This window comes from Chenopodium album, chromosome 14 (assembly GCF_948465745.1).
Source record: "Chenopodium album chromosome 14, dcCheAlbu1.1, whole genome shotgun sequence".
Lineage (NCBI taxonomy): Eukaryota > Viridiplantae > Streptophyta > Magnoliopsida > Caryophyllales > Amaranthaceae > Chenopodium > Chenopodium album.
Window position 1 is genome coordinate 32,226,934 of NC_137847.1, and position 72,089 is coordinate 32,299,022.

The 72,089-nt window shown below is 38.7% G+C and overlaps 2 protein-coding genes and 1 long non-coding RNA gene across 5 annotated transcripts; 1 reads left to right on the forward strand and 2 right to left on the reverse strand.

Annotated features, from left to right (window-relative positions):
• Nucleotides 1–23,812: 23,812 nt before the first annotated feature.
• Nucleotides 23,813–28,077, reverse strand: LOC145579147 (uncharacterized). 3 transcript variants are annotated; one of them, XR_014099048.1, is made up of 3 exons: nucleotides 27,764–28,077; nucleotides 24,542–24,643; nucleotides 23,813–24,051 (listed from the first exon to the last, which is right to left on the reverse strand). It is a non-coding gene; the product is annotated as an uncharacterized LOC145579147 (long non-coding RNA). The 3 variants fall into 3 exon arrangements; XR_014099049.1 differs by having other exon boundaries at nucleotides 27,679–28,077; XR_014099050.1 differs by lacking the exon at nucleotides 24,542–24,643 and having other exon boundaries at nucleotides 27,679–28,077.
• Nucleotides 28,078–32,451: 4,374 nt separating this feature from the next.
• Nucleotides 32,452–53,356, reverse strand: LOC145580199 (DNA-3-methyladenine glycosylase 1-like). Its single transcript, XM_081637602.1, has 3 exons — nucleotides 52,217–53,356; nucleotides 51,606–51,726; nucleotides 32,452–32,734 (listed from the first exon to the last, which is right to left on the reverse strand). The coding sequence occupies exons 1-2, from the start codon at nucleotides 53,332–53,334 to the stop codon at nucleotides 51,714–51,716; spliced, it is 1,131 nt and encodes a 376-aa protein (XP_081493728.1). The 5' UTR covers nucleotides 53,335–53,356; the 3' UTR covers nucleotides 32,452–32,734; nucleotides 51,606–51,713.
• Nucleotides 53,357–54,411: 1,055 nt separating this feature from the next.
• LOC145577971 (zinc finger BED domain-containing protein RICESLEEPER 2-like) lies at nucleotides 54,412–56,627 on the forward strand. Its single transcript, XM_081635385.1, has 2 exons — nucleotides 54,412–56,458; nucleotides 56,566–56,627. The coding sequence occupies exons 1-2, from the start codon at nucleotides 54,412–54,414 to the stop codon at nucleotides 56,625–56,627; spliced, it is 2,109 nt and encodes a 702-aa protein (XP_081491511.1).
• Nucleotides 56,628–72,089: the final 15,462 nt, after the last annotated feature.

The following is a 72,089-nucleotide window of genomic DNA, read 5'->3' on the forward strand; positions in this document are numbered from 1 at the left end:
GCAGAGCTATCCATAAAGAAGAGTTCCTTTGCAGGAACTGGTGCTTCAAAAATGAAGACTTGAGAAGAGAAGGTTCCCCTCAGGGAACAGAAGCTTCAGAGCAGAAGCTTCATTAGAGAAGAGAAGTTCCTCCCAAGGAACAGGAAGCATCAAAGTAGAAGCTTCATCCAAAGACATGAAGACTAAATATACTTTTATATTTTAGGATTTATGTAAGTATGAGAAATTAGTTACACTCGAAAAAGCTGTGTGGAATTGGTCTAAGTTGATAAAATTGTGCATGCTAGTTTTTAGGAAAACGGTTATCTTCTAACGGTTATCTTTTTCCTAACAAAAAGATTTTATTTATTCTGATTTTTGAAAATATCTTTTGCAAATAAAATCTTCCACGTTTTCTAAAAACTTGCGGCCTACTCCTCCATGATCTTCTTCAAGTCATGGTCTTGCACATTGAGGAGTTCATGTTTCCTAAATTTTAGGAACATAATCTTCTTAGTGGGGTGGAGTAGTGGCATAGTGGAATTGCTGCATAAAGAAGTTTTTCCTAAACGAATTTTGGTCTATAAATAGCTGCTGATTTCAGATGGAAAAACTCACCCTTGCTCACATAAGTTTTCTAACTTTTAATTCGAGTCAAGTGTCAATTCCACACAAGCTAATTAGAGTGTTCTTAATGTTCTTATACTAGAGTTTTTTTTTCTTTTGAGTTGTACTTTGGGGAATGGGGAAGTTTGAGTGAATTTATGTATGTGAGAAAGAAAAGTGATAAAGAGAAGAGAAAGAAAAGAGAAAGAGAAGAGAAAGAGAATAGAGATAGAGAAGACAAAGAGAAGAGAAAAGTAACAAGTTGGGTGACTTGTTCCTCGGGGTTTCAAGTTCGTTGAGGAACCTGAAGTCTGAGTCTTTAGTTTGTAATAGGACCATTTGCCCTATTCTAGTGAAGATTCTTTTCCCAAAATCCCAAGTGGTCGTGGTTTTTCTCCTTGTTAGGGCCAAGGAGTTTTCCACGTAAAAATCTCTCTTGCATCTTTTAGTTCCTTCAGCTTATCTTTCTGTTCCTTTAGCTTACTTAGTCTTAATTCCGAAAAAAAAAAAAAAAAGTTTGGCTAAACTCTCATACTACAATTCAACCCCCCTTCTTGTAATATTCATTGAAACAACACTAGTGATCTTAACACTTAAGCTAATTCGAAGTCTATGGTAAATTGGGGTTCGTCAAGTAGACAAACAAACTATGGTTCTAATTCAATGGATTAAAGACACTAGGGAATGGGATCCACTCAACCAAGGCAATTAGGAAAATGAGGAGTAAAATAGACAAGGTATAGCAAGGACTATATGTAAAATCAACCTCATGCAATTAGAAAACAACTCACACTACCAAACTGAGATTCCTCATTAGTTTAGCAATAGAAGATACATACTCAAATTGCAATAAGTAATGACATACTAAATTCACATTTCCATGTCAAACTAAGCATATCATGCTATCAAGCTCCTAAGTTAAGGGTAGCTAATCCTATCATGAAGAACTAACAAGCAATCTCATACAACCAATTTAATTGCAATACAAACATCAATACTTCTCCCACATTTGCATAACTTAACCCAAAAGGTTGAGCTTCACCTAACCCCTAGCAAGAAGACTACTCACAACTCATATTAATCAACATGCAAACAAGTAATAGGGTTCTAACTACTTCAATAATTGGGGAAAAATGGTTAACAATTGAATAAAATATCATCCAAGAACAAATTATCAAGCACTAAAATGATTCAAGTAACATGCAAATACCAAATAAAATCAGAAATTAAGTAGAAGGTGGTTGAAGAAATTACTAATTGAAGCTTGAAAATGTTGAATAAAATATGCCAATCCTTGAGAATAATTCTTGAAACTCACTATTACAATGATTAATTTGATGAAAACTAAACTAAATTATCAAAAAGGAATGTTTCAAACTAAGAGGAACTACTAAAATCTAGGCTACTGCTGTCTCCTTTACAAATGAGCTAAAGGGGAAGTATTTATACTTCCCGAAACACATAGGTAAATCCGTCAAAATAAAACGGATTCCCAGGGAGGAGCGCCCGCTCCATAATGAGGAGCGCCCGCTCCTCAACTAGGAGCGCCCTCTCATGAGTAATACGTGCCCACTCCTGCTAGCTTAAGAAGAAGGCAGATTCAAAGGTGCCTAGGAGGAGCACCCGCTCTTCACAGGGTGAACGCCTGCTCCCCTGTTCCACAACGTAAGGCAGATTTGATCTTTAATGGGAAGAGCGCCCGCTTCTCCCTACTTCAGCGTTATGGCAGAAAGTGCTGGAGCAGCTAGGAGCGCCCGCTCCAGGAAGGGAGCACGCCCGCTCCTCATAGGAATGGACTAGGGGCAGAATGTTGTGACAATGGTAGGAACGCCCACTCCTGGAGAGGTGCACGCCCGCTCTTCCAGGAGCGGGCTCTTCTTTCTTTGATTTCAAGCCTTAAACGCCATTCCAAGCTTTGATTGTTTGCAAAAGGGAGTCATAATACCTGCAAATCATGGGCAAACACAAGCAAAGAGGGGACGAAGCCAAGATACAGCATTTATATTCAAAGTGGGTTAGAAAGAGGGGAAAGGGTAGTAAAACCGGGGTAAATTCACCACAATAAGTGGTCAAACAACCCACTTATCAATAGCCCTTCTTTTTTTTTAGCATCAAGTTGAACCAAATTTTATTTAAAAAATAGTTCTTGGATTAATTTGGTTAGTGCACTTAAATGAATTTATTAAGTTGGACTTGTTTTAATTTTCATTTTGTTTGCTCAAAATATTGATTCTAAAATTAATTCAGAATTGATTAGAAATGTCACACAAGCATAGGAAATTTTTTCAAGGCACGAGCACGCATAACGAGGCACAATAGCCACATGCATACCCTCGGTCAACTGGGCTGCTCGGGGAGCCCGCATGTGGCTGCCGAGGGATGCTGGCTGATGTCTCAGGTATGCGATGCTCGAGCTAGGTGAGCGCGGGGGCAGCAGCTTGGTGCGGCTATGGGTGCGCCTGTAGGTGCAGCGTGCTCCTACAAGGAAGTAAGGGGCGTGCATAGCAGCAAGCCCGAGTGGCCTTCATGGCCATAGCGTCGCGAGCACGCCTCATAGGCAGCATAACGCCTAGTGCGATGCTGTAGGCTATAGGGTGATGCTTGGCGCGGGCCATGGATGTGCGTGCGAGCCCTCACAAGGCACCCATGTCCTCGGTGCCTAGCACACCAAGCCGAGAGGCTTGATGCTAGGCACTTTGGGGTTTTAGGGCTATGTTTTTTTTTACGTTTTGCCGATTTAATTATTTTATTTATTTTAGTTAAATATTAAAGGCTAGGCCTCAGGTTTGAGCGACACTTGCAAAATTTTAATTTGGCAAAATTTTGGGTTTACCGGCTTAATTAATCGGATTAATTATGTTGGATGCGGAATTTAGTGAGAGCTTCATTATTTATTTGAGCTATTTTAATTGTGCTTAATCACATAATCGGTTAACAACTTTGACTAGTTTTAATTAGGCGCATTAATCGGATTAACCACATAAGTTAGTTACTAGTTTACACGTGTGTATGCATTGTTACTTGTTTTTCGTTGTAAAATGCATGGCCATTCACATACAGTGAATGGATGAATGGAATGTATATTCTCTCATAAGTTTTATGAAATGGCAACTAGTGGGACCTATTAGGATAGAAAATACGGACTGCGTTCCGTCATGTATTTTTGTAAACCTAAATACGGTCTGCGAACCGTTGCGTATTTTTGTATCTTAATATTTAGATTAGTCCTAATCGTAGATACTAGTAGTTGCATAAAATTGGTTATGTCTTGAAGACGGAGTGTCTTGAAGACGGAGTTTCTTGGAAGACGAAGCCATGAAGTTGCAAGAGAAGTCCCTTGAAGACTTGAAGGCTCAAGGGGTCATGCTAGTTGCCAAATGCATCATTTACTTATGTTTTCGATATATATTTATGCTCATATATATGAATGCTATGTTAGATGCATGTTTAAGATTCCGAGATGTTGCGATGATTAATTAAGTTCATTTAAATCAACCAACATAGAAACCCTTGGTCCTTAAAAATAGTGAGTAAAAATTGCCATTCCAAAACAACACTTACCGAACTAATGAGAATAGTGATGGGGTACGCCAAAGCAAGACATCACTACTTTCCTAGGAACGTAAGGCATACCGGGTATGCATGTTTATTTTGGTTAAACTCATCGATATGAGTAAGGAGTCCTTACATGTCCTGGAAAAAGAGATAAATTGTCACGAGAGCATTAGATGCGATGATTTATCAAACCAAGAGTTGCTTGGAGCCATTAGCAAAGAGTTGCTTACCTCAAAGTAATAAGTGTTAAGACAAGCCAAAGCATTCTTAATCACTCATTGATTCTTTGGATCTTGGAATCGCCTTATTCTCATGAAATAGGGACAGTTTTAAATGTGTGAATAAGACGTTTAAATAAGTTTGAAAACTTGCATGAATGCTGTAAAATTCAATCTTATTTAGTATTATGAATGGTTTTTCATTACAAATTCTTTCAATTGTAGAATCATGTCTTCAACTAAAACCGATAATGACTACATGTGCCCAGAACCCCCGGAAAAATTGGCATTTTGTCTAAATTTGACCAATTTCAAGGAATGGGAAGAAGAACTCTGGAAAACTCTTCGGAATTGTTCCATGGAGTACATTCTTGACACTCCCATTCCAAGATTATTTGCCAAAGGAATCATGGGTGATGAGTATCATGAAACTTGGTCCTTGGATTGTGACAAGGTCACATTTTTGATGAGGAATTCCCTTCCGGAGGATTGGAAGAGGAGATTCACCTCATACCTTCCAGACATGCTTCTTAATAGTCTTAAGGAGCTTGTCACTATGTTTTCCGAGACAAGGGACTTGAATGTTCATAACTTGACCAAGTCGTTTATGAACATGGAGGAAGGTTGCCTTGCTAAGGAAAGGCTTGAAGTGTGGACCAAGGTCTACAATGTTAGGCTTAGACCCAAAATGCCTCTTCAACCTCATGTGCTTCAAATAACAGGGCTTTTCAAGCACTTAGAGCTCATTGGGAAGCCATTGGAGGATGAACAAGAGACTCATATGATACTAAGCTCACTCCACTCGGGCTATGTTGCATTGAAAATGCATTTGACGGCCAATCGAGATAAACTCTTATTGATGGAGGTTGTTCAAGAGCTTCGTGGAGCCGATTCTTGCAAGTGTGCTAGGTTCTCTCTAAGGGATAAGAAGAGGGATTTCAAAGACAAGGCAAAGATGCGGTGCTTCTATTGTAGTAGGCAAGGCCACTACAAAAGGGAAAGCAGCGAATACCTAGAAGATGAGGCGAAGGGAAAAGTAACTCTCAACTCAGGTATCTTCTTTATAAACCATCACTTGAATATAAGCAATTCATAAAGGTATTAGATACCATAAATGACTCACTATATGCTCCTATTTCAGGAACTAAGTGAGAAGAGCTTCACAAGTGGATGTGCATTTCCAAGCGGAAGAAGAAGACAATCTGTCCATGAAACTTGTAATCTTTGATCGCGGGTGAAGTAGGTCGTTGGGACTAGCTACTAACCATAATCAAATTAGAAATTTATAGCCTAAACTTACACTTAGCTAGTTAGTGGCAAGTATAGGGTCGAACCACGAAGACTAAGTGTATAAATTTATGCTAAATAGACTACTAGGAAAGGTTGTGAGATAAAAAGAGATTCAACTAAACACTACTTAGAGAAAGCAACGAAAACTAGGGAAAGTGGAATCCAATTACATCAACGCATTCAACAACAAAATTGCAATTAGATGAAACTGATCTCAATTAGGAATGATCAACACACACAACACACTCTCGCGCAATTAAGCATGCTAATTATCCTACTAAGCTAATTCACTCCCGTGCAACTAACCTAGCATAGGTATGGAAGAATTTAGACTCTTAAACAACTTACTTCCGCACAATTGATTGAAAGCACAATTAAGAACATAGAATCAATTAGCTAGAAATATTATAATCCATATAAGCATCATCCATACACAATAATCAAGAACCAATTGCATACTAATCACAATCAATCATTCAACTCATCAACATAATCTTCATCCATTTCCCTAGAACAAAATCTAAGCATTCATGATAAACAAAAGCATAGAAAATAAGGTAAAACAGAAAATAAAGCAAGAATCAAACAACTAATCTAATTAACTACTCAAATCAACAAACAATTAAGCAAAAAGAAGAATTAATGAAAGCAATAAAGGGGAGAGAAAGTTAGAAAAACTCATTGAAAAATTGAGAAGAGAATCCACTAATTTGCTTCTTCAAAATCTAAAATTTCAATTAAAATCCAAGCTTTCTCTCTCTAAAACTACTCCTAAATTAGAGAGAGAAAATCTTAATCTAACCGAGAGAGAAAATAAGAGAGAGACCTAAAACTAATCTAAGGTGAATTAAAGTTGATTAAAAGTTTCCAGAGAAATAACCCCTAAAGGGGTATTTATATACAAGGTTAATAAAATAATAAAACTAAATAAATTAAATAGATAACAAAACATAAAGAAAGAAAGAAAGAAAGAAAAAGCGAAATAAAAAAGACAAATAAAACCAAATAAAAAGGAAACAAAAACCCACTCAAATTAAGACCCCCAAAAGCCATCAGCTTTTTCTCTTCCTTCGTGCAGCTCTAATTCGATCGTCACCAGCAGCGCATCATCACCGTCATCGCTTATCATAAAACGACGGGAAAGCTTCACTTTCAATCATCATTAAATCGTGGCCCTTGGATAATTTATTGAAACGAAATCTCAGCCGTCCTAAATTATTAATCCGTACAGATGTTAGATGCGAAATTGGAGCGACCGCTCATACCCATCGGAGCGGCCGCTCATGGCCTCTGCTTTAAATTAAAAGGAATTAGATTATTTAGGAGCGCCCTCTTCGTAAAATTGAGTGCATGCTCTAAACACTCTGACTTTTTGGGCTGAAATTAATGGTTTTATCGGGCTACACTATTCTATTGGTGAGCTGAGCGGCTGACAGTGAGTTGCGGTTGGTGATTTGTGAAGGTGCAGTGGTGGAGAAATGGTGGCTGTGAGCAAAGGTGTTGCGCGCAGGGGGTTGTGGTGGCTGTGAGTTGCGATTGGTGTGAGAACAGGGGGTTGAGGTGGTTGTTGTAATTTGTTGCGGTTAGGAGCTGCTTTGTGTGGAGGAGAAGGTGGCAAGCGTGGGTCAAATTGATGTTGATTGTTGTGGTTAATTGTTGTTGTTTGGTGGGGAATTGGGAGCATGGGAGCTGGTGTTTAGTGTGGAGCAGGGGAAGGAAGCTGTTTGTGTGTTGCTTTGGGGCGGTGTAGGATAGTAAAGGGTGTGGTGAAGGTTTAGGGTGCAGCAACTTTGGGGCTTGGAAGCTACTTGGATTAACACATTTGACTCAAACCCGGAACACCAAACACGACCTACAGCAAAAATACGAGTGGATTATCAAGAGATAAAATAAAGTAAAATAAAGATAAAATAAAGTAAAATAAAATACTAAATCTTAAAGAAATAATAAAATCAAATGAAATTAAATTAAATAAAGAAAACAAACTAGAAACTAAAAGAAAATAAAAGAAGGAGAAAAGCGAGAAGATTATTATTAACTAGAACCAAGACTTAAAACATTAGGGAATAGGAAACATAAATAGATTACGAAATTAAACTAATAAAATCACTAAAAATTACCAAAACACTCAAATAAGGAGCGATTTCCCTCAATAATGTTAAAACAAAAACAATTTCCCACTATACACCTATTTGAAAACAAATTCCCAAAATACCGTCCACGTAGGATCGGTATTTTGGTTTGGCTTAAAACCGCTAATGTTGTTAACGGTTTTATGTTAAAACCGCTAGCAACATTAGCGGTTTTGTTTTATTTTTTTAGAAAAAGCAAAGAGACCCGTTATTAATGAAATTAGGTCTCTTTGAACTTAACAGTAATAGTGGGCGCTCTCTTTCCTGTTGTTGGCTAAAACATGGTATCAGCAAAGAGACCTCCTTTTTTATTGACAGGTCTCTTTGCCTCCTTACTTATTTTTATTTTTAAAAAGGTTAAGGAAGAAAAGAGACCTGTTTATTGAAATAGGCGGTCTCTTTTCTGAAACCGCTAATAACAGTAGCGATTTTAAAGCTATAACTGCTATTGTCATTAGCGGTTTTAAGGTGAAAAAAAAAATTACACCCAATACCGATCCTACATGGACGGTATCTAGGGAATTAGTTTCCAAAACGACGCACAAAAGGAATTTACTTTTATTCTAGCATTATTGTGGGAAATTGCTCCTCAAATAAGAGACAAAATACGAGAATAAGAAATAGAAATAAAGATTAAAATGAGGATAATTATTGGAAAATAAACTGGAAAACGACTCTAAAAACACCCCTAAAAGTGACATAAATGTCACTTATCAAATTCCCCCAAGCAAATTAACACGAAACACGAGAGAAAGGGAGTGAATTATTCAAGCAAAGCTAAGACACTAAAGCGATAAAAATGTACACTAACTCACTTTCGTAGGAATCACAGTTGTTTTTAGCTACAACAAGCCCTTTAAACCCCAAAGTCGCCTATGAGGACGAGTGAAGTCTCGTGAGGGTTTCCTAAGAGCTTAACCCACAACTCTAGAAAAAAAACCAAGGCAAGACAATAAAACGAAGAGAAAAAGAAACATAAAAAGAAAAAGAAAAACACAAGTTCATATTTGGACAAGAGATAAGAACAAGCACCAATGAATGCAAACCTTTCTAAATCGACAAATGTATGCATGTTACAAGATGTCAATGGTTGATTGAAACATAAAACATTCTTGGCATAGAGAACTAATGAAGACTCAATTCACCCTCACTCCAACTAATCGGATCGCGTTCTCTCCGCTAGTTTCAAATCAACTCTTAAGCTAGCTTCTCATGATTCCTTGAAGGAACCGGAAAAAGACAAAGAAAATGAAAAACTTTGATAAGGTAATCCCGACATCTTAGCCATGCACACTCTCTCCATAGGCTTGAAAACTATCTCCCTCCACCGATGTTGACTCAACCCTCAAGGTTCTAAGGTGTTGGGTTTCGGTAAGTCTAACTCACCGCGGAACAAAACCTGATCCCAAGACCCCGTTCACAATTAATATAACTAAATGACATAAATAACAAGAAAGAGAGAAAAGACGATCTTACCCTTATCGCGTGCTTCGCTCACACTCGGAGCTCTTACTTCAAAAGCCAAGTCTTGCAAGCGCAGAGACCTCCTACGGTATCCACCCGCAACTCGACTCGACCGGTCTCTTACTTGGAGTTTAGCCAAGTCGGACCAAAACACTACTCGAGTATTATATGAACTTAAAGGTTTTCTCTTAAGTGGAGATGCCTTATTGAGTTCCTACTCAAGTGAATAATCCCAACTCCTAAGGTTGGTATTTATAGGCAAAGGCTCTCCAAAACTCCCATCATCTTTCCATGTGGGAGAAATGATAGTGTGAAAAAAAATAAGCAATTAATTTAATTCTAAATTAAATTAAATTGCAAGGCAAATAATAAAACAACACTTGGCACACACATGGGAGTGGTTAGGTGAGGACCACAAGGAGGACCACATGGCCTCCTTGTTCCCCAAGACACCAAACCCACCAATCATGAGAGGGCATGACTGGTCAACCTCCTTAGTCACCAAGGAAAACCGGTCAAGGCCCTCCTTGACTTGGTTGGGCCTTGCAGCCACACGCAAGCCACTTGGGCTGCTAGTGCGCTGCTCGGCTTTGCCAGCCTGCACGCACCGTAAGCCCACAAGGCTGCTTTGTGTGCTGTTGGGCCTCGGCCAGCCAGCACGCACCGCAAGCCCGTAAGGCTGCTTTGCACTGCTTGGTTGCCGATGTGGGCTGGCCAGCATGCTTTGCTAGTAGCCCACAATTGCCCTTGCAAGTACGCAAGCCCTAGCTAGCTGCTTGGTACTTGCGACTTGCTTGGGGCAGTGCGTGTTAGCCTAATATGTCGTGTCGTTTGATTATTTTACGTCTCGTCGATTTATTAATTCGACTCAACTTGCGACGCTCGGTCTCGACGCTCCTAGCTCGATTTCTGACGTCTATGTTCGTAATACTCGAGTGACTCATTAATTCCTTCCGGATTAATTCGTCGTATCGGATCGTTAGTTGCTTGGGTGTGACCCGAAGGGGTCAGTCAAGATTAAGCTATGTTATTAATTATACATTAATATCACTGATCGAAAACGGCCTCTAACTAGGCATTCCGATCAATTGACCTCACTGAATAATTAGCTTTCTAATAATTTCGAACCCTCTATCGGAATAATACACTTGTTTGAAGGACATCATTCCTATCATAAGGGTCTTTTATAGGTTGTAACGTAAGGTTAGGGGTCAAGGTGGGCAAAAATTTGAAAAATTTGGTGATATTTCCTAAGTGAAGCAAAAGGGGGATCAAAACTCAAAAATAAACTCAAGAAGTCACCAAACATCAAACAAAAATACCAATAAAGCCATCTCCCCTAAGATTATTCAACACCAACACACAATATATACAAAAACGAAGGAACGCTCCCCCCAAGCTTGAGCGAAGCATTGTCCTCAATGCTTGAAATAGGGAAGAAAATCAAACCAACTAAAATATTTTTGTTGTTTTTATTTCTTTTCTAGTTTTTTTAGACTTTTGTATGCTTTTTCTCTTTTTTTTAGCTCTTATTTGGTGTCCTTGCCTTTTTTAACTATGAACGGCTTTTTCTTGAATGGATTTGCTTAATCACACACAATATAAACAATTTAATTTCTTGCTTGGTCCAAAGAGCATAAATACTTTCTCATTTTCATTCAAACCATCACAACACAAAACAAACTCTCAAACCAAAATGCTTCACAAAACTAAGGGTTAGGGAAACAAAAGGTCAAAAGGATTGTAATGTGACTCATAATCAAGAAAGGGAATAGGCTTGAAGGGGTAACAAGATAGGAAAATGCAAAATAAAAACAAAATATGTAACAAAACAAAAAGAAGATAAAGAAAATGAACCAAAAAGTTCTGAACCGGCTACCTTAGCACATAATATCCTAGAGTTAACCAATGAAACTCTCAAACCGTTCACATATTCACCACTTAGGAAGAAAAACATTCAAGGATACAAGTTCCAAAATAGAATGTCCAAAACAAGAACTAATAAAACACATTTTGCCAAAATTACCTTGAAAGTAAACAAAAATCTTTTTGGATTTTTCAAAGAAATAAAAAAATACATGGAAATGCATATACACAAGTGCATGACATATATGAATAAACATGATAGAATACCCTACCCCAAGCTTGAATGAGACAACATGCTCAAACATAAACCAAAGAATCCATGGGAGGGGAAAAGAAAGAAATCAATCCAACAAACCAACACATGTCCAGCAAGTCACCAACAATTAGAGAAGAGCAAGGAAATATATTATCGGATATAGGTGGGTGTAAATACCCACAAATGACCCAATTTAACCTTTCAAAGCCAATTTCCTCTAGAATTGAATCTTGATTTCCATATGCTAGCAAAAATAGGAGTCAAACTTCCGTGATTCTTGATCTAATACCAATGCACCAAAGTATATCAAGTTATGTACCTACCAAAGGTCACTTAAACATTTTCATGAGAGAAAATCTATACTAAAAAGAAAAGAAAATGAAAGCAATAGAACATGGGTTACTTCCCGAGAAAGGCTTGTTTAAGGTCCACGCATGACCACTCTAATAAAATAATATTGCAACGAACGCAAGAGCTTGTCAAATGCACTACTAATCATTTCATAAGATAAACAATTGGCAAATGACGAGAGGAGGATGCGCAACAAGATTATTACACGCAAGTGAGGAGGGAGATGCCAAAAGAAAGAAGAAAAATCAAAATAAAAATCAAGAAAATAAGAAGATGAGGAAGAAGAAAAAGGAAAAACCTCCTCAAAAAGAAAAAGGAAGACAACATGCTCAAACATAAACCAAAGAATCCATGGGAGGGGAAAAGAAAGAAATCAATCCAACAAACCAACACATGTCCAGCAAGTCACCAACAATTAGAGAAGAGCAAGGAAATATATTATCGGATATAGGTGGGTGTAAATACCCACAAATGACCCAATTTAACCTTTCAAAGCCAATTTCCTCTAGAATTGAATCTTGATTTCCATATGCTAGCAAAAATAGGAGTCAAACTTCCATGATTCTTGATCTAATACCAATGCACCAAAGTATATCAAGTTATGTACCTACCAAAGGTCACTTAAACATTTTCATGAGAGAAAATCTATACTAAAAAGAAAAGAAAATGAAAGCAATAGAACATGGGTTACTTCCCGAGAAAGGCTTGTTTAAGGTCCACGCATGACCACTCTAATAAAATAATATTGCAACGAACGCAAGAGCTTGTCAAATGCACTACTAATCATTTCATAAGATAAACAATTGGCAAATGACGAGAGGAGGATGCACAACAAGATTATTACACGCAAGTGAGGAGGGAGATGCCAAAAGAAAGAAGAAAAATCAAAATAAAAATCAAGAAAATAAGAAGATGAGGAAGAAGAAAAAGGAAAAACCTCCTCAAAATATTTTTAGGTGACACAATCACTCATTCCCTCAATAATTGGAGGACGAGAAGGGAGAAGCTCATCAAAGAAGAAAGGGTCCTCAATAGGCTCTATGACAAAAGAAGGGAGGAACATAGGATAGTAGGGGATATGGTTAAATTTTTCTGAGAAAGGGATTTGAGAAGAAGGGATAGGAACAATGGTCACACAAATGAACTTTTCCTCACCAACATTCCTCTAATCACCAATAAGAGCATGGAAATCAATCATAAAGTCCTCAAAAGAAGAACACTCATGATCTCTATATCCCTCAAACATCCAAACTCTAAGAGAAACTACGTCTTCCTCTCTATCACTCCGATGCACAAAAACTCCCTCAACATCCTCAAAGCCTAGAGTCTCTAAACCATGCATGAAAGTATAAAGGTTTATCTCAAACTCATCCCTTTCCCAAGAAGCATTGCCAATGAACTCTCTCAAAAGGCTATAATTTTTTGTTACACCTTCAATGAACATACTAGTCATAACCTCAAATGAGTCCAAAGACTCATGGATAGAAGGGTCACAAACATCCAAGGTAAACTCATCAAGATAGGGAAGGGGGTTGGAATCCTCAAAATCAAAGTTTTCTTCATTCATAACTCCTCCACCATCACTCAAGGTACTCTCAATCTCTCTTTGAATCTCAAACTCATCATCATCCTCCTCATGAATTCCCTCAACCAATATTGAAGATGGCTCACTCACATCCCGACCAAGAGTAGCTCTCAAAGGGGGTGAATAAGGGGAAGGATAGTACTCAAGCTCAAAAGGGGAATGAAAAGGATCAAAATCCTCAAAAATCCTCTCATCACAAGAAAATCTCCCTTCACCTTCACACCCTTGGCCCACATCATCCTCAAAAACACTCTCACACTCCAAATGAGGTGTCTCACATCCATTTACATCAACCCTAGCAATCATCACTTGGGCAAGTCTCTCTTCTCTCAATTTTTGTTCTTCTTGAAGTTCTTAGACTTGTTGGGTGAGATTTTGTATTTGGGTAAGAATTTGGGCATCAATGTTATTGGATTGAGGTTCATGGTCAAAATCAAATTTTATATCATCAAAACCTCATCACAATGTGCATAAGAGGGGAAGGGGTCAACATGCATATTTGGATCATCACAAGGCATATTAGAAGCATCAAAAGAATTCATGCAAAAATTAAAAGAATCTTGACATTGAGAATCAAAACAAGAAACATGACATTCTCTATCATAAGAACCTCTAGCAAGCCATGTGAAGAAATTCCAAGCATCATGCATAGACAAATGACGGAATCTACCATTATACATGTTCTCAACCATTTCCCTGGTATACTCATTCAAGCCCTAATAAGCTATACCACAAGCATCACTAAGAGAACACCCTTGGGAACTAAGGAAACCATCTAATCTATCAAAGTAAGCAAAGAAAGGTTCATCATCAAATTGAGGAAAAGATAAACATGCCATTTTTTTACAAAAAACAAAGAAAAGATAATAGAAATCAAACTATATACAAGAACCTAGATAATCTAATCAATACAAAATAACGAACGCCTTAGTCCCCGACAACGGCGCCAAAATTTGATCGCGGGTTAAGTAGGTCGCTGGGACTACTAACCTAAATCAAGTTTGAAATTTATAGCCAAAACTTACACTAAGCAAGTTAGTGGCAAGTATAGGGTCGAACCACGAAGACTAAGTGTATACATTTATGCTAAATAGACTTCTAGGAAAGGTTGTGAGATGCAAAAAGATTCAACTAAACACTACTTAGAGCAAACAACGAAAACTAGGGAAAGTGGAATCCAATTACATCAATGCATTCAACAACAAAATTGCAATTAGATGAAAATGATCTCAATTAGGAACGATGAACACACTCAACTCACTCCCGCGTAATTAAGCATGCTAATTATCCTACTAAGCTAATTCACTCCTGTGCAACTAACATAGCATAGGTATGGAAGAATTTAGACTCTCAAACAACTCAATTCCGCACAATTGATTGAAAGCACAATTAAGAACATAGAATCAATTAGCTAGAAAGATTCTAATCCATATAAGCATCATCCATACACAATAATCAAGAAACAATTGCATACTAATCACAATCAATCATTCAACTCATCAACATAATCTTCATCCATTTCCCTAGAACAAAATCTAAGGAATCATGATGAACAAAAGCATAGAAAATAAGGTAAAACAGGAAATAAAGCAAGAATCAAACAACTAATATAATTAACTACTCAAATAAACAAACAATTAAGAAAAAAGAATAATTAATGAAAGCAATAAAGGGGAGAGAAAGTTAGAAAAGCTCATTAAAAAATTGAGATGAGAATCCACTAATTTGCTTCTTCAAAATCTCAAATCTCCATTGAAATCCAAGCTTTCTCTATCTAAAACTACTCTTAAACTAGATAGAGAAAATCCTAATCTATCCCTAAGAGAGAGAAAATAATAAAGAGACCTAAAACTAATCTAAGGTGAATTATACTTGATTAAAATTTTCCAGAGAAATAACCGCAAAAGGGGTATTTATATAGAGTCGGCCTCAGCCCAGCAAATTGCTGGGGTAAAATTTCCCAGCACAGGGATAATGAGGTAAATTTGCATGGCCTTTCATTTAAGTGTATGTATTGGAACAGTGCTATACGTATAAAAATACTAATATATAATATGTTATACCCGTTTCATTTTAGTTCCCGTTTTGTTTCAATTCCCACTTTTCCTTTCTTCTTTCACTTCTGTGAAGCTGTTCATCTTCTCTTCTCTTAAGTTGTTCACATTTTCTTAAGTTGTTCACATTTTCTTCTATTCTCTGAATCTCTGAAGCTTGTTGAACAATTGAAGTCCCAAGAGTCGAGAGTAGACCAATAATTTCTGCGCGTAGATTGTCGGGGAAAGAGATTCGCGATCAAAACCTGTTCGAGAAAAGATTAGTTAAGAGAATTTCGTGCGCAATTGACCGGCGAAAATGAGGCGTCGAGGTGAGTCTTTGATTTCTTAATCTATGTAATTATTGTTAGAATTGCATGTGACTTGGTTATTTACTAGCAATTATCAAGTTAATTTACAATTCTTACTTAATTTAGGGTATCTTGTGAAAGATGCATTTTCGAATTATTGAAATTTAGGTTGTTGCATGTTTTTAGGTTTTCTTGAACCTATGTTTGTACTAAATTTTGGTTTTTTACAACAAATATAGTTGTTTTAGTACTTAAAATTCCGTTAAAAAGTTAGCAGAATTAGAGTTTGTGATGATTTGTGAGACAAGTTTGTGATAATTTGTGAATTAAGAATAATACAGATTTTAATATGAATTTATTAAAAATAATATAGAATGAAGAGGTGGAAAAGGTGATAAAAATAATAATTTGTGAGCAATTGTTTTTTTGGTCTGAACCTTGTTGTTAGTTGTTGAAGGTGGAAGAGGTGGGAGAGGGGGAAGAGGTGGTGATGATGTTGAAACCGATACAAATTTTAATCTTAATTTAGAAGAGGAAAGTTCATCTGAATCGTATGCACCGGATGAGATTGAAGAAGCACGTGAAGAACTACAAGGGTCAACCAGTACAATTCAGGGAGTGGTAAAGTTGCTTTTACTTTTGGAATAGTACAATAACTTTTGTTTTACCAATGAGTTTATATATTTGTTTATCAATCAAGGTGAAGGCAAAGGGGAAGGCGAAGTTGGTGAAGCCAAAGATCGTAATAAAAGACATTAAGCCGATTGTTTATACGGTATTGTTATGAGTTGTTTATATGTTGTTTTATTTGTTGTTCAGTTTAATTGATATGAGTTGTATAACGTATTATGAGGATCATTTCTTTTTAGTTTTGATGGCAAAAGGATAATTCAAAAAGTGTAGGTGGTAGGCTAAAGGAGGCTGGGAAAGTTATTGAAACGTTCCAACAATATGAGAAGACGGTATGCTTGTTAACACTTTGCTGGTTTTATGAGATAAATTGAGAGTTTTATTTGTGCCTTTATTTTGCAGTCGATGAATGTGAATTGCCCTTTTGAGACATTTGGTAGGGTTTTAGGCAAATTTGATGAAACAAAGACTCGACTAGTCAGAGAAATGGGCTTTGGCACATTATTTTATTCTATTGGGAAGAGGTTACCTCGACTACTGGCATACTGGCTGTGTACTTGGGTAGATGTTGATAAGAAGTGCCTTCGCACTGCCAATGGGATGGTTTTCCCTTTTTCTCCTGTTCAGGTGTATTGGGTTATGGGCCTACCTCATGGGCGGAGACCGGTACCAATGAAGGTAGTTGATGAGGAGTTAGAAGACAAGTTGTGGATATAGTATCGCACCATTTACAATTCAGGGACAAAAGGGATAACAAGGAAGACTTTAATTGAAGCTTTAGAGGCTCCATTAACTGATCAAGACGAGTTTCGGCAGGTTTTTGTCTTACTGATGATGAATACACTGTGTTCAACAACTTGTCATCGCCTGAGGAAGAAACATCTGCATGCAGCCGCAGTTGCGAAAGATGCTACACAGTATAACTGGTGCTCTCTCATTTTGGATGAGTTATTACATGCAATGGGGAGCTTTGCTAAAAGGTTTTACAACAATGGGTTTGCTGGTGGAAGTGGTGGGTGTACTTTGTTTTTGTCGATAAGTTGACTCCTAAAAAGATCTGAATGTAAAGCATTGTTCTGTTCACTTAGAAGTCATAAACCTAATGTTATGATTGTTTATAAAATACAGCTGTTGTATCTTGATAGACTGAATAGGAATCCACTTGAGTGGGATGAGTTTCCGAGGTTAGAAGTATGGAAAACAAAGGAGATGATCAAAGCTTGTAAAGAAGATCGGTTCGGAACGGGTGACTTTGGAAAAATGGGGGTAATTGTTTATTTTACTTGCTTAATTTGTTAAAGAAGATTGGTTCAGAATGGGTCATTTCGTGTCTTTTGTGGTAGTAGTGTTTGGACGTGTTGTATGGGGGAGATAAAGGTCACCCGTTGAAGGCAAAGGACTGTTTTCTAGCTAAAAGGAAGAGAGAAGAGGATGATAAAGGAATAGTTGATATTGATGATGAGGATTTGGCATGGCTTACTATAGATGTAAAAAAAATGGTTAAAAATGAGTATGCATTTCAAAGGAAGAAGAAGAAGAAGTTAGGAGGTAACTACATAACTTTGTCGTGTTAATGGTTTTATTAAAATGGTTCATAGTTTTATAATTGTTTCATTTTTTTTTTTTTGGTTGTAAAGAAGTGTTGAATGAGGTTCAAATCCCTGAAGCGACAAACGGAAGGAAGAAACGGAATGTTAACAAGAAGAAAGATGGTGAATAAATTGTCATTTGATTCATTTAAATTGTAATTTGCATTAACAAAATATGTCATTTACAAAATAACAGAGAAAAAATAACATTTACTTGTTTAGAAGAAAATGAGGTGACTGATGGGAAGAAGAAGAAGAAGAAGAAGAAGAAGAAGAAGGGCAACAACAACAAAAAGTCAGAGGTGAATACTTGAAAATGTGAAATTGATAAATTTAAATTGTCATCTGAAAAATTTAAATTGTCAATTCATAACTTTCACAGTCTGGTTGTTCCAGCAGAAGCAAAGTGTGGTCAAAGAAAATGTGGTCAGAGAGGAGGAGGAGGATGGGAGCAAGAACAAGAAGTCAATGATAGGAATGGTGTCCTTCGAACAAGTGTATTCTTCCGATAGAAGGTTCGAAAATATTAGAAAGCTAATTATTCAGTGAGGTCAAGTGATCGGAATGCCTAGTTGGAGGCCACTTCCGATCAGTAATATTAATCTATAATTAATATTACAGCTTAATCTTGACTAAACCCTTCGTGTCACACCTAAGCAACTGACGATCCGATACAACGAATTAATCCAGAGGGAAATAATGAGTCGCTCGAGTATTATGAATTTAGACGTCAGAAATCGAGCTAGGAACGTCGAGACCGAGCGTCGCAAGTCGAGTCGAATTAATAAAATATAAGTCGTTAAAAACTATAATTAATCAACAATTACCAAAATACCCCTTGCATCAGAATGCCCCGAGCAAACCGAGTGCTAGGGGCAATGGTGCTAGCATGCGCACCGCACTAAGGCTAGAGTGTTGGGTGCGCATGGCTAGCAAGCTGCTGGCACTTCACTAGCAATGCTAGCAGCACCAGCCATGCACAAGTAGTAGCACCAGCCCGCATTGCGTGCGTGGCTTACTGCGCGCATGTGCGGGCTGGTGCAAGGCCAACACGCTACTGCTGGCGCGCCAAACACGCAACGCCTAGCAGCGACCTGCTAGCAAGCAAGGCACGCTTGCTGGGCCGAGCCTTCGACCACCCTACACGCACGTAGTGCGCAAAGCCAGCCTAGCCGAGGCAAGGCTTGGTGCGCAAGGCTGGCGCCACGTGGCGCGCGGAGATTGGTCCGTGTGGCTTGAGTGTGGCGGCTAAGGGGAAGCTTGGGGAGGAAGGAAATGGTCCCCTCCCCTTGTGGTCATCACCTACCCTCTCCCTCCATGTTGCCACTTGTTGATTAATTATTGCCTTGATATTTCTTTCTATTTTTGATTTAAAAATAAAATGAGAAAATTGATTTTACCAACTCTCCCACATTGATGGGAGAGTGGAAGCCTCATATGACATTCTCAATAAATACCCACCTGGGGAATTGGAGAAAATCACTTCAGTAGGAACTCAAAAAGGCATCTCCACTTGAGAGAAAACCTTTAAGTTCACATAATACTCGAGTAGTTGTTTTTGGTCTGACTCGGCTAAACTCCAAGTAAGAGACCGTTCGGGTCGGGTTGCGGGTGGATACTGTAGGAGGTCTTTGCACTTGCAAGACTAGGCTTTTTGAGTAAGAGCTCTGTAGTGTGAGCGAAGCACGCATCAAGGGTAAGATGGTCTTTTCACTCTATCTTGTTATTTATGTCTTTTAGTTATATTAATTGTGAGCGGGTCTTGGGGTCGGATTTTGTTTTGCGGAAAGTCAGACTTTCCAAAACCCAACAGTCAGAAGATAATGTCCTATTCTCGTCATTTTAAATATTTTCCAATTGGCTTTGTGTTGTACTTGTAATCAATTTTGTAATTGGTTATGAACTTTTTTAATTATAGAAAAAGAAGAAAAAACAAATGGCCATGTGGTTGAGGTAGAGGCTGTTTGTGATGAGCCTGGGGATGATGTGATGTCAGAAGGTAATGTCCTATTCTCGTCATTTTAAATATATTTTCCAATTGGCTTTGTGTTGTACCGATAATCAATTTTGTAATTGGTTATGAACTTTTTTAATTGTAGAAAAAGAAGAAAAAACTGAGGAAACAAATGGCCATGGGACTAAGGAGGAGGGTGACGTGGAGTCAAAGGCGGAGGCGGAGGTTGATAAGCCTAAGGCGGAGTTGGAGGTTGTTACTGATGATCCTAAGGCAGAGGCGGAGGTTGTTACTGAAGAGCCTAAGGCGGAGGCGGAGGCTGTTACTGAAGAGCCTAAGGCGGAGGCGGAGGCTGCTAGTGATGAGCCTAAGGTGGAGGCTGTTAGTGACCAAGCACCAATTACTACAGAGCCGACTACTGAAACAGACCTTGAGTCCACAAGTCTTGATCAGTCAGACCTAGATCAGTTAGACATTGATGCGATTGTTAAAAATCAAGGTGCTGACTCTTTGATTCGTGATTCAATTTGCGTAGAGAATGACCCTCTACGCGTTAGCGTGAAGTACATTATTCGAACTGATGCTAGGGTCTTGGGTTCATCAGCTTCATCAGCTCCTGAATGTGCTCTTGAAAGTGCTCCTAATGGTGGTGCTTCAGTTCTTGAAAGTGCTCCTGATGGTGGAAGTTCATGAGCTCCTATGGTGGTGCTTCAGGTCTTGAAATTGCTCCTGATGGTGGTGTTGAAAGTGCACTGGGTTCATCAGGTCTTGAGAGTGCTCTAAAGGGGCAAGAAGGTAGCCTTGTTGCAACAAACAAGACAGCAGGTAGCACTATCCGAAAAGCCCTGAGAAGTGGGAAGCTGATGCCACCTATGATTCTAAAGAAGAACCTAGTACTCCAATGCTACAAAGGACGATGCGCAGAAGAAGATGCCCCAAATGAGTAGGAAAAAGCAGAAGATAACAGAGCCTCTTACCCTACTTGTGTCATATATCAATCATTGGCGGCCTAAGGGTATTTGGCGTTTCAGGGTACTCTGCCGAATTATTTGGATGAGCACATGTCATACAACCTTCGAAAGATTAAAAATGACGAGTATGTTGCCTTGAAAATCTTTCACTTTGACTTTCATTGTATATAATATACTAATTTTTGTGATTCGATGAAGGAATGAACCGACATTCTTTAGTTGTGATGGTGACTTTGTAAAACTTACCTTATGTGGCCATTTGATTAAGAATCTTGGGGAGGTCAGTGATCAGGTACGATGCTCACCATGGATTGTATCATTTTCAGTTTCATGAGTTGTTAGTAACTGTTATTCGATCTACCAATTGTAGTGACAAATGTTCTTTTTTGTAGTACGTCAGGGTTGCAGCACACGTATACCAAAAAGTGTAGGAGAGGCAATTCCCGGGTCGTAGCAGGCGATCATGACCAATCCTGTATTTGCAGTTATTACCATATTCCTTTATTACCTTATTCCTTTATTAAATGTGACAGAAATCAATATATGAAATAATTATCTGCAGATGTTGCTTTTCCAGGCAAATACTAAAAAGGACAAAGAAAAGGCGAACATGGAGGTTAGTTAGGTTGTAAAAAGCTACACACACTATATGTACCCAACCGGCTCAAGCAGAATCAATGTGGTATGAATTTACAACTTTGAAATTGTAACTACATGTACCTTTTCAAAGGTCTGTTGTGTGTGTGAAAATTCCTTTGTTTCACACAGGTTTTTATGCCAGTCCTCCGCGAACACCACTGGTGGTGCGCTGCATTCTCAATCAACAAACAGAAGGTTCTCATCATTGATTCCATTTATACTAAGCAATGCGGCTTCGCGTAGGCAGTATGAAGTAGATCACCTGGTGGGAATTGAATGAAACACAGGTGGTTTGGTGTCTACATATAATATTCTTCAAGTAAGTTAACCATTTACTAGTTCATTTCAGGCTGCAGCAATGGATCTTGCATTTCAGAATATGGACAATGATTGGCAACTAGGAACCATTGCTAATTGGCCACGGATATCCCTTAACATGAAAACCCAAGGAGACTTGTAAGTTGCATTAATGTGTTTTCAATCGTTAATTGCAATTAAGCGCAACGCTGATAAGTTGTTGACAGAGATAGCCGAAGTGACTTCTAGTTTCTTTGGCCTTTTAATTTCTAATATTTAACGAACCTCAACCATGTTCTTGCAGCTTTCTAATATGGAGTTCGAGAGGTCATGAGTGGTGTGTGAAGACCTCTTGTCAGAGTTTAACCAGTTAAGGGATGATGCATTACAGCTACTACAACAAATTGACCTTTGTGCCACGGGTAAAATCGTGGCACAAGTTTAAAATTCACGTGTCTATGTTATTTAGCCGCGGGAATTTTGAAATTTACTCCCGTGGCGCAAGAGGCCGTGGCTAGGAATTTGCCACGGGAAAATGGATGTCGTGGTTGTTGGGTTTCGATGAGTCTAACTCACCGGGGAAGAAAACCCGAGCCAAGACCACACAGAGAATTAATATAATCACAAAGCATAATTAACTTAAACAACAAGAATTAAGGAAAGATTAATACCCTTGACGCGTGCTTCGCTCTCAACAAGAGCTCTTACTTCGAAAAGCTTTTATCTTCGCTCGCACGAAGACCTCCAACGGAAGTCCACCCACAACACGACCCCGACAAGGTCCAATGCTTAGAGGTTAGCTAAGCCCGACCTAAACTCGAGTAATTATATGTGTTTAAAGGTTTTCTCAATGGAGATGTCTTTTCCAACACCTTACTCAAGTGAACAATCCCAAGGTATGCCTTGGCTATTTATAAGGAGTGCTTCCTTGTGAATTCCACTCATCTTTCAATGTGGGACTTTTTCACAAAAAGATCCCACATAGAAAGAATGTTGAATTCAATCCTTAGTCAAATAAACCAAGGAATAACAAAGTAACAAGTGTCACATGGTTAGGTGAGGACTACTTCCTCACTTGCTCCCCAAGGCAATTCACATGCATTGTGATCTAACCATGTGGCATCCAACCTTGAGCTCCAAGTTGGTTTCGGTTGGGCCGCCACCTTTTGGCTCGCGTCTATGACTCGCCACCCAGGTCTGCGGCCCGCTCCACATGGCATTGCCAACGTGGCACGCCGCCACCTTGGTTGTTGCCACGTAGCACGCCGCCACCTTGGCGCGCCGCCACCTTGGCACGCTGCCACCTTGGTGGCTGCCACGTGGCACGCCGCCACCTCGGCACGCTGCCACCTTGGTGGCTGCCACGTGGCGCACCACTATTTAGCGCGCTTCCCTAGCCTTTTGCTCGGCTAGGGTTTTTACTTGTTACTTGAAGCATTTTCCCGTCTCGCCAATTCCTAAATTTTGGCTCGACTTTTGAGATTCGATTCTGATGCTCTAAGCTCGGAATTCGACGTCTTTGTTCACAATACTCGAGCGACTCATTAATTCCTTCCGAATTAATTCATTGTCGGTTCGTTAGTTTCTTGGGTGTGACCCGAAGGGTTCAGTCAAGATTAAGCTGTAATATTAATTTCTCATTAATATTACTGATCGGAAGTGGCCTCTACCTAGGCATTCCGATCACTTGACCTGAATGAGTAATTAGCTTTCTAATAATTCTGAACCCTCTATCGGTATAATACACTTGTTCCAAGGACAACATTCCTATCAGTGGCAAATTTTATTTTTTATGCCACGGGTATTCTCGTGGCAAACAAATTCACTTGCCATGAATATTAATGTGGCTAACAAATTATTTGCCACAACTTCTACCGTGGCTAATAATTATTGTTGCCACAAAAATTGTCGTGGCTATTAAACTTGTTTGCCTCAAATATTGCCGTGGCTAATAAAATATGTTGCGTGAAATATTGTCGTGGCTAATAAGCTTATTTTATCTTTGAACTTGCCTTTATTGCTTAAAAAGTTTTTTTTTTGGGGGGGATTTTTCCACCCAAATTAATCAATAGACATACAATTATACACATAAAACTTAAATATTTTTATTAATAGCTTGTAAATGTACACTTTTCATCCGAAAAAATGAAAAACAACAATACAATTAGTCAATTAGAATACACTACAATTGATGAGCAACAATTAACAAAGAAGTAGGGCAGAAGCAATGCCCACCAGAGACTCCAGAGAGAAGCAGCAACACCCTACTACAACAATGGCAAACCTTGGAACATCTAAAACACCTTGCTTTCTCCGACCAGCACACTGCACAACATGAACAACACATTCCAATACATATCAGACTAATGACCACTAAATCAAATATCTTTCACAAAATAGATCAATATGAAATATATTTCCCCAATTTACATAACTTATTTTAGTATCACACAAAATTCATTACATTACTACGTCAGCCATCTATAAAATCTAATTACAGTATTCAATTCCAGGCTTCTAGCCTAAAGATAATTGTGAGATTTTTTTTTAGTTACAACTTACAATGTTGTTTTGGTATTTCAGTGACAAAGTATTCTCTAACTCTGAATACATTGCAAACAATTCCAGCAGTGAAAAGGCAAAACGAACTCATGAAACATGGTGAAAAAACACATAAGACAAAAAGACATTCACCAATATATAGCATCACACAAAACTCATTGATCAGATAGATAAGCCCAAAATAGCAAATTTTAAATTGAAAAACATAAACAAAAAATTTTAAAAACTAGGAAAAGACATGCATTAGATTTACCTGACTATTGGCAAAAGAAAAGTAAAAGTTAAGAGTCTCAGTGACTTCCGCAAGCAGCAGCACAATAGGCAAAAGTGGAAACTGGAAACTACTAAGAGAAGGCTGCAGATAACAACAAAAGTAGGATCATCACAAGCCCATTAACTAAACAAAACTCATCAGGTATATATTTTGTTCAATCTACTTCAATGTGAAAAAAAAAGTCCTCATACTATATCCGGTCAGCATTGATTGCTCCAAGACTAGCTATTCACTTAACTAAACAAAATAACACTAAAAAGGAAGAAAAACAAACTCATTAATACTGTCAATAAGATAATCTTTCCTCTGTTGATTGCAAACCCCATAATCTAAACCTTAACCTACATCAATAAAAAAAAAATATATATATATATATATAATAATGAGTGGTCAATTATATACTAAAATTTGAAAAAAAAAAAAAAAAAAAAAAAAAACCTTGTAGCCATTCACTTCTAAATGAATGGCCCATGCGAATTTACAAATAATACCAAGATGTATCCGCAAAAAAAGAAAAATTAGAGTCAAACAAATCAAAATGTTGCTTAAAGTATAATGCCTCTAAATAGTCACAAACAATCGAAGCAATGCAGTAATAAAGTATTTTTTTTCTTTTTTGTTTTATTCTTCAAATAATAATAACTTTATAATAACTATGTCGAAGTTACATCAAATTTTTTAATCTATAGGCTTTATACTATGTCGAATTTACTCCACCCACCAGTCCCAAGCCTGGATAAAGGAGGAGGGTTTTAGTAGGCCAGTGATAGCTAGTGTAAAACTTTGTCACATCCCATGACATGAGCCAAACTGATAGGCTTTATACTATAATATCAATCTTTGAACAAGTAGCAAAGTATAACTAGTTTCCTTTGTCATGTAGTTAATGTTAATAGTTAACTTGATTTTGCAAGACTGCCAAGTGGTATATCGATCTTATGAAGCTAGTCCCCCTCTATAATTATTGTTTAAGGCAAGGTAATTCTACTTGATAATAGTTGTGAGCGAAGCATATATGAAAAATGTAACACAATAAAACATAAGTAAATTAGCTACTTTTGGTGGTCAAACTATGATTATCAGCGGCAATTCCCTTCACAATAAAATGGGTCAGATTATCAAACGTTATTGTAAATTGGCTACTTGTGGTAAACTACATTCAAGAGTTTATGTATGTCTATACAGGTTAACAAAAGTACCACCTAGGAAATGGATTTTACATGATTTATTATCTATAATTATGTCTCTAATAAACTTATGTCATATGAGTTGACTTTTACCTTAATATATATTATTATCAAGCTAGTGTATATATGTAGAGTTCTAAAAAAAACAATTGTTAGCTTATGTATTCTAATTTGAGTATTAAGAGGTGGGAAATAAACTCGAGGCTGCATTTGACCCTTAGTTTTCTTATAAGAGGAGAAAGAATACACCTAAGTGTTAGCATTCTATCACATTAACATTGTATTTCAGCAGCAGGCAGAAGATATTGTTACTTTTGGCAAGGACAATTTCTCGTATTAAACTTCATATATATTCGCATCTGAAGCAAAATGATTTGAGCAACAAGAAAAACCTTATTTAAAAATCGTGGAACAAATTTAAAATTTGTGCTACGAGAACAACCTTATTTAAAAAATTGCACCTGAAATCTAAGTCTAAACTGAATCTTCACCATATAACACTGAGTTTTAACTTAATTCACCATATACCACCAAAAACTTTCTAATTCACCATGTACCACTGAGTTCCTGTGCAATACCACAAAATACATTTTTTGATAACTGCCGTTAGTATGCCATTTGGGGTATTTTACTAATTCACCATATACCCATGTTTATAAAGTTATTTCATCAGATACCATTAAATTAAGAGATATTTCACTATATACCTAGAATTTGCATCTACTATTTTTTGCTACTTCACTACTCTTCTCTTGAGCTCCTTCAACATGCTCTCAGCTCCATGACATTGTGTGTCTATGCTTCCCCTACTTTGAAAGTCATAACTCGAAAGGACATTTTGCTCGGCATTACCCTTGCAGCATCGAAATTGCTCTCATATATCACAGTTATAGTACAACTTTTATGGATATTTTGCCGAATCACAGCTCCTTATTGCAAATTTCTTCCCACATGTACAAGCTTTGTTTGACATTCTTATGTATGCATATTCGTAAGATGACGATGATGATTTCGAGTGTGTTGACATCTTTGAAAATGCTTTTAGAAGGGTGAAGTGCTGCTTCAATCCCTCAAGTATTATGTTTATACACATAAACTATCCGTTATAACAGTCAACGACTAATTTTTTTTTAAAAAAAAATAACTGTTGTTATTTCTAGTTATATAGTGAAATATCTTTTAATTTAATGGATATGGTGAAATAACTTTATAAACATGGGTATATGGTGAATTAGTAAAATACCCCAAATGGCATGCTAACAGCAGGCTAACGGTAGTTACAAAAAAAAGGTATTTTGTAGTATTGCACAGGAACTAAATGATATATGGTGAATTAGAAAGTTTTTGGTGGTATATGGTGAATTAAGTTAAAACTCAGTGGTATATGGTGAAAAAACCGAAGTCTAAAACTCTAAACTAATGTCATAAGGACCAAATACATACAAACTCGTAGAAAAAAATGACAGCATTTTGATTGCAATATCTATACTTGAATCAACTCCTTCTAACAAATGAAATCAAATGCACCTCTCAATCTTTAAAACAATTACATGACTAATAGTTCACTATCCAAATTAAAGGAGAACCCCAACAACACCGAATTTATACTACCACACAAAAATCACATAATAAACATGAAAAATAACAATTTACCACCATCATTACATAACTGAGCAATTTAGACCTAAAATTTTTCCCATAATGCATATATATATATTTAATAAATATCAATAACTCACCCATAAAACAAGAATTAAGAATCCCCAAACACAAACCTAAACCCAAATTCCTCGAAATCAATTGAATACAATACAAATAACAAAACAATATAATTAAACTGGAGAAAAACTAGCCATAACAAAAGATAAGAGGGATAAGTAATTGTAGAAGATTAAAGATACTAATAATTGGTTAAAAGAAAACCCTAACCTTGCTCATATGTTGAAAATGGAAGAGATAAAGAAGGAATTGACTTGCTTAGGTGGAAGTCTATGAAGGTGAAGGAGGTAGATACCTCCGGTTGGTGGTGGAAGTCATCAGTCTTCAATGGAGACAAGCGTGGGCAGCGAATTGAGAAAGGCATGCGGTGAATTGAAAGAGGCAGCGTGGGCGAATATGGAGTACTAGGTGGCGAAGTGAGTAGGAGAAGATAAAGGAGGCAGAGTAGTCAGCGGCAGGGAGAAGGCATCGGCGAAGTGGGCGACGCGGTGGAGGTGGCGGTTGTACGTGGTGGATGAGAGTGAGAATTGAGAAGTGAGGGCGGGAATTTGAGACTTGGCTTCTTTTTGTATAATGAAATCACAAGAAGCCGAGCAGGACACTCTTACTTGGTTGGTTGGTTTTTTTAGGGAATAACTGGTTTTATTTTATAATTTTGATTAATTTTTTTAGAAAATAACACCACAAAAAGTCACAATTTTGATTATAACACCACAAAAAAAAAAAAAAAAAAAAAAAAAAAAAAAAAACTTTTATTATAACACCACAAAAAAAAACACAAAAATTTAATTTCACCACCACTTAATGGATTCCATCCAAGAATCCGTTAGTGGGGCCCATAACAGACACGTGTCACTAACCTATTGGTTTAACAAAAATTAATTAAAAAAAAAAAAGAAACAACCCTAAACAACCAAACACAGCCCAATTCCACCACCGCCACCACATGTGCCCCACCTCCAACAAACGGTCCCAAGTTACCGGTACCCCTGCCCACCAAAACCGGCAAAACCCTCCCGTCCCCCTCCCCGAAAACCACCCCAGCTCCGCCTTGCCTTAGAGCTCCAAAAACATCAACCATGAATTCGCACCGAGCAACCCCCGCAACCACCGCCGCCGCTGTAGACATCGAATTCCCACCCCTTTGAACCCCTTCCAACATACCCCCAGCCACTGAAAACCTCCTTCGACACAGTCAAGCCACCGAAACGCTCCTCCTTTCCCCACTTAAAATCGACAGCCACCACCATATTTCTTCCACTCTAAAACAAAACTAGCTACTTGCGGTTGAGATCGGCCAATTAGGGTCGAATTTGACAACTCAGGCCCTAAATCGGCCGATTTCAACCGTTAGTGTCTAGTTTTGGTGGTGGATAGCTAGGTTTTAGGGGGTTGCGAGCTGGGGTCAATCGCGACGTCTGGTGGTCGATAGGGTTTTTTAGGGTTGGTTAAGGAGGGTGGGGGTGACCTGGTGCACGCTGGTGTTGCTTGGCGGCAGTGGAGGGTCGTGCCGACAGTGAGATGTAGCGGCTGCTGGTGGTGTGCTTGGTGGCTGACTTAGGATTTAGTTTTTTTTTTCCTTTTTTTTAAATTTTTTTTAAAACAACTATATAAATGACACGTGTACTTGGCAGGGTCCACAAACGGTTTTTTGGACGGCATCCACTAGGTGGTGGTGAAATCAAATTTTTCGGTTTTTTGGTGGTGCTATAATCAAAGTTTTTTTTTGTTGGTGTTATAATCAAAATCGTGACTTTTTTGTAGTGTTATTTTCTAAAAAATCCTTTTTTAAAAAAAAAAATGTCGTTAGAAACAATAAAGAACTTTATCATGGTATTTAAGAAATTTAGACCTTAAAAATGGGGTTAACACGTTGTTAGGAGTATCAAGTGGACCATGAGCTTTAAATAAATATAATGATAAAAACCTTCATTTTATAGTTTGTTGTACTCGTAACTATTGTGACATTTTCATTTTAGGAAAATATTGCAACTACAAAAATACGGAGTAAGTACACTTGTTAGCGTTGTTGTGTGGAAAAAAAAAACATATCTAAAGAAAATTTAAGCTAGCTTGTATTGGAAAAATATCATATATATAAATATACTTGACCTCTAATTTGGATTATGTTTAATTTTCTATTTTGTATCAATTAGTGCTTTTGATATTTTAAATACATTCAACTTTAGAAGTAAAGAAAAACGAAGTAACATGCCTACTTCATGATATTCAATTTAATTGTCATGTAAACATAATTTGTCATGACATGAGCAAATTAAGCTATAAAATTTCATTGTTGTAGCTAAACCCGTGGAAAAATTGTACGCTTGTCACGCAAAAAATAGTATATGTGGTACTAGTGTAAAGTTTTCCACAGAAAAATACCACTCGTGGAAAAAATGTCAATTTTGCCATGGGAAAAGAGCTACTTATGGCACAAGTGATATATTTGCCACGGGAAATAAATACCTGTGGCATAAATTATTCTTCTTATTTAGGTATTGTATTATAATTCATTTTTCTCGTGGCTAGATAAAATTATGCCACGAATTTTGAATTTCCGTGGCATAATTCGTGGCACAAGTGATGATTTGTTGTAGTGCCACTCAGCAATGTCTAAGGGTCGTGTGACTTTAATTTGATGTTTTTTTGGACTGATCTCTTTCAACTCTAAGGTGTTGAACATTTATTTTGAATAACCCCATTATTGGCCAAAAGTGTTAATTTTTTGCCTACCTTTTTGTCCCAATTTATGGGGTACTTTTCAAACTACAAAGTTGTAAATTAAATTTAGCTTGATATCTGCCATCATCAGTATATAGTTGAAAGTATATTAACTACAAATGTCGTAATTTGATTTAATATCTGCTATAATTTGACAAGTTTTAGTAACATCACTGACAATATTACAACAATCATCTACAATGGAAAGGTTGGAATGTTATAATAACGATCAATTATAGGCAGGTCCTTATGAGGTGCTTCTAAGATGGGCCGTATAGTTTAGTAACAGCCTTGGCCTTGTAAAGCTGGGCCATATTAGCTATGCCTAATCTGGGCCTTATTATACAAATAGCCTTATAATGCTGGACCTTTATAAAGTTGGCGCGTATAAAATGAAAGCTTGCCCATTATAAAGATGGCCCGTATAAAATGAAAATTGGCCCTTTATAAAGCTGGCCTGTATAAAATGAAAGTTGGCCCTTATAAAAAGGGCCTTATAATAATAATAATAATAATAATAATAATAATAATAATAATAATAATAATAATAATAATAATAATAATAATGAGAATAATAATAACAACAATAATAATAATAACAACAACAACAACAACAACAACAACAATAATAAGGAAATTGGCTTAAAATAATACCAACTATTAATGGTGTGTACAAAATAATACATCCTCAACTATTGGCTATCAACATTACAACCTTTTGTACGAAATGTGCAAAATGGTACGTTAGCCACCAAATAAAACATATGAATGAATATTCCGTTCATATTCAATATTATTATTATTATTATTATTATTATTATTATTTAATATTAAAGTATTTGCTTTCAAAATACATTTTATGTTCATAATTTCATCATATCCAAATTAATAATACTCCACCCCTTTGTTAGGCAAGTGATATCATATAATTAGTTTCAAAAAATGTATTAAAAACCAAAACTAACAACAACAACAACAATAATAATAATAATAATAATATTACTAATAATAATAATAATAATAATAATAATAATAATAATAATAATAATAATAATAATAATAATAATAATAATAATATTGTTATTGTTATTATCATTGTTATTATTATTATCATTATCATCACTATCATTGTTATCATTGTTATTGTTATTATTATTATTACACGTGGCAAGCCACCTTCTGAAACAGGTTACCCATTTTACAAACTAGTAAAAGGCTTATTTTGAGTAGATGGGGGTTAAAGGTGAAATTGTTTTGAGAATTCGAAAAGGTAGGATTGTTTTGAGCAGAAAACCTAAAGGTAGGATTATTAGTTTCCATTTTTCTAATATGTAATCATCAAACAATGATCAAAGATAATCATTGAGCTCCAACAAGACCCTTTCATACTCATCCTATAGAGAAATCTAAAAATTCAATCAATTGTTGAGCTTGAGTCTAACATTGATAGCTATGTTTTTACCCATCAAATTGAGGTGCCATGGTTTTCTTTACCTAGCAAGGGTATCCTTACCAAATTGGACTGATAAATTTTCAACAAATGCTTTTTCTTCAATAACATCTCATTCTTTTTGCTTATTCAACCATTGGAAAAACATTCTCTTCTTGACATTCTCTTCCTTGCCTTTTGTTCCCTCCATTACGATCCAATATAGTCTCTTGGTTCTTGAACTCTTTTAGAACCTATTCTCTTCAGTTCAGTTCAGCTCCAATCAATTCAGTTCAGCTTCTAATTTACTTCTCTCATAAAATATTCATTTCATCTCTATTCAATTCAGTTCAGTTCATTTAAGCTCCAATCAGTTCAATTCAGCTCAGTAAATATTAACACACCCTTAATCTCAATCTCTATGCGATCTATTTCTTCAATATCATCCCATTCCTTTTTGTTGATTCAACCATTGGAAAAATGAACAAGTATTAAGTTTTAATTAAAAAAAAGTAACCTATATATGTGCTACAAAAATAAAATAAAGTAACAAAAAAAAAAAAAAAAAAAAAAAAACATACAACAAAAAGTAAATTAGAATTGTGAATCATTTCTGTTGTCAACCAAACTATTCATAATAACAAATTAACACTTATGGTTACCTCTCTCCTCCCCTCACTTTTTTGATACCATTCTATTATTTTGAATAATGATGATACCATTCTATTATGGATCCTATGATCATACGAGACACACCTTTTAATGTACAAATAAAAAACATTTATAAAAAAAATATAAAAATAAATACTTAATTGTCAAATTCCTGCACATGTCAATAATTTTTAACAATTAATTTATTCCAAATTCTGATACATACCTTTTAATATGACATACAACCCCTTAAAGCTCTGAATGCAAAAAACTTAAAGCTCTGAATGCAAAAAACACAAACTTAACTAGACATCCAAAAAATTCAATAAATATTAAAATTAGATACATCAATTCAGAGTCTCCAAAAGATCATGATTAAGGCAAGTTTCAATCATCAAATCAATTCCTTCCTGCTCATCCTTGATCACCAACCTTAGAACTCGGGCTTCAGCTGTTATGCGGCTGAAAGTATTGTAAATTATACAAAAATTAATACAATATCAAAAGTAAAAAGCGTGCAATTCAAATATTCATTCATCCTAAACATTTATACATTTAATTTAAGCGTAGGACGCCAAAACATACGACTTTAACAAAAACTAAATCAGCTCAGTAAGCTTAACACGCAAGCTTAACACGTTATAACATGAGGGATTGTAAGTTAGGACTCAGCTTCTTCTTTAGCAGGTCAGGTTTGTCTACAACATCTGGTGGTGCCCTCGTGGGCACGTTCCTTTGGGGCGATCTGGTCTAATCAAAGTCAAGTGATAGCTTGAAATTATGGTCCTAACTTCTAAATACCTTTCTCTTCAGAGAAAATAAGATATATACAAGGGGACTAAAAGCACCTGTACATATTTTTTGGAGCTCTAGAGACATTGCTTCTATGCCTCAAGTTAATGTTCTTTTTTGTTTTTTTTAAACAAAAAATGAAAGAGCTCATCAACCATCTTTTATATGCAAGTACTCTGTACATTATGTATGAATCGCAAGTACGTGTTTTCGAAAATTCAGCTGTAAAGAAATTTATGCTTCAAACAAACAAATAACACATATAAAGTACTATTGTTTCAAAAAATATGAACATAATTGAACAAATATGTTCATACGTCACAGTAACAAAGTTAAAAAATAACTCAACTTTTTGATTCATCTTTCTCATTAAATGAGGCTTCTCATCTTATGAGATGAAATAAACTTAAGAAATATTCTACAATCAAGTACAGGATGGTCATCTAGTTAATCTTTAATCGACCTAAGCTCAACTCCAAGCATGATTGTCAATTATAATGACCTTGACCTAATGGACATATTATACAGCCATACAATGGGTGTCACCAAGTTAAAATGAAACAAATTGAAGCGCAGCATCATGATTGACGCAATGATATCTAAACAGGACAACACTTGTACTTCTACCTACAGTAGTACAGTACATATTGGAACCAGTTGCCTCTGTGCCTGTGATAGTTTTCTATTCCGGCAATCAAATTTCACCATCAGCAGGCAATATCCATAATTGTATAAATGTGGTAAATGTACAAAGCAGCTCTTTAGCTGCAAAAGCAATTTTTCCTAGGTAATTTACATGGTAGACATAGGGATCTGTCATTATTAATGCTACAAAACCCAAGGGAGATAGAATGATAGATCACAAAGAGATTGAGATTCAGGGAGTTCAAAAAATTCATCAATCGTCATACAGATTCACAGGACCAAGAGACTATATTGGATCATAAAGGAGGGACCAAAAGGCAAGAAAGAGAATGTCAAGAAGATATCACAGACATCTAACTCACTCACACAAAATAACATAGAGTAAACAATGCATAGACAAGCACTATAGCTATTGTATTCATTGAATCATACAGAAGAAACCCATAAAAATTAATTTTGCTGTAAGTAAATTCAATCATGGACCAATGAAGAAAATCTATGGTCAACATAATGAAACACCCATTTTTTTAGACTTTTATTTCAATAGGGCAACTAGGCAAGCAAGAGTTGGAAGCAAGGTATCGGCTCAATAAGTAAGAACATTTACCACATGCTCTTCTTATTAATCACGTTCGCCTACCTATGCTGTTTGTCCTCTTATGGACAGTCTAGCCAATGTAACCAATCTCATCTTCCTTATGGTCATTTGTGGAATACGTGCAGGGTAAGGGCATCCTTTAACAACATTGCAGCATATTTGTTTTGCTAGACTTAAAAAATATTAAAGATTTTTATTTTTTTACTAAGAGTAACTTCAATGGCAAGCTAATTGTCAAATTAGCTTGTCATGTCACATAAGCTTTTAAGCTAATTGTCATTTTAGTACCAATGGTTAGCTAATAGCTTACTATTTAAATGAATCACACCTCCTTAATTTACGTTGATAAATTTCATTTTATTTATTCTAATTAGTTTTATTTTAGCAAGTTTTTTTTCCAAGCAAATTAGCTTGAGCCTAACTAATTGCAATTTCTAGCTCCAATGGTTAGGCTAGTAGCTAGGAATTATTTAATATTGCAAGTAAGTCCCTAGCTACAACCATTGGAGTTGCTCTAAGGATCTGGCTACCCTCAGGAGGCAACAAGGCCGTAACAGTGATGTAATTTTAAGATAATTGCAAGGGACTTAGTATGCTACGAGTTTACGACTTCACTTTACCTCATTGTAAAGATAAATGAGAAATTATGGCAAACAGCAATCAAGACCCAAAGGAAACTAGATCTAAACATGTCAAAAATAAATAAATAAAACAAGGAAAAAGGGTCATGTGTGCACCAATATGGTAATACCATGCCTCTCATGGTGATCTTTATCTGGTACCATGAAACAAAAATCTAGAAGCTATCATGCCTAACTACATAATCCTTAACGATAAGCTCATGCCAATTTCAATCCCATTTCTAACATCCTATCTTGAGTCAAATGCTTTGCTAAGACATAAAATTAAAAAAAATTTGGCAGGACCATGGATTATATAAGGGAGGTAGATTCAATTCAATGCAATATCTAAAACAATGGAGAGTGAGACAACCCTAGTTAAACTGTACCTATTTTATATCATAATGGAGTAACGAATTTATTCCCAATATCAAGAGGTTTGCTACGTTCTTAACTTAAATAGGCCATCTAAAGCTTAGGTGAGCATAGAAAGTTTCTCTAAAGTTCAATTTCGATTATTCAACTCAAATTAGTCATTGAACAGATCATTGGGCTCAATAGAAGTGCATAAAGAGCTTTAATTCTAAATGACTCAGCTAGAATCATTTTTATTAATGGTCTAAGGCATTCAGAATAGCCTTCATCAAACTAAGATATCCACAGAATTAGCTAGTAGATATATATTAAGCTCAAACTCCTTAATTAAATTCCAAAACTCTTCCATATACATTGATTGGCAACATATATAGTAGGCTTTAGGAATATAAGTTATTTAACAACAGTCAAATTGTATGCTAGATTGACATGTAGCTAGCTATGGAATATGACTTTTCATGTAATATTGCTTCACTATAAAATAAAGCTCCAAACAGTCACACAACATATAGCTTTCCCATGCATAAAACAATAATCCAAAATATTTAATGTGTTTGTTAGTTTACGAGTATGATGGTAATAGTTTCTTTCAAAGCTTACCAATCCATCATTTTAAATCAAGGACATGATGAGGACATAACATAAGCATATCCTTGGTGAGAGGACATCATTTAAATCAAGTACTATGTATAAAGAGTTGCTAAAATCTACTTTACCAAAAATATATTTTACTTTAATGCTTATTTGAATTACTTTAAAGGGATGAAATTGGCTATCATTGGATCCTGATCCTATAAATACGCTTTTAGTATAAACGATAGGCTCTTACTCACTAACCAAAGCAACCGAAGTTGCTAATATATATTAATTTCAAATGAATACAAATTACTATTAATTTACTTTTAAGGGACGAGTTTGGTTCTACATATTAGACTCGGTTCTCATTAGATCTTGGTCCATAAGATTTAAGTAAAGACAATAGGCTCTTTCTCAACAAACCCATACCACCTAAATTGCTAATATATTGTTTTTGTTTGAAGACCAACGACTTGAGCAAGGCAAGAACAGATTTGGTGAGAGTCGCATTGATTAGACTAACAAGAGTTTGATCGGTTTGAACCCATGAAGTATAAGATGGGTTGAGATTCATTGTTTTGCCATCATAAGAAGGGAAAAATGGAGGGGAGTAAGGCAACGATCCATGAAAGGCTAATGATTTGGGCCTGTAAGGAATGGCTGGATTTTACCTTTCCATAGAAGATAATTCGTTTCAGTGAGTTTGATGGAGACTAAGGTAGAGATATTTTGAATAGAGAAAGGAGTGGTGATACATGTCCTGATCCATTGGATGAAAATGGATCAAAAATTATAGCAACGTAGAGTATCCAAAATGAAATTCTAATTGTTAGAATCATAGGCTTTCTAAAAGTCCACTTTGATGGCACACCTAGGGCAAGGGGACTCCCTATGAGAATTCCTTAGTAACTCCTGAGATAGCAAAATGTTGTCCATTAGACTTCCGCAAAGAACAAAGGCTGTTTGTGATGGATCAAACAAAATAAACTCACCAAGAAAACCTATTAGCTATGAGCTTAGTGAACTGAGTGCCATTTGATGAGTAACTGAGACCAAAGCCGGGCTCGACAAAATAGAAAGTTCCATGGTACGTCGTCCACGGGATTTGGGAAGTGCCTTTGCTCCCTTTCCAAATTGTTGACCATCAACTCGTAGATGAGGCTTTGACGCGAATTTAAAAGGGATTCTCGGTTGTCCGAAATGTAATCAAGAATTTCATTGATTTTTCTTCGTTTTTGCGCAGAAGCAGTTCTAGCCTAAGGTCTTCTTCAATCTGGAAAAAAAACAAACGTTATAGCGCAGATTTCGATGACCACGTACAACTAATTTGATTTTACTTCACAAGTGATCTACAATTGGTGCTTCTGGTTCCCCGACCTAGGCGGGTTGACCAGGAGCCTCCTCTCCTTGCGACAGGTGCCCCGGGGTCCAGTCGGTCGATGGTGCAGCGGAGGCATTTCCCTCGTTATCTGAAGTAAGGTTATTATATTGCCTCCAACTTCCCGAGCCCGAGGAGGATGCCTCATTCCTGTTTGGCCCTTGGTCTACGCTCGTCGCTTTCGAGCTTGATGCTTAAGAAGTAGACGGAAGAGTAATAATAAAAAAAAGGACCACATTAATACCTGTGATCATTATCGACCTTCCTTCTAATACTAAACCATATGCTATAAGCACAGCGATGAGACCTAAACAACTACGAAGGAAAGAATGGACTAGGGCAGTCATTATAATAAATACAATTTCCTCCCTCCGTTTCTTATTTATTGCAATATTTGCCATTTTAGGTTACTTCACATTACTTGTAATAATTTTTTTTTCCTTTTATAGTAAGTTTTTTAAGTTGAATTTACGATATTACCCTTATTATACTCTGATTTATGGGTGGATTCACACTAACCTATAATTAATTAATCTCCTAATATCTTATCATAATTTAATCCATCCCACCAAAAATTATCAAACTCTAACTATTGCCTATTTATTCACTTGTTAGATTAATGAACAAATTTGATCATCTTCCTAACTGCATTCATTGCCATCTCTCCACCTACTTGCATTAACTCCACGGCCAAATAGGCTTGAGCCCTTTTCTAGTTCCTTCGCAACCCTAATTCTTCCTCTCTTCTCTCCTATTCCGCAACCTCACCTTTTACAGAATTCCACCTTTGCAATTCACAGATGTGTCCTACTTTCTTCACCAAAATGAGTTCCTCTAACCCTAACGACGCAACCCTGTTTTGCTATGAGAATCTCCCACAAGAACACCAAGAAGGTCTTCCTTGGTACAAAAGGTAAAATGTGAATACGGAACTAGGAAAATGAAACCTGTTCGTCGCGCTACTTTGAGGCCTATCTCGCGGAGGCACATTCGTGGTGTGAAGCTTACTAAGTACATTTCATCAGATGATGAAAGTGAGGCAAAGGCAGAGGCACATTCGTGGTGTGAAGCTTATTGAGGCCCTGTTCTTTTGAGCTTCTAGGCAGAGCAGAGCAGATTTCAGCAGAGCAGAGCCGATTAGATTTCATCATTATCATCATCATCATCATCATCATCATCATCATCATCATCATCATGAACAAGGGCTCTGTTGGTACCTCAAAGGTAGTACTTGAGGAAGCCCAGTCCCTCACTGCGAAGCAATTGAACAAGGGCTCTCTTTGTGGGATGAAAAGGGTCAAATTTAGCTTTGATCTGCAGAATTTCGATGAAGGATATCTGTGACGGAAATTCATCCAGCATGGTTTACTGTCAAATGACCTAGCAACGTATAACTCTTCTAACCCTAATTTTTTTATTTGTCATTTTATTTCTTATGATGTGTTCTTTGAGTCCCTCATACTCCTTGGTTTATCAGTGCTTGATCTTGTTTGTCATTATGCAAGTATGGTGAATATGAGTCCTTATTTGAGGAAAATACATGCTACCTTGTATTTGTTGCCTAATTATAAGGAATATGAGTCCTTAATTCCGAGTAAATGAGGTGAAATACATGCAACTTAGTGTTCAGTGTTATTTGTTGGCTTGCTATGGTTATGAATTGGACTGGGGAATAACTGATGATCAATTGCTTGTTTGATATTGTTTAAGTTTGAATCTTTTACCATGTGGATTACTTGAGTCCCTAAAATGTTCTCAATGACATTTAAATTGAGAGAACAAACATGTCTGAAGGTGAAACAGGGCATTTCTTTTGTTTGTGATAGAGTCATCCTATTTCATGCCCCTTGTTTGTGTTTTTTACCAAATGATGAAGGGACTCATTTGAATTAAACTTGCTAAAGTTTGATTTGCTCCATCATAGTTCATTTAAACTTAATGTGGAGGTTACATCATTACGCATTGTCTTTGATATAATCATACCCCTCCTCATGGTTTTCTTAAATGGATTTTACTACCAACTCTAAAAACAATATCCAAAAGGTTACATTTATCTTTATGCAACATTGTTTTCACAAACAAGGACCCCCACATTTACATGACTGCCTTACAACTATTTACTATGGATGATCAAAATACACGTAACCAAAGCATTAAAAACATAACAATTTCACAAAAAACTAGTGATTATAGAGCATAATCTGCTAATGGACAGATTTAGTGAAACTCGCTAATGGTCGGATTTAGTGAAACTTTTTTTAAAAAGGTGGATCCACCACAATTTCCTCCTCTTTAAAACTTGAGCACATGCACTTAATAGGTGATTTAGCTCCCTCAGTGAAACTCCCTTTGTTGCAAGAAATAAGAAACGAAGGGAGTAATTTAATGAGAAAGGCTCTTTCCCATCAAACTCGAGTATCATACTCTGTTTAATGATACTCCCACCATTTAAAACAATGTTCCAACTTTTTAGTTTGGGCATTTCAAAAAGAAGTTTTCATATTGAATCTTTCTACTTTAGTATAATTTTTTTTTTTTTTTTCTAATTATACTTTCATGCTCAAATTTAAATCCCTTATATATCACCATATTCATTTGAAATTTTTACCTAGGTTTTACCCTTTATAACTCCTATCAACATCTCCCCTTCCCTTCCCCCCCACACCCAAACCCCCAATTCAAATCATGACTAACAACCCCCCCCCCATTTCACCTCTCATCCATAAACATCCAAATTTATATTTCTCTTTCTTCTTCCTCCCTCTTTCTCTATCTATCAATGAAGAACTCGAGCTCTCTCTTCAAATCGAAGGAAAAACATGTTTTCGTATAAAATTACGATATTCACTCACAACATCAACATCTACCAAAGCCCTAACTTAATTTTTCAAAATTCACACTTTCTCTCTCTTATGATTTATGTAGATCTACTTGAATGATGGGCTTCTAAGAAGGAGCACATTATAAAGATGGAGGTTATAGAAATGCAAATGTTAAGGCGGATGTGCGAGAACACTATAAGAAATAGAATCATAAATGAGTTTATTCGCAAGAAGGTAGGTGTGGCAGGCATTGCGATAGTCGGGGCATGTAAGACGAAGATCCGAGGGTGCACCGTATAAAGAGTGGAAGCGTGGGACCATGGAGGGGTTAAACGAGGGAGAGGGAGACCGAAAATGACTTGGTTGGAAGGAGTTAGGAAGGATATGAAGTATATAGATGTGCATGAGGATGAGGCATTGGATCGTAAAGGATGGAAGAGGAGTAATTAAATTTGGTTCATGTAGCCAACACCACTTATGGGATCAAGGTTTTGATTGATTGGTACTTAAAACTAGCATACCTTAGAGGCACTGATAGCAACTTCCACACGCCTCTTTTGTCGAGAACAACTTACACACAACATATGGTTAGAATTATTTACTTTTTACACTTTAATATAGAAATTATGCATAACTTTTTTACAACACCATGATTCCCTAAGCAATTGTTCATAAACGACTAATCTTTTATTGATTGATCTAGATTTAATTCAATCTATTTCATAAATAAATTTTCAATTACAATACTTTAGTAATAATCCTTTTGCTATTTTTAGCTTCACCAACTTTTTGTTTTTGTTCTTCCTTTTCCCACATTCACTTTATATTATATCTTCAAATTAAAATTAACAAACCCAATATGGACCATACAGGTCAACGCCCACCTTCCCCTTAACTATACTTGCAATATTCCCTTCGGCAAAAGATTTTGATGCAAACATTAAATGGTAGCCATGGGATCCATAAAATAAAATAAAAAATACATTTCTCTTCCTCTATAATATAAAAATTAAGATATTCTACAAAAATGATCTCTCCCTCTTTTTTATTAGTCTTTGTATCAACATACCCGTTGTTAAGGGTGTTTTTTGTCCCTTGGGAGAGTTACGTCACAAAGTCTGGTCCGGCTCGAGCTGCACCTGCAAAAACACGGAGACTCCGGTTGTTGGAGCTCCGCCTCCGACGGTCAAGTTAGTAACTTGAAAGGGAATAAAGAGTGCGGAAATTTAGGTGGGTATCTGCTTGGATTCCAAGCTCGGGTGTTCTCTGATGAGAGAGAATGTGTGTAATAAATGATTGTAGATGTCCCCAAAATGGGGGAATATCTCCCTATTTATAGGCTCGTTGGGAAATGTGCCCCTCCCTAGGTCACTCCGACCTAAGACTGGTGGGCTGAGATTTCCACGTGTCAGCGGGTAAGTGGTCTTTGATGACCTACCAGCCCTTGACACGTGGAGCTCTCTCATTGGTTCATGTGTCTAGGGTATTTTTACCCTAAACATTTGCCCCTCACAGGGGTGACGTGGCAGGCGCCACGTGTTCCCCCATGAGAGGTGAACAGTAAAAACGGCTAGTAATAAATTCGGGGTGTGACGGGAATGCCCCCGTTTCACCCCTCTATAAATAGGATTTTACCCCCCCTCCCCTCACTATTTCCAGTTCATTGACTTTCTAGAGAGAGAAAGAGAGATTTTTAGAGAGAGATACTCTGATTCCGTCTGCGTCAGTTTTTCAAGATTTCCGTGTGCGTTCTTTGACAACACCCGGTCACCCATCTGTAACAGTTTTCAGAGTTTTTCAGAGCTAAAGTAAGGTAACTACTTGTACCCTCTTTCAGCTTTTCTTCCTTTCTGCCTGTATGCATTCTTTTTTCCGTCTGTATACGCTCTTCGAAAATAAAAATGAACTCTCCATCCACACACTCGGCACTGCCTAGGACATTCAGCCGGTCTCCTAGTACGGCTGAATCTAGAACCGGGGGTGCCTTTTCTGATCAGTCGGAACTGCTTTGCTCATCCCCGAATTCCTCCCTCTCTGTGTGTCTATGCAGGACACAATGGCCAGAGTTAAACAAACAGCTGTTAAGCCCAAACAGCGGCGCGCTAGGGAAGTGCCCGCAGATGAGGTAATTCGTGACGAGGACTATGATGGTTCGGATGAGCAAGAAAGTTCATGAGATGGTGCCCCCTCTTCCCAAAGTAACGTGAGGGAGGCAGACGGTGAGGAAGCTGTCTCCTCTCAAGAGGAAGAGGAGATAGGCGGCGAGGACGCCGCTGAGAGATCAGGAGGCTTCTAGCTCTGGCAAGATAATTTCGCGGCTGACTACCACAAGCTGGCCTAGACCTCTGTTAACCCTCACCCGAAGAAGACAAGGACGCTTCCGGGTGATATAGCCCTGCTGGAGAGTGGCTTCAAAGCCTTCAAAGAGAAGGGGACGCAGTTATGGCCTTGGGACGACATCGAAAATGCAGACAACTTTGTCTGCTTCGAGGCGGTGATAGAAGCCGACCTCCGGTTCCCCCTCCATATGGGGATAAGGAAAATCCTTAAAGGATATGATCTGGGCGTCTGGCAACTCACTCCCAACTCGTGGATGAATCTGCTGAGTTATATTGCCGCCTGCGAGTTCCAAGATATAGACCCCAGCTTCTCCGCCTTCGCTCATATGCACTACCTGAGCAAGGCCCCATGCGGTCATGGGGCATGGTATACTCTTACCACCTTGCCCCAATACCAAATAACTTTGGACAAGGTGTCCGCCTGCGGGTTAAGCACCATGTTTCCCAAGGGTAGATCCACTTTACATCCGGCAATTTTGCCATCTTTGTTTTTGTACTTCAACTTTTATTACTTTGACTAACTTTCCGTTTGCCCCTTGCAGCCGACGCCTTGAGAATGGTGGACCCGAAGAAGACCCCGGCGAAATCTGTTGCGCAACTGCGTAAGGAGCAGCTGCTTGCTAAAAAAAAAACACGTGTTAAGTTGTTCTCCAACTCAACACGTGTCTTTTTTTTTAATTAAGTATAAACTTTTTGGCTGATCCTTTCTAGGTTATGCTGAGAGTGGACGGGCTCCGGGGCCCCTTCAGGCGGAAACAAGACGAGGTAAATGACGCCAAACGAAGGGCCACTCAAAACCTCAACTCTGCTGAATATGCTAATTATATGTCTAAATTAAAGATTAAAGTAGTAGAGTTGCAACAGGAGGAGCTGATCCGTAATTTGACGGCTGCCAACGATGCTGCTACCAACCAAGCAGTGACCTTGAGCAACAGGGGGCTGACAAGGAGAACGCCAAGCTCCGGCAGATGTCACCCGGTTAGGGATCGAGCTGGTCACACTGAGGAACCAGCAAAGCGATGCCACCGCTAAGGAGCAGCACCCGATTGGCTTAGAAATGTCTGATGCTTTAAAGAGCATGATAAATTTGTAAGCCAATCAATCACAATAGTGATTGCCCAACCCAAGTGCACAGCCGTCCAAACAACAGGCGTTCCAGCCATCTACCCAGACGGTAAAAATTACTGTCTGAGAAGGTTGCATAGCCATTACACAACTCTTTTTGCCCCATGGGAGAGTTTGTGCAATTTTGGAATGAAAAGTCTAAGTAAGAACTTCGGTCGGAAACCGGCTGATGTCTTAGGACATCTGGTATTTCGAAAACTTAATCGTTCTATAGACTATCTGGTTAGACGACTATGAGTTGACCAGTTTGGTCGTTCAATCTTTGCCGTCTGCATAGGTACGTACAGCAAACAGATAGGCTGCTCTCTGCGACGATTGCACCCGGAGGGGTGTCGTCGGACGCCGTTATCCATGTTGGGACAGGCGATTTATAAAAAAAGCAACCATCCGGCCACTGGCCTCTAGTCTAGGTTGAGACCGGCGCCCTAGCCACTAAGCGTTTTTGTGCCAAGTTTAGTTATCTGGCCATTGACCGCATGTCACTTGGACGTTAAATTTGCTACTAAGTTTCAAACTTAGTTGGTTTAGCAACTGACCCGTTTGTGCATTGCCCAGACGAAATGGAAATTATAAAAACAATAACACAATTGAAAACAAAAAGAAGCTTTTCATTAATGGACTCTTTGTTTTCAAAAAAAAATTTACAACTCTCAGAAGTAGTACTTTTTTAAGTTGTCTACATTCCAAGTTCTAGGCAGGCGTCTGCCGTCTGGGGTTTTCAAGCGGTAGGTGCCATCCCTTACTTCTTCATAGATCCGGTAAGGACCTTCCCAATTGGGAGTTAGCTTTCCAAGCTCATTGGCTCTACCGGTTGCCTCCATTTTTCGTAACACGAAGTCGCCAATTTTCAAAGAGCGCTTGTGCACTTTCATGTTGTAGGCTCTCGCCATTCGCAGACGGTATATCTCATGACGCAGGCAAGCATTGCCCTTGCGTTCCGGGAGGGAGTCCAATGCCAGCCGCATGGCCTCTCAATTTGCCTCTTCATCATAAAGCATGACTCTGACAATTGGCTCATAATGTTCAATGGGCAAGACGGCTTCAGCACCGTATACCATGAGAAATGGGGTTTCACCGGTTGCCCCTTTGGCAGTTGTCCGGATGGCCCATAGGACACGAATTAATTCTTCTGCCCATAATCCACCGGCTCTTTCAATTTTCTTTTCGATGCCGTCTGAGATGAGTTTGTTGAAGGGTTCAACTTGGTCGTTTGCTTGGGGTCGGCCGACTGATGCAAAACAGTTTGAGATCCCTTGATCTCCCAACCAAGTCTTGAGCTGAGGCGTTTGAAACTGAGGGCCATTATCAAACACCATAGACATAGGTACCCCAAACCGGGTGATGATGTTATTCCAAATGAAAGAGATGACATCCTTTGTCTTAATGTTCTTGACCGCCTCCGCCTCCACCCACTTGGTGAAATAATCCACAGCCACTAGAATATAACGCTTTCCGCCTGGTGCAGGCGTATAAGGACCTAGAATGTCCATGCCCCACTTAGCAAATGGGACTGGCTGTGGATTGTCGTCAAATCAGTAGCTGGCGGTGAATAAGCTTGTCAAACTTCTGACATTTGTCACATTTCTTCACCAGCTCTTTGGCATCTACCTCAAGAGTAGGCCAAAAAAAATGCCGCCTGGCTCTGACAGCTAGGGACTTGCTGCCTATATGGGAGGCACAGTATCCCGCATGCAACTCTTCGAGAACTTCCTTCCCCTTTTCTGGGGTAACACACTTCAATAAAGGTTTAAGGAAATCAGCCTTAAAGAGCTCCCTGTTTCTCATCTTGAAGTTTGCTGCTCGTTTCTTCAGGACGACTGCTTCTTGTGGTGAATCAGGGAGCGTGTCGTCTGCTAAATATGCCCGGTAGAGCTTCGGTCCAAAATTCCAACGGGTTCTTCATATATACTTTTTTTTTCCAGAACTTCCCAAAAGACTGACCGAGGCGTATCACAACAGGCGGAAGATGCCAATTTGGACAATGCAACCGCCTGGTTGTTGTCTGACCTGGGCACCTGACTCAGATGGAATTCTTCAAGTGCCCCAACCTCTTCTTCTTTGACTGCCTGAAGATATTTGATCATAGCCGGATGAGTTGCTTCATATCTACCCTCATACTGACTAACGACCAACTGTGAATCAGAAAAGGCGTCAATCTTTGTTGCCCCTGCTGCCGTACACATGTGGATTCCGGCTAGCAGGGCTTCATACTCTGCCTCATTGTTTGAGGCCTGAAACTTGAACCGTAGTGCATATTCAAATTTGTCTCCTTCAGGGGACTCATATATAATGCCTGCACCACAGCCGTTCTTCGTAGAGCTCCCGTCTACATACACCTTCTAAACCTGATCAAGATTATTCGGAGAAAACGGACGAGTCATCTCAACAATGAAGTCGGCAAACGCCTGACCTTTCACTGTCGTTCTTGGTTCGAAGGAGATTTCAAGACTTTGCATTTCAATAGCCCATTTCAACATTCTGCCGAATGACTCCAAGGTAGACATTGGCCGCTTGAGGGGCTGATCGGTGTAGATTACAACCGGATGTGCCAAAAAATAAGGCTTCAGCTTCTTGAATGCCATATACGGAGCAAGGCTAAATTTTTCAACCATGGGTTACCGGAGTTCAGCATTTTTTAGCACATGGCTAATGAAATAGACCGGGAGCTGGATGCCGTCTCTCTCAGCAAGGAGAACAGCACTGAGGGCATGGTCTGAGACGGCTAGGTACATGTATAACGTCTCCTTGGGCAAATGGCTAACAAGCCTTGGCAAAGAGTGCAGATGTTCTTTCTGAAAGGCCGTCTCAGCATCATCCCCTCATTCAAATCTAGTCTTCTTCCTGATTACTTGGAAGAAGTAAAGGCATTTATCACCTGACTGGCTGAGGAACCTCCCCAATGCCGCTAGGCAACCAATTAGTCTCTGTACTTCCTTGATAGTGCGGGGTGACTTCATGTCAATCACCGCCTGTATCTTCTCAGGGTTAGCCTCTATCCCCCTTTGATCAATCAGGAATCCGAGAAACTTCCCAGACTCAACACCAAAGACGCATTTCTTGGGATTTAACATAACCTTATGCCGCCTGAGTGTGGTGAAAGTTTCTCGGAGGTCAGCAAGGTGATCAGCCTGCTGCTAGGATTTGACTATCATGTCATCAATGTACGCCTCTACATTCCTCCCAATTTAATGAAGACTGTATTAATCATCCGTTGGAACGTAGCCGGCGCATTCTTCAAGCCAAACGGCATCACAATATAACAGAATAGCTCTTGATGAATGACGAAGGCTGTCTTCTCTGATCTTTTTCCACAGGGGTATCTGATGGAAGGCGGAATAGGCATCCATGAAACTCATCAGGGCATGACCAGCCGTAGAATCGACTAAGCTGTCGATCTTTGGAAGCGGATAACTGTCATTCAGACATGCCTTGTTGAGGTCTATGTAATCAACAGACATACGCCAGTCGGGGAAATTACATGGCCGAATGAACCCAGCATCCAACAGCTTTTTGACTTCGACAGCTACCGCCTGACTTCATTCCTCGCCGTGATTTCTCTTCTTTTGCCGGATGGGCTTTTTTTTGGATCCACGGCGAGTTTGTGGACAGCGAGATCCGGGCTGACGCCCGGCATCTCTTCCACTTCAAAGGCAAAAATGTCTTTGAATTCCTTCAGCAAAAGGTGCAAATCTGCACCTAAGGTAGCATAAGCAACGTCTCAACCTTTACAGTACGCTCTCGACGGCTGTCATCCAAAGCGAGATCAATGTTTTCACCAGCCGGTTGGGGGCGGAGCTCATCTGATCGCTCTTCGGTCAGTGATTGCTATTTTTTTTCTTTCTTCACCTCCACAGCAGCTTTTCTTTTCTTTCCGGCTGCTGGTGGGGCTGGGTTGGCATCCTTGACATTGTCAAGGTCTATTTATTCCTGCCCTTGGCTGTCTGGGGCCACAGTATCTTTGACGGCTGAGAGGTAACACTCCCGGGCCGGCTTCTGATCCCCGTTTAAGGAACCAACAGAGCCATCATCCCTCTCATACTTGATGAGCATGAGGGAAGGGATGATTACAGCCTTGGCTTCGTTAAGAGTGGGACGGCCTAAGATGATGTTATAGGCGGTCAGTTCCTCAACGACCAAGAATTTGACGACCAGATGTCGTCCTTCTCCTTTCTCTCCCAGCCGGATGGGTAAGTCAATCCTACCGACTGGGTAAACCATCCCACCCCCAAAACCTACCAAGGGGTGGGTTACCGGATGCATGCTGCTGGGCTTGTATTTCAGCTTTTGCAAGCACCGAAGGCTGATGATGTCCGACGGGCTGCCGGTGTCTATAAGGATCTGCCCAACCAGCTGATTGGCGACCTTACATTCAATGACGATCGGGTCATCATGCGGACGGCGGACGCTGCCCCTGCCCTTCTCAGTGATCAGAACGTCTGGGAAGGTGGAACTAGCAGACGCCTGCTCATCATCATCCTTGTCCATCTTTCGAAGATGGCTTTTGGTGCCCCTGATGGTAGGGCCACCACATGAGAACCCGCCTGCTATAGTGTAGATCGGCTCCTTATCGGTGTCCGAACTACTAGTAGGCTGGGGAGTCTTGGGCGACTGCCCTTTGTTCTTCTTTTAAGTCCCTCCTGGGGACTTAGAAATGTAGGACTTTAACATCCCTTTATCAGCCAGACAGTCCAACGCTCGTCGAAGGCTGAAGCAGCCGTTGGTGTCGTGGCCAACTTCCTCATGGAATTGGCAGAATTTGTTCTTGTTCCGTGACTGGACGGAACTCTTCATTGGGTTCGGCTTCTCAAGAGACAGCCAGTCCTTTATCTCCATCAGGATGGAGTTGCAGTCCTTGTTAAACTCGTACCTGGGGACGTACGGTTTAAATTCTTTCTTTTTCTTCTAGGACGGCTCGTCAGAATCACTAACCGCCCAGACTTCTTTTCTCTTCTTGCTCTCTTCATTCTTCTTCGCCGGCTGAGCAGACCAGCTTTCTTTTTGTTTGTCAGACTTCTTGGAGTCCGACTGACTACCAGGCGCGTACAGAGGTCGGTTGCTTGAATATAGCTTTCCGCCTCCCTCAGGGCCGCCTACAGCGTAAATGCCCCTTTTCTGACGAGATCAAACTTAAAGTTCGACCCGTCTCTCAGACCCTTAAAAAAGTCTGTGAATGCTACCTCGTCAGACAGTCCCTGGATTCTTACCGGGTTGAACCGCCTGACATAAGAGCGTAGCCCTTCCTTCTCACCCTGCTTAATGGTGCTCAAGTCAAGACTTGTTTTCTTGGCAGGGATGTTCATTGAGAAGTTGGTGGCAAACAAGAAGGCTAGCTTCTTGAAGCAATCAATAGAGTCGGCTGGCAAGTTGCCAAACCACTGTTGGGCAATGCTCTTCAATGTAGCCGGGGAAACATCGACACCAAGTGGCATCGTCCCATCCCTGTAAACACATGAGGTTGGTGTATGCCATTAGGTGGTCTTCTGGGTTGGAGGTACCATCATAGGTACCCACCAACACATTCTTAACCTTGGCCGGCTGGGTCGCCTCGGTTATAATCTTGGTAAACGCAGAAGGTTGTTCACCAAGTTTAAACAGACGGAGCAGCCAATCCAATGGCTGGACGCTGTTATATGTCGCCTGACCTCCGAAGGGAGGCGGCTGCATAAATTGAAGGCCATACAGCCCGTATTGCACCTGGGGTGCACAGGCAGACCCAATCATCATCTGAGGGTCAGTGTAGATGGACTTGCCACCTGTCCGACTCTCATGTAAGGACTGTGAGTTCCTTACAGAAGTTCCTTTGAAACTGTCTGAGAAGCTCGAGGTCGAAGCTGACTCAGACAGCTGCTGGTGTCTCCTCCGCTTAATGATGTGCCGAGCGTCGGAGACAGATTTCTTGCTGGCTTCCGCCTGATTATGTCGGGTGTGCCGCAGAGGACCATTTGATAAAAGGATCTTAGGCCAGTCAAGTCTTGCGGCTGCCCTCTCCTTCTCCTTGGGATGAGGAGTTGGCCGCCTGTCCTTTACCGGCTTCTTCCTCTCAGCTGGAGGAGTCTTTTTAGCCGGCTGAACCTTACTAGAGCCAGCCTTGTTTTTGTTGATCATATCTTTGATTTCACCCTTGAAAGAGTTCATGAATTTCATGAGCTCGTCCCGGGTGACTGGGGCTGATCCTCTGGCCGTCTGGGTTTCCCCTTCCGGCCTCGCAGAGGGCCTGCTTGGACCCGCCTGGTTAGTGTGTCATTCCAGTCGATCTCTGGAACAGACATACTTGGAGATGAATGACCCATCCTCGACCATATGCGTCTCCACTTCATCATCATCATCCTCCTGGTCTGTGTAGACCACAAGTTGAGGAATACTTGTGTTTTCCGGCTGAATAACCGGTTGTAGATTAATGGGATTAGGAAGTGGTACAGACTCTTGAACCATCTTTTAGGTACTCTCCCCACATACGGCGCCAAATGTTTTGGGTGTTTTTTGTCCCTTGGGAGAGTTACGTCACAAAGTCTCGTCCGGCTCAAGCTGCACCTGCAAAAACACGGAGACTCCGGTTGTTGGAGCTCCGCCTCCGACGGTCAAGTTAGTAACTTGAAAAGGAATAAAGAGTGCGGAAATTTAGGTAGGTATCTGCTTGGATTCCAAGCTCAGGTGTTCTCTGATGAGAGAGAATGTGTGTGTAATAAATGATTGTAGATGTCCCCAAAATGGGGGAATATCTCCCTATTTATAGGGTCGTAGGGAAATGTGCCCCTCCCTAGGTCACTCTGACCTAGGACTGGTGGGTTGCGCCGCAAAGTGCGGATTCTTGGGAATTGGGCCCTTGAAAGCCGCAATTCTGATGAAGACCTGAGATTTCCACGTGTCAGCTGGTGAGTGGTCTTTGATGACCTGCCAGCTCTTGACACGTGGAGCTCTCTTATTGGTCCATGTGTATAGGGTATTTTTACCCTAAACACCCGTGGGTGGAGAAAAAATGAATTGAGTAATACTCCCTCCGTCCCATAATATGGGACATTGAGATGGACACGTAGTTTAAGAAAAATATAAATGGGTCCATTTAAAACATTTGTTTATTATATAAAAGATTTCCTTTTGTATTTTTAAATTGAAAGAAAACAACAAGTGGGGCTGGGGTGGGGGTAGTGAGGAGTGCGAAAATATTATCTTATTAGTGGTTCCATTTCATATTTAGTAACGTGTCAAGTATTGTGGGACGGACGAAAATGGGAAATATGTCAAGTATTGTGGGATGGAGGGAGTAAAGAATTCTTAATACCATAAAACCTGCTTTCCAACAACCTATTAATAAATCTTGTCAAACAAAAAAAAAATAAACAACCAATTAATAATGACCACGAGGATGATGGCTTTTAAAGCAACGAGTAATTCTATATGAAATAAGATATATAAATTTCAATTTTAACACCCTTCATTATCTTACAAAAGAAGTAAATTCAATCTCATAAGTACACAATACATACTCTATGCATCCTAAATTATTGTACGACTTTCCTTAGTAGGTCATCTCGTTGCAACACTTTTAAATGTTATTAATCCAACGCATTTCATTCACTATTTTTCCCTCACTTTGGATGCAATATCCATTAATTATAACAAACACTACTAAATACAATAAAATAACCCTACCACCCACGAACAAAAAAAAAAAAAATCCATCAAATAACATATGAAAAAATGATATCAATTGATTTGTATAAAACCCTACACAGGTCTAATGGGTGTGACTAATCTAAGGGAGTGAAAATCTCACATGTTGACATTGCATTAAACAAGAGCAAACTAAAGACACCCATCTATGGAAACGGTATTATTAGTAGTAAATCAAGAGATATGAATAGATGAGGGTAAAGTAACTCAAATAGCATAGTATCCCCACACAAAAGCACACAAACACAAACTCCATATAATTTCAGTACACAAAAACTTCATATTATTTCTGTAAACTCCAAACATACAAGAATAATGATTAAATTTGGAAAAAGAAAAATGAAATAATATAGACCACTTTAAGAGCAAAAGATTCGATGAGCAAAATATACCTTTCATAGGTAACAAGTTAAGCAAAGCCTTTCCCTTTCCTCGTTTTCATGGATAACAGCCTTTAATGGAGTTAGATGAGTTAATTACAAAATGTTGTAGGCGATCATTCAGCTCAACTGACTGAAAATACAAATATGCGTAAGGGTTTGTTAAGATATCAGCAAAAGAACACATCTATTATTACAAGTTGGTACAAAGATAATACAAAATTAACATAAGAGACGGCTAATTCCATACAAGTACATGAATAACCAAACCAAATAGGACATTCTTTAAGTAGATGGGAACGGGTTTCTTTAGAATTTATAAACTCTCTAAGATAGTCCAATTCAGATAGGAAATATAAATAAAAAAAAAAATGGAAGTATTCCATTAACAAGTGTCACTTAAAGTAGGTGTTTCTGTTGTAGAAATTACAGACCACACACATGACTGAATCACCAAAACGGAATTGTGATACAATTAACTCATTTTAATCATAGGCAATTTTTAGCATAGCATAACAAGTAGATTACTCTTCTACTGATAGACAATCTTAAAAAAATGACTGATGAAAAAATATCTTATCATAATCAACATAAAGCAGAAAAAAATATAACATAACTAATACCCAATATTGATAATGCCATTCATGGGATCAAGAAACTGTGGCTGGTGTTGCGATTGTTGTTGCTGGTGAGGTGACTGTAGGGGCGACAATTGCTGTTGCGGCATCAAACTCATCCCAGCAGCAGGTGTAGTAACCACAGCAGAAGAAGTAGAAGCCCCTTTCGCCTCAACAAACCGCCAAATATACCAAGACGCCACAGACCGATACGGGCGCCACTTCTCACAAAGCTGGTCCATTTGAGAGGGTCTAGGCAAGTCCTCTAAACCATATAACAACTGAACCCCCTTTCTAATCCCTAAGTCATTAACAGGCAACACATCTGGTCTATGCAAAGCGAAAATCATAAACATATGAACAGACCAAGACCCAATTCCATTCACCATAGTAAGCATAGTAAACAAAGATTTATCATCCATGTTGATAATGGCGGAATCCGAGAGAATCCCATTTTGGTATTTCTTCGCTAAATCATGGAGATAACTCGTTTTTCGGCCCGAAACCCCGATTTGTCGAAGCTGTTGAGGCGTCAATGCCAAAACCGTAGCCGGAACAACACCCGATTCACCACCACAAAGAGCAACAAAACGAGAGTAGATTGAAGTTCCGGCTTTGTAAGCAAGCTGCTGGTATAAAATACTCTTTGTTAGGGCAAGAAAAGGGGTTTGATATGAATCGAAAGTCGGGGGTGGATGAATGTCAATAAGCTTAGCAAGATTTGGATCCGCGGTTCTAAGATGATTAAGAGCATTCTCAATTTCACCCTCACACGACATAGAACGGTGGTGGGTTGCAGAAATTAATCGAGGTCGAGTGACAATTTTGCAGTTATTCCTGCTCTTCATCGACGATTCAGATTTTTCCGGGGATAATTTACGAAGTTTACGCGGACGAGAAGGGAGCTTTGCCGGCGATCGGAGATTGACTACTTCAGCAGTTGGGACAACTGGGGCGGTGACAGTAGCGGTGGCAGTGACGGAGGCGGAAGAAAGGACAGGAGTATTCTCGACTTCGGCATTTTGGTGGCTTGGATCGGCCATTGGCGAAGGAGCTTCGGCAGCCTCGTTGGTAGCGGCGGCCGATGATGGGGTTCCGGAAGGGGTGATGGATGCGGTTTTCATGATTTTATGATTCCATGTTACAGCTAATTGAACTTTAGGACGTGTTTGAGAAGCGGAAGCCCATTTTATTAAAAAAAACAAAAAAAAAAAAAAAAAAAACATATCTATCATATGGTAAAATCATATGATATCATATCATATAATATCACTAGGGGTGAAACAAGTTCGGTTTAAAACCGAACCGAAAACCGAATAAGCTATTTGGTTTGGTTTTTTTAAAGGGTAGTTCGGTTTCGGTTTCTTGAAATTAAAATTTTCGGTTTTCGGTTCGATTTCGGTACAAAACCGAACTATAGGCCCAACCCCAAATAACCCTAGGTATATAAAGCAAAAAAAAAAAAAACCCTAATCTCAGCCTTTCTCTCTCTCCTCTCTCTCACAGTCACCTGCTCACCTCCTCTCCCGAGTCTCCTTTGAGCTCCGACCACCGTCCATTCCACCGGCGACTTTCTCTTTCTCCTCCGACTCTTGTTAAGGTATGTTTTTACTTGTAAATTACTGAATTGCGATTATCCATGACTCCATGAGACCTTGAATGCGATTAATTTCAAGCAATTATTTTCGAGTAATTATTTTCGAGCAATTATTCTGATAAACAAGTCATTATACCCAACCTAAGTAATTGAGAGTTGAGACTATTTACTGAAGAATACCCAACATAATTGAGACTATTTGTAATTTATACTTGCATGTATAATTTATACTTGGAAAGTTGGAATTAGACTATACTTGCATGTATAATTTATAGCTTTTATTTGCTCTGCTACTTCTTAATTTCTCTGCCACTGCTTAATAGCTCTGCTACTACTTAACTGCTCTGCTAATGCTTGATTGCTACTGCTTAAATGCTTAATTGGCTAATTTGTTACTGCTTAAATGCTTAATTGGTTTGTTACTGCCTAATTGCTACTGCTTAAATGCTTTATTGCTTTGTTACTGCCTAATTGTTGTGCTACTGCTTTGCTATTGTTGTGCTACTGCTTTTCTATTGTTGTGCTATTGTTTTGCTACTGTTGTGCTACTTGCTGACTTGCTGTGCTAGTCTTCTTATGCTACTATTTTTTATGTCCTAGGCCAATGGCAAGCAAGGTGGGTGATATTCCTGACGAGCCTGAACTTGAACATGGGACTGACCAAGTCTCTAGTAAGAAAAAACAAGACAATGCAAAAAGGAAGAGGATGAAAGAGCGCTCTGAAGTCTGGGAGCATTTTATTAAAGAAGATTCACCTTCTAGAAGGCAGGCAACTTGCAAGTATTGTGGGATGAGCTACAAGTGCGAGGCAAAGAAAAACGGCACTAGTGTGTTATGGGCTCATATTAACCGATGTCGTAAGTATCCCTTTAACACCCCTAAAGATTCAAAACAAAGTTTGCTTTCATTCAAAAGTGATAAAGTACCAAGTGCTGCCGGTGGTACTAGTGGGTTGACATACCACAAATTTGATGCTAGTAGTATTAGAAAAGCTTTGTCGTATATGGTAATTGTTAATGAACTTCCATTTAAGTTTGTTGAAGGTGTAGGTTTTAGACATTTTTGTGATGTAATGGAACCTAGATTTAATGTCCCTTCTCGAATTACAGTAGCCAAAGACTGTTTTGAAACTTATTTGACTGAAAAACGAAAGCTGAAAAATGTGTTAAAGAGGTGTAATTCAAGAGTTTCTTTAACCACTGATACATGGACTTCTATACAACAAATCAATTACATGTGCTTGACTGTCCACTTTATTGATAATGACTGGAAATTACACAAAAGAATTCTGAATTTTTGTCCTATTTCTAGTCATAAGGGTGATGATATTAGCAAAGAAATTGAAAAATGTTTGCTTGATTGGGGGCTTGAAAAAGTCATATGCATAACTGTTGACAATGCTAGCTCAAATGATACTGCAATTAGGTATATGGGAAGAAAAATGAATGGATGGAAAACTGGGGTTCTTAAGGGTTGTTTCATTCACATGCGTTGTGTTGCACACATTGTCAATTTGGTTGTTTCTGATGGGTTGAAAACTGTTAATGAGTCGGTTCAACGTGTTAGGCATGCTGTTAGGTTTATCAAACAATCTCCTGCTAGGTTGCAAAGGTTTAAAAAATGTGTCGTTGATGAAAAAATCAACACAAAAAAGGGATCGTGTCTTGATGTGCCCACTAGGTGGAACTCCACCTATTTGATGTTGAATGCTGCTATTGAACTTGAGGATGCTTTTGAGAGGTATTCTGAGGAAGACCCTCACTATGTAATTGATTTGAATGAGAGGGAAGGTAAGGGTAGCCCTGATGCTGATGATTGGAACAATGTGAGAAGATTTTCTGAATTTCTACAAGCCTTTTATGATTTGACCATGCATGTCTCTGGTTCTTTATATGTCACTTCAAATCTGCTTTTTCATGAATTGGTGAGTGTGGCTGTACTTTTGAATGATTTGGTGTCAAGTGATGATCCGGATATGTGTCTTATGGCTTGTAGAATGAAAGATAAATATGAAAAGTATTGGGGTGATCCAAAAAAAATAAACCTCTTGATTTTTATCGCCGTTGTCCTTGATCCTCGTTATAAGCTTGATTATGTTGAGTGGATGATAACTGAAATTTATGATTCTATTGTTGCATCAAAGTTGGTTAAGAATGTGAAGGAAGCTTTGAATGCTTTGTATGAGGAGTATCGTGTTTCTTCATTTGGTGATGGGAATAGGGAGGAAGTGTCTTCATGTAAGGACGATAACATTCCATTGTCTCCCAAACATAAGAAGATTGAGGTCTTGAAGAATAAGTATAAGAAACACAAGTGTGAGAGAGATGGAGATGCAAAAATAGAGTTAGACAAATATTTGGAGGAGGATACGACGGAAGATAACGATGATTTTGACATTTTGAGCTGGTGGAAGTTCAATTGTTCAAGGTTTCCTACCGTGGGCAGAATTGCTCGTGATGTTCTTACTGTCCCTGTGTCGACAGTAGCTTCTGAGAGTGCATTCAGCACTGGTGGCAGGGTTCCAGATCAGTTTAGGAGCTCTTTAACTCCTCGAGTTGTGGAAGGTCTTGTTTGTGCTCAAAATTGGTTACGTGCTTCACCATTTCCAAGTATTGAAGAATGTTTAGAGGAAATTGAGCATCTTGAAGAAGGTAATATATAAGAACATCTAAATAAAAGTTAATTATTTTTCATTATGTATATATATTTATTTTTGTTTCTTATGTTATGAATTTATTGAATTATGAATTTATGATAGACTTGAAGAATATGGCAATTGGTGATGCTGATATTGATGAAGTGGTCGAAATAGTAGAATGATTAAGCTCACTTGCAAACTGCTGAGTGCTTCTTCTGTTGACTGCTGGTTGCTGATTGCTATTCTGCTGCTTCTACTGACTGTTGTTCCTCTATTCTGCTGTGTTGCTGAGTTGCTGACCTGCTGTGTTGCTGAGTTGCTGTGTTGCCGTGTTGCTGACTGAGTTGATGTTCTGCCTAGTTGCTGTGTTGATGACTGAGTTGTTGTTCTGCTGTTGTGCTGCAGATTGCTGTGATGTTGTTCTGCCATTTGCTGCAAACTGCATTGCTGCTCTTAATCCTATTATGTTAAAAACTTGTTCAATTCTGTTGTTAAAACTTGTTTGTATGGATTGGTTGATTTGATTTTGTTACTTTGTTGTTAAAAATTGTTATGGATTGGTTTGTTTGTTTTGGACTTTTGGTTTTGTTAAGTTGAAACTTGTTGAATTAGAAGTTTTAGAACTTGTTGAATTAGAAGTTAATTCTATTATGCACTGCAGTACTGCTATGTTGATGAATGAGGTCCAAAAGGCCTAAAAATTGCAGATTATTGCCCAAATAAATGAGGCCCAAAAAATATGGTTTGGTTTGGTTTTTTGTCATGAAACCGAAATAAATATGGTTTGGTTTGGTTCGGTTTCTAAAGTAAAGTGGTGCGGTGGGGTTTCAAAAATACAGAAACCGAATTAAAGTGGTTCGGTTTCGGTTTGGGCAAAAAACCAAACCAAAAACCGAACTTTCACCCCTAAATACCACTAATATATAAAGCCGATCAATCAGGCCACGACACAGCGACACTTGACATTCTAGTTTTTCGCTAAGTGTTGCACTACGTAGACGACAATTAGATATTATTATGATACATGTAATGCTAAGTAAGCGATTTTTTGATAAATTTTTTAAGATAAAAATGGTGTATAAAGTTTTATTATCACTATAGTTCTAATATTTTACTTGACAAAAAAAAAAAAAAAATTCATATATACAAAATAAATCATAACTTTTAATAAATATCCTATAACTCGATTATATTTCGATCAAAAAATTTGTTTCAAAAAGTTCTTTAAAATAAGATCTATTTACAATATATTTAATTTATTTTTTAAAAAAATATAGTATCAGTAATTAAAAATTAAATTTAATCCGTAAAAATAATTTTGGTCTGGTAAAAATACTTTCAGTTTAATAAAAATAATTTAAGTTAAATAACAATAATTTCAAGTCAATAATATATAACATACATATCTATTTACATACAAAACTGCAAAAAATACACTATTCCACAAATAAGCGATAGAATATCATATGTCTAAATATCATGCATTATCAAAAGAGATTACATGACCGTATAATGATAATTCAAGACAAAAACATTATCCTAAAATTTTATCAACAATATGGGCATTGAATGGGCACAAAACTAGTATATATATAAAGGGGAGTTTAAATTAATTACATATAAAATATTATCTTTTGATATTAGGAATTTTATCTAAATATATAACAAATTTTAGCACATAAATAAATAAAAAAAATTATTTTAAAAAATTCAAATAAACTGTGCATGGCATGAGTTTTATATAGTAAATCAATAATCTTGACTAGTAGTCGAATTTGTAAATAAACTAATAATTATGGGCCCAAATTTGATAAAAAGTTTTTTTATTTAAAGCTTTGTCATTTAATAAACATATTTTATTTAGGAAAAATTGATAAAAAATAATCTCAACTTTAGCTCGTTCACTTAAAATAATCCCAACTTTGAATTATTTTTTTTTGAAAAAAATGGGGATCAGTTGCTCAAAATGGTCACAACTAGGGATGGCAGTGGATCTGGACCCAACCCGGATCCGTAGATCCAGATCCGTTTTTCACGGATCTGGGTCTTCAAATTTTGGACCCGTCGGATCTAGGTCGGATCCGGGTCCTACTAAAAAAATGGATCTGGACCCGGGTCTGGCCCCTAGACCCGGACCCAGATTCGTTTACCCGTTTTTTAATTTTCCTATTAAAAAAAACTAAAATTGTTTGTTTATTATTAAAAATGTTGATGATGAATTTTGGATGCTCAGATCGGAAACATCATCGTTGTTTTTCACTTGCTCATTTGTAACATCGTACTTTTTTGTTGTTTATAATTTTTATTTCAAAATATAAGTGTATAAGTTGGCTACTTTGTGCTTTTTATTTTGGTGCTCAGTTACTTTGTGTTTTTAGATTAGTTGTATAACTTTGATTTAGGTTGAACTAAATAACCCCCCGACGGAAGTTTGAAATGCATTTTTTGACCCAAAAATTACATTTATTGTAAAAATTAGGCATAATATATTGGACCCGTTTTGGACCCGAATCCGTTGGACTTGTCGGATTTAGATCTGGGTCTCCATTTCCCAAACCCGATGGATCCGGGTGGATCTGGATCCTAGATACAGATCCTAGATACAAAAACGGGTCTGGAACCGGGTCCATCCGGACCTGGTCCAGATCTGACCCGTTGTCATCCGTAGTCACCTAACCTATTATAACATGTTAAGGTGACTTGTGTCACCATATAATTGGTTGAAAATAAATAAAAATTAAAAAAAAAGCTTAATTTTTTTTTAAAAAAACAAAAATTTAAAAACAACCCCATTCTCGCCAACGACCAGACAACCCTCCCCTGCGCCGACGATGCCCATCCCCTTACCCACTGAACCACCAAATCGCAACCCATAAACTCACACATTAAAACCCCTAACCCCCCCCCCCCCACACTTAACCAACCAAACAGCCCTCCCCTACTCTCGAAACAGCCTGATTAGGGGTTTCGAGGGTTAGGGAGGGTTGTTCCTGAGGTTTAATGTGGTGGGAGGGGGTTTTAATAGGGTTTTCGGTCTGGAGGTTTAAGGGTTGCGGTGTGGTGGTTCATTGGGTAGGGGATGGGTGTCGCCGACCTGGGGGAGGTTTGTCTGGGTGCCGACGAGGGAATCTGGCTGGGCTTTAGGTCGACTGCCAAAATAGTGATGGTGGCCAGTAGGGTTGTGTGGGAGTTAGGATTTTTTTTTTAATAATTTTTTTCAACCAATAAGGTGCTAACACATGTCACTTAAAAGAAAAAAAAAACCTCTCTTTAACAGGTTACCAATTGTTTGGGACCGATAAAAGCGAATGATCCCCAAAGTTCGGATTATTTAAAAATAATCCATTGTGGGATTAATTTGAATGGATGAGCAAAAGTTGAGATTATTTTTACCAAATTTTCCTTTTATTTATCAAGGAGATAATCTTGTATTTTCTCGTTTAAGAATGAGAATATTAGGTTCATCCCTTAATAAACTTACTTCCTCCGTTTTATTTTTTTAGATGCATCTTAATAAGTTCTCTCTATCTTTCTCCTACCACATGGGCCCTATTTATTTTTTTCTCTCTACCTTTTTTTACCCCAAAAATTGCCTAGAGTCTGTGAAAGCTAAAATAATGCAACTAAAAAATCGGAGAATATATTTTAATAGAAAATCGTATAAGATTGCAAATTTTTTATTATTTTTTTTTGGGGGGGGGGGGGAGGGGGTGTTGTGGGGTTTTTTGCAATGTCCTTCAAGAGAGTTACAACACCAAGACTCACCCACCAGATGCTCTATACCTTGAACCAAATGAGGAAGTAGGCGGAAAGTAAAAATACAAAGTAAAAAGTGATTTCCTTATTTTTCGAGATAAGTGCAATGAATGCTATAACAATTGGTGAATAGTGAATCTCCCTCATAAATGTACAATATTTATAGGAGTGTGGGAGTGTGTACCCGTTAGGTCATTTTAATCTAGATTAATGGGTTGCGTTGTTTTTATGGCTCCTCAAGATTTGGGCCTAAAGGCCGCCATTTCCACAATGATGATGGATGCCACGTGTCATGCTCTGGTTGGCTCATTATAAGCACTGGTCTAGGGGACACGTATCACCATTTAAGTGGGCCACATGTCTATGGTATTTTTACACTAAACATTAACCCCTAATATGGGTAACGTGGTTGTCCACGTTGGCACCTGTGATAGGTGTCGGACGTGTGGCCAAGGGGTGGCTATTTAAACCGTTCACCTTCCGTTGGCCTTTTACGATTATGCCCCTAATTTTACCCCTCTATTTACCCCTTCTCACATATTACATTTCCGAAAAAGTTCTAGAGAGAGAGAGAAACTGAGAGTTCGTATAGAGAGAAATCATTGTTACTGTCCGTATTCATGCCGCTTCTTTTTCAGCAGTCTCAAACATACAAATCATGCCTCTTTCTTTACTTCTAAGGCAACCGTCTTTCTCTCTCTCTATCTTGTTTCCTTATTTAATTTTTCCATCTTTACCATCTTTTTTGCATTCATTCTAATGGTTTCACAAATACACACGGCACGACATAAGATATAAGAAACCCGATCTCAAAGTACAACAGAATCTAGGACTAGGAGTGTCGTCTCTCCTTTTGTGGATCCCTCTTCTAATTCTTGAAGCCCGACCGTCTCTATGCCTGTGCAGGATATCCTGGCCAAGAGAAAGTATACTACCCAAAAATATTCTTCATACGATAGTGACGACCCTATTAGAGTGTCGGCTCACGAAGTATATGACCGTCCCCCCAACCCAATAAGCACCCTTGACTTATCCATTATGGAGGAGTCTAAAGCGGACACATCCAGCTCTAGGATGTGTCGATCCTAGGAAGAAGAAGTAGAGGGCTTTGAGCAAAGGGACTTAGGGTCCGAATAGTCTGAGGCAGTAAATAATTCTGGAGGTGAAGAAGAAGTGGGTAGTAAAGGAACCTCCACTCATGACAAGAAAACTCTATAAACTTTCCTTGTATCTCAAAAAGAATATTCCTTAATGAGTGAGGGAATTAGATCCTATAGGGCTTCTCATAAAAAGGGAGACTGTAGACACCTGATTGTGTCTCCCTAAAAACCAAAATCAGTGATGAGTACCTTTTATGTTTTGATTTACGAGTTCGGTAAAGAGTTGAAGAGTCTCGTGAAGTTTTCTTAAGCCTTGACCATGTTTCTAACCTTACCTAAAGTTTTTTTTACCAAACATTCATTTCGTGTCCAAGTCAAAAAACACCAAATCAAACTATTTTGGTCCATAATATCAGTCCAATTATTGCTTAGTTGGATGGGTCTTGAAAATATATTTCAAACGATATATTGTAGCCCAAATCTAACTTAAAACGAATAAGTTAAGGCCAAAATACTAAACCAAGCCCAAACCAAGCCTTGACCAACCTTACCTACGACCCAATGATCATGTGAGAGTCCAAATACCTTATTCTTAATCCTAAACCAATTAGAATTCTTTAGGAACCTCTATAATCTTATATAAGGTTCTAATCTATCCCTTCCGAAAAGATAAGATCAAAGAGTTTGAGATTGAACACAACTTCTCTTTTGATAATCCTAATCCTGTTCAAATTCAAAGACACTTGGATAAATTTCACAATCATAATCCTAGTCCAATTATTGTCTAATTGGAAAGCCTTTTAAATAATCTTTCCAATGATATATCATGATCCCAATTCCGAGCTATAACGAAAAAGATATGAACAAAATACCAAACTCTATCTAAAACCGACACCATTCCACTATTTCGGCCATATCTTTTATTCTACAAAAGATATTAATCTGATTCTAATTGGGTTGGAAAGTAGACTTTTAGATCTTTCCAATAATATATTACTTATCTTATTCTAATTGTAGGATCAAAGTTATGATAAAAATAAAAGTCGTAATACTGCAGGACCATCGCACAACGTGACCGTGTCAGCTCCCAGCCCATCGCGATAACCTTGTCGTGACGCGTCAAAAGCAGTTTTATTCCGATTAGAACTCTGATATTTTCTGATCGCTTTGATTCTCTTTTTTCCTTATAGATCGCTAAGGTTGTATTAACACTACTAAAACAAAAGGATCTCTTTATAAGGTTTTCTTAATAGAGATGCCTTTTATAGAGTTCAACTCTTGCAACCATTCCCAAGGGAGGCCTTGAGTATTTATAAGAGAATCACCTCCATCCCTTTCATTTCCAATCAATGAGGGACTTTGCAAAGTTGAGAAATAAATGCATTTAACTTAATTCTAAAATAAAAAAAAATGCAAACAACAAATGGCAATCACATGGGAATGGTTAGGTGAGGACCGCAAGGGAGAGCCACATGGCCTCCTTATTCCCTAAGCCACCAAACCCACCAATCACAAAAGGGCATGACCGGTCAACATCCTTAGGCACTAAGGAATGAACGGTCAAGGCCCTCCTTGACTTGGTTGGCCTCCTAACCATGCTACAAGCCCACAGCTGGGCTGCTAGTGTGCGCTGCTCGGCATGGGCCTTCCAGCACGCATCGCAAGTCCACACGTGTTGCTGGGCTGCTGTGCGTTGCTCAACTGCCATGCCAGGCTTGCCAGCATGCCTCGTAAGCCACAGCTCGCTGCGGGCTTGCTGGCATGCCATGCTAGCAGGCCTGCTGCGAGCTTGCTGGCATGCGGGCTGCTTGGCGTGCCATGCTTGCAGCTGGCTGCTGCTGCCCTTGCAAGCTCGTACGCCCTTACGGGTTGTTGGTGCTTGTGGCTTGCTTGCGGCAGTATGTGCTGGCCTAGCCCTTGCTCGTACGGCTAGGCCGATACGAAACGCACTTTGACTTTATTATTCGTTGTTTGACTTATTTGTACGTCTTATTAATTCTTAGAATTTAACTCGGTATCCAACGTTCAGCTTCGACACTCTAAGCTCGGAATCCGACGTCGGAATATGAATCCTCTTATTTGATGTATTAAGGCCTTCGGCTTAATTCGTCACCTTAGTTTAGTTGCACGCTTGGGTGTGACCCATTGGGTTCAGTTAGGTATAGCTGCAAGATTAATATAATTAATCTCACTGATCGGAGATGGCCTCTAGCCTGAATTTTCGATCACTTGACTTCACTGAATAATTAACTCAGTAATTAGTTTTGAAACCTCTATCGAAATAATACACTTATTCGAAGGACACCATTCCTTTCAATTCGAATACTTCAAACCATACTCGACGTTTCCTTCGACCTCGACGTGAAAGGTTGATAGCTTTGAGGTTTTGTTATCGGATCTATATTTCAATTCTTAATTTTGAGTTTATTATTTAATTTATTGATCTTGCTTTCTTGAAGTTTACTAATGTGTGTATTGTTTTAATAGCAAGAGGGTTGAGGCATAAAAGTAAGTAATTCAATCACCCTTATTATTATTCTTTGATTTTGGAGTAGAAATCATGTTTCTAATATTATTTTAATTCCTAGTATCATGCTTAGGATGTTATTTTGATTTCTAGTATAATATTTAGGATAACGCTTTGATCTTATTATTAGTAACATGCTAGGATTTGTCATTAATCCATTTAGTATCATGCCTATGATCTTATTATTAACGATGTTTTGATGATGATGCTGATAATTCATATATTGCTGGATTATTCATGATTTATTGTTATTGCTTGATCACGCCCCTTTTTGCAGGTTTAAAGGGAATTTGTATTTGAAATCATGCATAATAAGATAATTAATAATTTGATTTAGGCTTAATATGATTTTAATTCAAGTGATCACCAATAATAGATTTGATTGTGCATTAATAATTAACCAACATAGATTAAACATGTTTAGGATTAATTTAATGTATATATGTTGATTGAAAAGCACGCATGAATGTCATAAGAATCGAGTAAAGGCCTATTAGGGCAGGTTCAATCTCTTTTAGGTTGGATTCATACCATCATCCTCGAACATCCAGTCATGGTTCTAGACCAATATGGAGTTAGCGATCTCCGTGAAAGTGAATGGGGTGTAAAACCTTCACACCCGTGAACAGTTTACAAGTTCCTAAAACTTATTGGAGACTCTTTTATCTCTCGCTTTTTTTTCCTTGGAACGTCGCCATGCCTAAAAGCATGAACCACAGTAGGGCTCAAAGATGAGTTTGAAAAATTTCTTACAGTTTTTGGCGACTCCACTGGGAAGGATTTCTAAATTGATTCCTAATTTATTTACCAATAATTGACTTAGAATGTATGGATTAGACATGAAATATTCTAGATATTCATGTGCGTAATTTTGATTAAGATTGTGGCATAAGCATAAAAAGGTTCGCATTGGAAAGACCATCCGTAATGCGTCAAAAACATAAGACATGAAAGGAATGGTGTCCTTCGAACAAGTGTATTATTCTGATAGAGAGTTTGAAATTAATTAGGAAAGCTAATTATTCAGTGAGGTCAAGTGATCGGAATGCCTAGCTGAATATGAAATTATGGGGGTAATCTATATTGATAAGCTAGCTTCTCTTGTAGGTAAGCCTGTCAAGACTGATAAATCTACTACTACTAAAGAGAGGATTTATTATGCTAGGCTGATGGTACATGTGAATGTTAATGGTGAGTATCCTAACACCATTTAGTTTCTATATAAGGCAAGAAAATGTGTTGTATAACAGGTTGTGTTTGAGTGGAAAGTTGGAAACCTATTGCGTGTAAGGAGTGTGGTGGCATGGGGTACTCTGATATAGAATGCCCTAATGATGTTGTGAAGGCTAGGAACAAGAAGAAGAAAGTTGTTTAGGGTAAAAATACCCTAGACACGTGGCCTAATCAGAGAGGGACACGTGTCACTCTTGGATGGGTCCAACATGGACCACTCCTCAGCTGGCACGTGTCAGCCTAAAATGACCAATGGAATGGCAGCGTTCAGGGCCCAATTCCTAAGAACGCTGCAAAACAGCGCTATAAATAGGGAGATTTCACTCATTTTGGGGACACCTTCATTTATTACACCATACCTACATTCTCTCACATCAGAGAAAACACCTGATCTCGGAATCTGAGAAGATCTCACTTTTACCTTTTCCACACCTTTTCATCTTCTACGACCAATTCTAAATTGATCGTCGAAGGCGGAGCTCCTACCAACCGGAGTCTTCGTGTTTTGCAGGTACATGCCTCGTGGAATCAGTCTTGGTGACGTAACTCTCCCGACGGACCAAAAAACACCCAATACATTTGGCGCCGTCTGTGGGGAGAGTACCTCTAAGATGGTTCAAGAGTCTGTACCGCCGCCTGAACCCAACCGACCTGGAGCCGAGGGGGTGGTCTATTTAGACCATGATATGGACAACAACTTTGAAGTCGAAAACCATGTGGCCCCTAATGGGTCGCTCATCTCCAAGCGCATCCGTCCCAGAGATAAACTGGAATGGGGCAACATTAAAGCTAGTCCCAGTAAATCTACTGGACCATTGGCTGGGGAAACCCAATCACCTAGGAATCAAGCTCCAGGCACCTGAGACGAACTCATGAAATTCATGACAAGTTTCAAGGGTGAAATCAAGGACCTGATCAACAAACGGACGATTGACTCTAGCAAGGGTCAGTCGGCTAAGAAGACTCCTCAAGCTGAAAGGGGAAAGCCAGTCAGAGACTGGCAGCCTACTCCACATCTAAAGGAGAAGGCCACGCTTGCAATTGACTGGTGAAAGATCCTTCTGCCCAGATGGGCACAAGGAATGTCATCCGGACAATCCAGCCGGATGGCAGCAAGAAGACTTTCTCCGATGCTCGACACATCATCGAGCGTAATCGGAGCCAACAGCTGTCTGAGTCAGCCTCTACATCGAGCTTTCCAAACAGCTTCAAAAACACCTTCGCAAGGAAATCTCAATCCTTGCATGAGAGCCATACAGGCAGCAAGTCCGTCCACACTGGTCCTCAAATGATTGGGTCAGCCCCGTATGTGCCTTAGATGCCATGCATACGGGCAATACACCCCTCCTTTCATGTAGCTGGCCCTCTTTGGAGGTCAGGCGACATATAATGTCCAGCCTCTAGACTGGCAGCTCCGACTGCTCAGACTTGGTGAACGAACTTCCGCGTTTACCAAAGAGATAACCGAGGCGGCTCAGTCGGCCAAGGTTAAAAATGTATTGGTCGGTGCCTATGATGGTACCACTAACCCTGAGGATCACCTCATGGACTACACCAACCTTATGCATATGCAGGGGTTGGATGATTCCATGTGGTGCAGATGCTTCCCGGCTACCTTAAAGGGCATAACCAAACAATGGTTTGGCAACTTGCCAGCTGGATGTATTGATATCTTCAAGAGCCTTGCCTTCTTGTTTGCTTCAAACTTCTTGATGAACATTCCTGCCAAGAAAACAAATCTCGACTTGAGCACCATACGGCAGGGAGAGAGAGAAGGCCTTCGTTCCTACATCAAGCGGTTCAATCTGGTAAGAATCAAGATTCAAGGGCTGTCTGACGAAGTAGTCTACACAGACTTCTTTAAGGGTCTAAAGGACGGGTCAAACTTTAAGTTTGACCTCATCAGGAAGAGGGTCTTCACCCTCCAAGAGGCGTTGATGGAAGCGGAGAGCTTTATTCAAGCCACCGACCTCTACTCATCCAGCAATCAGTCAGACTCTAAAAAGTCTGACAAACAAAAGGAGAGCTGGTCTGCTCAGTCGGCTTATAAAGCTGAATAGAGCAAAAAGAGAAAAGAAGTCTGGGCGGTTGATGAATCTGATCAGCCGACCCAAAAGAATAAGAAGGAATTTAAACCGTACATCCCAAGGTACGAGTTTAATAAAGACTGCTACTCCATCCTCATGGAGATAAAGGATCGGCTGACCATTGAGAAGCCGAATCCAATGAAGAGTTCCGTCCAGCCACAGAACAAAAATAAGTACTGCCACTTCCATGAGGAAGTTGGCCATGACACCAACGACTGCTATATATCCTCAAGAGGATGTTGGACTATCTTGCTGACAAGGGGGTGCTGAAATCTTACATCTTAAAGTCTAAAGCGAGAGTGAAGACGAATCCTGGACAGTCGTCTAAGATTGCCCAGCCTGCTAGTAGTTCTAACATTGACAAAGAGCCGATTTACACTATAGCAGGCGGATTCGCGGGTGGTGGCCGACCATTTGGGGCACCAAGGACCATTTGAAAAAGATGGTCCATGCTGTTGATGAGGGGCAGGCATCTGCCAGTGGTACCTTCCCAGATGTCCTCATTATTGAGAAGGACTCGGGCAGCGTCCGCCGGCCGCATGATGACCTGGTTATGATTGAATGTAAGGTCGCCAACCAGCTGGTTGGTCGGCTCCTTATAGACACGGGTAGCTCCTTTGTTGAGTAATTAGGTTTTGATGATTATAAACTAATGATGATTATCTATCTAACATGTTTGTTTAGTTGTGCATAGAAAGAACAAGTTATGCTTGGAACAGGGTACAAGGAACCTGGGTAATGACAAGTATATATGTAAGGAACTTGAGTAATATATGATAAGCAATATAAGGAACAAGCGCAATGATGAGAGGTGGTTGATGAGCATGATGATGGCGAAGGATTCATGAAGGTAACTATGTAAATAGGTGTTTACATATGTTAGCTTCACGAGGTAAGTATCCTATGCATATATAGGTCATGTATGTGTAGGAGTCTTTTAATTTAGTTTAGTTTTCTTTATTGTTTTTATAAATGAAAAAACTAACCTTCTGTTTTACTTTGTTATCCTCAGAAGTTTGCTCAGTTTGTCATCATCAAAAAGGGGCAACTTGTTGACCCTTATGAGGTTTTGATGATGATAGTTATGATTGAGCAAACTTCCATTTAATAAGGATTTTCTAGTGTTGTGATGTTTGCAGGTTTATTAAACTCTGGGAGTTGAAGAAGGAACTGAAACAGAGGAACTTTAGATGATCCATGAGGATACAAGTAAAGTTAGAAGAAGAATTCCAGAAATGGAACTTCAAGGTGTTCCCTGACAGGATCATATCAAGGGTTGTAATGACCTGTATCCGGTGTAATGCTGGGGCAATGGTGTGTCCTGACAGGAACATATCAACGGGTTGTAATGACTTGGTTCCGGTGTAATGATGGGGCAAAACCTGAGATCTAGAATACATCAAGACTACAGAATTCCAGAACAAGAATCTCAGAGAAGCAACATGAAGACGGAGAAATAGAAGTATATTGCTCTAGGATTCATGTAAGTATGTTGGACATAAAAGTCGGTCTGGAACAAGTTTATAAAGAGCCAAGGTGAACTCCAAACAGTCAATGAAATTAGAGTTACTGACTTGTTAGGAACTAAGAGACTGTTAGAAGTTCCGAACCTAATAGGAACTTAAGTATGCACGTCTTTAAAAGTCGGTTTTAATGATATATATTTATCTAATACGTGCATATCTTTTAGGGATTTGGTTTTACTGAATAAAGATATTTATTTTCTAATAAATTCCTTTTGGAAAAAGATAAGTTAGTTTAAAAAGTATTTTTAAACAAAAAGATAAGTTTTAAATAAAATCTGATTTTATGTTAATTATATATTTATTATTAATGACAGATCTTATTCTTAACAAAAAGATATATTTTCGGAAAACTTATTTTTAGAAAATATCTTTTAAACTTATCTTTTCGTAAAACCTATCTTTTTCAAGGTGAAATGAATAATTCGAGTATACTATAAATATGCTCATATGTATTCATTCAAAGTTGAGGCTGATGAAGTGGAGTGGTCGTGCTTAATGGTTTTATCCTTCACCACGAAGCTAAGTCAGTCCTCCTGGTCAAAGTTCCTTTCAGGTTTTGGTTACAGTTTGTCCAGTGAGTTCCAGACAGATCTCGAGTGTCCAACATATTAGTTTTATCTTTTTATTCATATATATGTATTTAGAGTCATTCAATGAGATCTTGTAATGGGAAAAAGGGTTTGAGTATTTTGGGTATTGGGGTGTGAAGAGTTTGAATTGTCTAAAATTCGAGTGGTAGTGAGTCACTTCGAGTGTGTCTTGGGGTGCACAGTGGGAAAAAGGAACATGAGTGTGTCTTAGGTCGAGAAAGGAACCCGAGTGTGTCTTGGGTCGAAAAAGGTGCCTGAGTGTGTCTTAGGTCTGATAGGATAGGTTCTTATCAATTAGCGAGTGTCCGTAGAGGAACTTGCAAAGCAAAGGTCTGTGTAATAGGTTGTACTAGGAGAGTTTCCTATTATAGTGGAATTTGTTTATAAGTCCCAATAGGGCCGAGGTTTTACTTCCAGCTAGGCACTGGATGGTTTCCTCGTAAAATTGCTGTGTGCTTTAAGTTCCTTTTGCGTTTTGTTTCCGCTTAAATTCCGCGATTGGAACCTACTACTATTCACCCCCCTCTCGTAGTAGTTCATCTAAACTAACATCCTTTGACCTTATCAGCTACAAGTGCTTAAAAAAACTCAAGTACAAGCCCAACAGCATGCACCCGGTCACCCATCCCTTAGTTGGATTTGGAGGTGGAGTGATGTATCCAGTCGGTAGGATTGACTTACCCATCCGGCTGGGGGAGAAATGGGAAGGACGCCACTTGGTCGTCAAGTTCTTGATCGTTGAGGAGTTGACCTCCTATAACATCATTTTGGGCCGTCCAATTTTGAACGAATCCATAGCGGTTATTATCCCGTCCGTCATGTTGCTGAAATATGAACGAGATGATGGTTCTGTTAGCTCTAAGCGGGGATTAGAAGACGGATCGAGAGTGTTACCTCTCAGACGTCAAGCTTACTGTGGCCGAAGCCTGCCAGGGAGAGGAGCCAATAGACCTTGACGATGTCAAGGATCTCGACCCAGCCCGCTTGCAGCCGGAAAGAAAAGAAAACCTGACCACCTGGTGGAGGTTAAGAAGGAGAAGAAATAGCAATCACTGACCGGGGAACGGTCAGCTGAGCTCCGTCCCCAGCTAGTTGGTGATCACATTGATATCCCTCTGGATGACAGCCGTCCAAAGCGAACTGTTATAGTGGGGACGGTTGCTTTTGCAAAGTTAGGTGCAGACTTACACCTACTGCTAAAGGAATTTAAAGATATTTTTGCCTTTGAAGTGGAGGAGATGCCTGGCATCAGCCCAGATCTCGCTGTCCACAAACTCGCCGTTGATCCTAAAAAGAATCCCATCCGGAAAAAGAAAAGAAATCACGGCAAGGAAAGAAGTCTGGCGCCTGTTGCCGAGGTTAAAAAGCCATTAGACGCAAGGTTCATTCGGCCATGTAACTTCCCAGACTGGGTTACAAACATTGTGCTTGTAAAGAAGTCGAATGGTATCTGGCGCATGTGTGTAGACTACACTAACTTGAACAAGGCATGTCCTAAGGACAGTTACCCACTTCCAAATATCGACAGCCTAGTCGACTCTACAGCCGGGCATGCCTTGATGAGTTTTATGGATGCTGTTCCAGGTGTGGATCCAAGGGTTCTGTTGGCACGAGCTGGATCCCGTCAACGACCTGCCAAGGCAGCACACGTAAATTGCCCTTGGGGGTGGCTCGAGGAACCCCCCTCCGATGCTCAAGTTAGAATGTGTTTAGAGAGAGAAAGTGTACTTAGAAAGATAGAGAGAGTGTAATAACTTGTGTGTCTAACCTCTTTTCCGTTGTACTTTGCCCTCTATTTATAGGCATACGATCTCCTTTATGGAGAGTCATACTTGGTCAGTCCTGCGGGCTGACTCTACCGGGCTGAGGAGCCCCCCTCGACTTATTCTTCCAGCGGTGAGTGCGCACCCTAAGGCTAGTCTGGGAGCCCGGTGATAGCTCAGCAGGAGCTATCCTATACAACTAGCCCCTCAAGAGGTGGTATGAGATCACTCATGCCGACTCTTGCTTGTGCGGTGAATCCCTTTCTTATTGGCTCCAGCTGGAGGCAATAGCTCAGTAGGAGCTATACCCTACAACTAGCCCCTCAAGAGGTGGCATTAGGTCATTCATGCCAGCTGTTCTGAGCGTATGGTCTTATCGACTGTTGCTCAACTTTATTCTTCTCATATTCATGTGCGCTTTCTAACTAACATGCAATCATTAGGTTAACCCTAAACTTGTTTAATTTATGTTGGTTGAATATTAATGCACAAACAACTATTATTGGCGATCACTTGAATTATAATCATATTGGCCTAAACAAGATTATTAATTATCTTATTAAGCGTGATTACAAGTACAAATTCCCTTTAAACATGCATAAAAGGCGTGATCAAGCAATAACAACAATATATATAATCAAGAAACAATAAATAATAACAATCATCATCATAATAACCATGTTAACAATAAAGCATAATAATAATAGCAAGATCCTAGGCATGATACTAACGAGGTTAATAACAAATCCTAGCATGTCACTAAGCATTAAAAATCGAAGCTTTAGCCCTAACATGATACTAACATGATATCAGGAAAGAAATAGGAAGCATCATAAACATACATGATACTAGAAATCTTAGTTATTACCCTAAACATGATAATAGGAAGCAATAAAGCATCCTAAACATGATACTAGGAATAAAAATAATCATAACATGATTTCTATATCAAAAGAATAATAAAGCAATTAAATTACTTATTTCGATGCCTCGTATCTCTTTCTAATAACAAAATACACACGTTAGTAACTTCAAGGAAAATCAACAAACAAACAATTAAAT

Coding starts and splice junctions, on each gene's coding strand:
- LOC145580199 (XM_081637602.1), bottom strand. CDS start 53,334: ATGAAAACCGCATCCATCACCCCTTCCGGAACCCCATCATCGGCCGCC.
- LOC145577971 (XM_081635385.1), top strand. CDS start 54,412: ATGGCAAGCAAGGTGGGTGATATTCCTGACGAGCCTGAACTTGAACAT. Junction 56,459..56,565: donor AATTGAGCATCTTGAAGAAG/GTAATATATAAG, acceptor AATTTATGATAG/ACTTGAAGAATATGGCAATT.